The sequence below is a fragment of the Tetrao urogallus genome, assembly GCF_951394365.1.
Source record: "Tetrao urogallus genome assembly, chromosome: 12".
Lineage (NCBI taxonomy): Eukaryota > Metazoa > Chordata > Aves > Galliformes > Phasianidae > Tetrao > Tetrao urogallus.
This window is the reverse complement of record NC_136825.1, coordinates 1184458-1252684: the sequence shown is the minus strand read 5'-3', so window position 1 is coordinate 1252684 and position 68227 is coordinate 1184458. Positions and strand designations below refer to the sequence as shown.

Sequence of the window (68227 nt, the reverse complement as noted above, 5' to 3'; positions counted from 1 at the left end):
GATCTCCAAGACCATTAAGTCCAGCTGCCAACCCATCCCCACCAGCCAACACCACACCTACGAACCCACAGCAGGCCTGCAGTAACACCTCTTGGAGCAGATCAGCACAACACGGGAGGGAAGGAGACATTTGCAGCAGCTCACACATAGGAAGGAGGCCAGCCTTGTGGAGACAAAGCTGCTTTTGCACGCACACACACACACACAGATGTTTCCTCCCCTTCCATCCCAAAGGCCCTTAAGCCCCCCTGCAGACGCCGGCCCGCTCACACAGCCCCCCACAGCAGCAATGTCTCAGTGCTTCCACCGAGGCTCCAGCCCCGCAGCCGCTGCTCTGCCCGCACAAAGCCAGCAGGCAATCGGGAGCTCACGGCCGCCATAAACTGCAGGGGAAGATTTATTCTAAAAATACCAACCGGTTACGTTCGGTTCTCAGACGTGGGAAAGCAGGCTGCCGAGGGATTGGGCTGGTTTTTTTTTTTTTTTTTTTTAGAGGATAAATAATTCAACGCATGAATGCCAAGGGCAGCACCGCACGCATCCATATGGCGGGGCCGAGCAGCAGCAATGCACATCAGCAGGCTGACAGAGCCTTCAACCCTGACCTAGAAAACGCTGCGCTCCCCGGGCTGCAGCACACTCTGCGGGGCGGCCCCCCCCCCCCCCATTCCCAACATCCGCACGCTGCATTTTTGGCCTCCGTTGGCAGCAGCTGCACTGCAACGAGCAGAACAAACCGCCCACGTGACGGGCTGAGGAAAATGAAAATCATCTCGGAGGGCCGGGAGCTGCGCCTGCGTGCTGCCAAAGCTGGGAAAGCCCCGGCACTGCCCTGCGGGTCACGGCCGCACCGCCTGCGTGGGGCCACCCAGCGCTGCTCCGTCCTGGGGGCACCCGGAGCTGAGCCGGGCACCCGGAGCTGCCGCTGCCTCGCCAGCGATCAGACCTGCACAGAGACGATGCCATTCTCTGAACCCAGTCGTTTCCTCGGTCTGGTAATGCGTGCACACAGAAACCTCACCGGCCCGAAGAGCGGTGTAAACAGCGCGGAGTCTGAGGGCGCTGCTATAAACAGAGCTAATGGAACCGGTGATTGGAAATGGATCTTGAAAGCTGTCAGATCAAAGCAAGATCTCTGCCACGCAATGGCTGCATTATCCTCGGAGCCACGGGGCTAATACCATCCATAAAAACATTTTACTCAAATAAGTTCAGGAACGGCAGCGTTTCATCTGTCAGAGGTGTGGGGCTCTCACAGGGTTACCAGAGCACACACAGCAGGGAGATGAGAGCAGCTTTCCAGGAGCCCCGAGCCCGGCTGCCACAGCCCACACAGCACAGCCAGGCTCCTCAACGCCACCAGCACCTCAGCTCCTCTCCTCCTTGTTTTCTTACAAGCTACGAAGGAGATGGCAGAGCAGCATTCCCTGCAAGGAGGCACAGAGGAAGCACAGGGTGCTGCCATTTCCCACAGCTCTCCTTTAGTGCTCCTTATGGCTGCGCTCAGTGGCATACAAATTACATAAGAGTTGGCTGCGAGGCACTCCGTGCCCTCAGCTCCTCGCCTCCCCTCTCGCAGGGGAAAGGAAAATATTTCAGAGCTGCATACAAATCATTCCTGCTCGGTGTCACGCAGACGGTTTAAATTAGACGGGGGTAAAAATACAGGCGGGTTTATCACGAAACACCACAGCCTTTGATACAGAGACACGACCGGTTTCCCCACGCAGCCCTCGCTGCCGCTCGGTGCCAACAGAGGCGCCCAAGGAGCCACGAGCGCAGCCAGCAGGGAAGGCCCGCCGGCAGCACCGGCTCTGCTGGGCACCAAGCACCACTGCCTGTCGCTACTTGCTGCGTGACGACCGCCATTACATCTCCATGCCAGGGAGGAATTTCCACCCGGAACGCAGACGGCCGAGCCTGAAATTCAGGTACTGCTAGCAGGCCAGGAGAGCAGAGATCTGCTGCTTGTTTGCCCTGTGCAATGCAATTAAGCAGCTCTGGTTGCATGAATCTCCTTTCCGTGCAGCAGCAACTCTCCAGCACGTAACAAGAAGTCCCCAGCTACAGCTCCAGCCCGCACCAGGCTGATCCACAGAATGGCCTGGGTTGCAAAGGCGCACAATGCTCATCCAGTTCCAACCCCCTGCTGTGTGCAGGTCACCAACCAGCAGATCAGGCTGCCCAGAGCCACATCCAGCCTGGCCTTGAATGCCTGCAGGAATGGGGCATCCACAGCCTCTTTGGACAGACTGCCCCAGACAACACCATGTGCACAGCACAGGACACCCAGGCACTATTTCCCAATAGCTGAAAGCCCTTCCTCACTGCCAGCACAGTGACCACACAGGCCCAAATCCAACCAAGCCCAGCACAACGCCACGGGGTCCCCAGGCAGTGCTGTCCTGGAGAACTTCATTACAGAACATCACCTTCCTTGAATGCCAACCCAAAAAAAAAGGGGGTAAAAACAATGGTAACACTTCCAACGTACGTCCAAAAGCCACAACATCAAGCCCAAGCGTACAGATTAAATGCTGCAGAGATAGATGTGTCAGGAGCCCCCCTTTGAAGTATCTGCAGGAAACACTGTGATGGCGCAGCCACGTTACAATTACACAGTTGGAATAATCACCACCAGTTGTAGGCAGCCCATCTGCTTCGCTGGGGGAGCACTGCTGGTGCAGCATTGATTAACAGCACCAGGCTGCAGTGACCCCAGAGAAATGCATTTGTGTGCTCTGCTGAGCACAGCCCTGCACGGCACCGGGGGGGTCTGCTCAATTAAAACAGAGAAGCAGGGAATAAAGTCACCCTAACAGGTTGCATGCAGGGGAAGCCCAGCACTTCGCTGAAGGGTTCTGTTCCTTTTGTTTGGTTGGGTTTAGAGTGGCTTCTTGTTGTTGTTGAGTGGGGATTACAAGTTTTCTTCCTCCCCCATTCAAGAACTGATTTACACGTTGGACAATCCATGTACTGAGTCTGGGAAAATGCCTCCACGGTGACATAAAAACAAAACACCACCAAAAAAAAAAAAAAAAAAAAACCCAATTCACCCCATGCCATATTCTTATGAAACAGAGATCCAAGAGTTTATTTCTGAAAGCAGAACTGATAGAGAAGCACCGCGCTCCGCCTCCCCAGCTCCCAGCAGGCAGGGCTCACAACCCCAAAGGAGCTGGGAATGGGGGGCACGGCACACAAGGCTGCTGCTCACCCAGCTCCGAGCTGCTGTGCATTTTGCAGAGCAAAGCCTCAGCGCTCGCTCAGCCACCACGGAGTCGACGCAAGCCCCAGCCAGCCCAGCGCCGCAGGCTCACAGCCCCCTGCAGCGGGATGCGGGCAGGATGAGCCCCAGCAAGCCCTGCACGGCTCCCGGGGGCCGGAGGGCTCTCCTGCAGCCAGAGAGGAAAAACCCAGAGCATCCCCACACGGGAGAGCTCGGCTCCACGGCGCCCAGCACACCTGGGTGGGAGCGGCCAGGCGCAGCTCCGTGCCGGGGCTGGGGCACAACTCGGGGCCGCTGCCTGCAAGCTTCCGCCGCAGGAAAACCGCTCGCAGGGCTCGGCGGTGCACAGCACAGAACTTCCCCACCGAGACGGGAAGTCGGCACGGGTCGGGCTGCACGTCCCACGAGCAGCTGGAGCTCCGCGCTGTGCCGTCGGGCAGACGTGCTGCAGTGCTTACGGAGCACCCGGCTGCCTTGTGAAACCACCGAGTTTCTTTAAGTGAACCGGATCAGATGTTGAGGGCAGAGCACGCACAAAAGCACGTAGCAGAACACGCGCTGGGGATCATCTCATTTTCCCTTTGCGAGGAGCGTTTTCAGCCCCCGGAAAAAAAAAAAAAAGAAAAAAAAAGAAAAAAAGACGGAGAGACGCCATAAAGCCGCACCGCACCACAAGGAGCCACCGCTCGGTGCCCGCACACGCAGCTCCGCGCCCCGCATCGCCATGCGGACAGACCGGGGTCGGGGGGGGCTGCAACCGGATCCCACGGCGGCCGCCCCGTCGCCCCGCACAGCCGCGGTGCCGGCTCAGGGCAGAGGGCGGGGGTCCGACGCACCCCGCAGCCCCCGGCCGCGCCGCCCAACGCCGGGGGGTTTCAGGCCGGGCTGTAAGGGTTTGTTTTTTTTTTTCCCCTATTTTTCCGCGTATTTCCCCTCTTTTTTCCCCGGCCTTCGCTCCGGGGCACCGACGCCGCACAGCGCACAAAGGCCGCTCGCGTCCGACGGACGGACGGAGCGCGGCCAGCGCCGCGCTGCCCGCGGGCCCACGGCACGGGAAGCGGAAGCCGCCGCTCCGCTCGGCATTGTTCCCCCGCTCCGCTCCGTAGCCCCCGGCCGGCCGGCCGCCCCCCCCCCCCCCCCGCGCAGCGCCCGTCGCCCTTTCTCCTTACCAGGCTCAGAGGGCTGAGGGCCGCCTCGCGGAGGAGCGAGGCCTGCGGCTCCGCCGGCCCCGCCGCATAGAGAAGGCGGCGGGGGGGAATGGGAGGGCGCGGCTGGCGCGGGGCTACTGCAGGGGGCGCGGGCTGCCCCTCCCGGCCCCGCGCTCCATGGCCCCGCCGCGCTCGGCCTTCGGCTCTGGCTCACGGCTCGCAGCGCTGCCGCCCGCCCGCTCCTCACCACCGCCGCCGAGACGCCGCCGCTCACTGGTCCGCCGCGTCGGCGCGTCCCATTGGCCGGAGCGACCAGCGCCGCCGTGACGTCAGCGCGCCGCCGCGGGAGGGGGGCATGGAAAACGCGGCACCGCGGCGCCCCCCCGCACCCATAAACCTCTCCGCCGCGCGGGGGCTGACGGGAGCCGGGAGGCGGGGCCGAGGGCGGCTCGGGCGGCGGCCTCCATTGGTTGACGTGTCCCGGCGGCGCGGCGGCTCATTGGCGGGAGCTCGCGGAGGGGGCGCTTCCGGGGCGGGGCCTGCGGCCGCAGCGGGAGGCGGGGCTCGGGCAGAGCCTGGCGTAGCGCCGCCGGGGCCGCTTGGCCTGTCGTGCTGCGTTCGGGGCCGGGCCGCGCTCCCGAGCCGCCTCCCCCTCGACAGCTCTGTTACGCGTCGCTTCCCTCGGCTTTCAGCAGGCTTTCAGTTCTTTCAGTTGGCTACAAAGTCCTGGTGGCGAATCCCGCAGCTGCCGTGCTGGCTCCCCGGCAGCAGCTGGCGTTCTTTCCTGGTTGCGGCTCAGGCTGAGGTCAGCGAGGTCCCCCGGGCTCAGGGTTAGCGCAGCCTGCTGATAGAGCCCGGCTTCGGCGCCCTGCAGACAGCCCCAGCTTAGGCCGCCCGCTCCCGGCCACGCTGCTCGTCCCCGTGCTGTTCTCTGCTTTTCCTCTCCAATTCCACATCATCATTGCGAAATACCCGGAGGCTTTTGTTCTGTTTTTATTAACGGGCTTTCTTCTAAATAACCAAACCGTTCAGCTCTCCAAGCGAGGACGTTCGTTGTTGCCTGGACGAGCCTCCTGCCTTTGTCCCACTGGGCTGGGGAAAGCAGCCATAGTAAGTGCACGTATGCTTGGTGGTGAAGGCAGGCAGCCACGTGACGGCTCAGTTCCTGTGCCTGAGTAAACACTGCTGGTGCCTTTCGTCCCGCCTGGCCGCCGCACTGCCCTGAACTGCTGCTGTGTCTCATCACGACGCCCCTCTGTTCCTATCTGTAGAGTCTGAGCTGAGGGAACGCCAGCAGTACTGCTAGGTGCTGTTACCCAAAGGCAGCTGCTGAGCTCGGCGCAGCCTTTCTGCTTGCTGTGCGAAGCCTGATTGTTCCACCAGATGTAGCAGAAATGCAGCACTGGAGCCCCTTTGTGTTGTCAAGATAAACACTCCAGCACCCCCCAGGAAGAAGCCTGTTTATGGTGTAGATCTTCACAGCAAGTAAAAAGAGTGCACGTGCGCAGCTCCCCTCCCAGCGGGGTGGCAGAGGTGCCTGGTGTGGGTGGGAGCTGCCTGCAGCTGCAGCACCATGTTTTGTTTTGGTTACTGAGGATGGGGAACCCCCGAGGCAGCAGCTCTCAAATAGTTTCTACCAGTGACCTCATCAGAAATCGTTCTGGTTCTGTTTTTTTAATCTCATCTTCCAAGAGCGTGGCCCACAACTGCAAGTGCTTTCTTGGCATTTGCAGTTCCACTCCGTGTCACACACCCGGCACCCACAGGATTGCCCTTGTATGCTGAGGGTGGCCTGGGTGCCAGCAGCCCCCAGCAGAGCTCAGCTGGGCTCAGAAGCAATGAAGGGCTGGTACAGGAGCACGTGTCCAACTGCTGTTAAATAACAGCAGGAGAGATTTATTCTGAGCCTGTTAAGCTGGTCCTGTGTTCCACTTCGGCCTAGTCTTCTTTATCTCTACCCATCTTCCTCCTCCATAAGACCTACTAAACTAGTCAAAAGCAAGGTGGTTTTGTTTTTTCTTGTCCTCCCTTTCATTAGGCTGCTCATCACGCTTCACTGCAAACAAGTGTCTGCTTCTCTGGTGGCTCTGAGTTAGTAGATTAGAGGGGAAATATGCTTTTTCATTTCCTAAATATAGTTGGTTGTAACTGCTTCCTTGACAGCCTTGAATGTCATCCAGGTCAAAGATCCAGCACTGGGGAGGAAGTTAAAGCCTTTCTGTGTCATCCTGACCTTTTTTATTTGAACACAGCAGCGTGGACTATCAACCTATTTCAGGGAGGGACGTTAGAAGTTCTTTGTGATAGAAAGCTAGCAGCAGGAGTACGGGGAGGAGTCATTTTGTCTGGCGGTTGCTCTCCTGTTTTTCTAGGTGAGACTTCTGGGATGAGGCTCTTCAACCTGCCTGCTTTTGTTAACCCTAGACTGGCTTTTGCTCTCTGCAACGTAATTAGAACACTTCAGAGGAAAAGCTATAGTTGATTGATGAGTACTTTTATCCTTCGCTGAGGGTTGTGAGCTGTCAAATCCTACAATGAAACAAATATTCTGGTGCTGAGGAGGAAAGGGAACACTGCATGAAGGCAGAGAAATTAGGGCACTTGGGGAATGTGCTTTCAGACCTAGTTCTGCCTGCGACAGCAAGCTAAAAGGACAGTAACTCTGGGGAAGGAGCACGGCGATCCTTTGGTGCTAGCTCTGCTGCTCTTTCCTTGTCTAACCCTGCCCAGCATCGGCGTCAGCCGCTCAACTGCTTTTGCCACTTCTGAGTAGCCATGCTCTACTTCAGCTCTACAGCAACTGCCTTCTAATGGAAGGAACCATTATCTCAACCATAAGGGCGAAAATACCTGTTTGGTGTTAGTGTGGGTGCAATTCCCTGTTGATTCAGCTCCCATCAGCAGGCAAAGATGGGCATCTGTATTTAGTAGGTTCTACAGTGCGAATTATGACTGCCCCAGTCAAACATCAGGGCTGAATGCTGTGTGACCAGTCAAATGCCAACATCAAAGAAGCCGAGAGAATAAAGCTTCAGAAGGACTTTGATTAGAAGAACTTTAAGCGTGGCTCATGTTTCACCTATTAACATTTTGAAGAGAAATGGTCTTGGCAAACAAGGCAAACCACTCAGAAACGCGGCCCTGTGGGAAGCCAGCAACTGCTGATGGTCCTGGTGCTGCAGCACAAAGCTCCCCAACTGCACACCATCTCACTTTTCTTAGATAAAACTACTTTCAAGCCATCTGTATGTTCCTTTTGTTAAAGAACACCCCCACTTCAAACAAGGCCTTTCTGCCTGGGCTGCCATTAAGAAATAAAAAGCTGGCTCACGCCTGCTTTGTAATGACGTGCTTGCTCACAGCTCTGCGAGATGCAGTCAAACCATAAGGCTGCACTCGTGCAACAGCTCACTTGAATGAGCCTCCTCCTGGAGGTTTCACTCCTCAGTCCAGTGTACTGCAGCCAGCAGTCCCAGCCCTGAGAAGCCTCAGGAACCCACAGGGATCCAGGATAGGGCAGTGCCAGCTCACCAGGAGCTGATTCAGCTCCCATGCTTCACCTGTGCAGGGAGTGGCATTTTTTGACCCCTCTAGGCTTCAGGATGCTTTAATGGCTAAGAAGCCTGTGTACATGGCTCCCTGCAAGACCTCATGCCTATATGAATGCAAGGTGGAGCGTGCCTAGCAGAGGATGCTTTCCAAGGGTAGTGGTCCCCCGCTGCTGGGTAAATGCCTTGTATTGATGTTTTGGGTGTGAACTCGTGACAGTCCTGCTCTAATTACTGTTTTTATGATTCCTAATGACAGGCTTTAGGTTTCTAGTTTGCTCCCGGATTTGAGCAGTGCACAGTGACAGTTGCTCGCTTGGAGCTTACTGACTTCCTCCCGTCTGCGGGTTTGGAGCTGACTTCAGCCCCCTCCTGCACACAGATGGATGCCTGGGCTTCCGAGCGCCGCGTGCTTCAGCAGCTCTCCGGGGAGTGCATTCCCATGGAGCAATCTGCTCGCTCGTGGCCTCCGAGTTACAAACAAGCTACTCCTCTCCTCCTGCTCTACCCCTGCAAGCCAAGCTGCGAGGTACCCGAATCCCTCTGTCAGAGCACCGCTCCTTCTTGCCTTTCCTAGCAGTTCATAAGCCGTCACTGGCAGCTGTCCTGACACACGGTTCAGTCTCTGCTGCTGTACCACTGATTCCCTCTGATCCCCTGCCTACAGCCATCTGTCACCTACCTGTCTTAAAGTTAAACTGTCTGCTATTTAGAAGTGGCTCAGATATAAAAGCTTGTAGCTCAGCGGTGTGTCCCAGTCGTGCCCAAAGCCTGTGGCTGCCCGGCTGTGGGGCTGGCATGCCCTCGTGCCCACAGAAAGGAGCAGTTTCAGTGCCATGCTCTCCCATGCACGATGAGAGGAGCACGCAGGGAAACAGTGGCAACGTCTGGCAACAGCACCAGGAAACACTAAAACTTGCAGAGATCCCAGACTGTTCCTGGAGGAATAGGTGCAATAGTTTGGGACTGGCTCAAATAAAAAGGCTATCTGCTAAAGAGATCTTTCCTTGGTCAGGAGTTTCACTGTGCTCAAGGGGCAGTCGTGGTCTTTTAAGCATGCCCTTCCTTACCGAGCCTAAGGCTTCCCTGGGTACCTGGCCTTGCTGTGTTAAAGGGGAGCAGCCACCTCTGTCATCCACCAAGAATTCTCCTAAGTACCTGGCAGAGTGACAGGGACGTGGGTAACAGAGCAATGCCACGGCTTTTTAAAAGTCCGAATTTACCTTCTGGCTGCTTCAGCTCTACATTTAATCCTTTGATTCATTATTGATGTCAGGTCTGCGGCGGTGCAGTGGGACACCTGATTCCAGGTATCCATTCACTCAGTTTGCAAAGTGCTGCGTTGAGATGAGTCTGTGGGTGGATGGGGTCCTGCAGGAGCTTCCTGAGGCTTGTGGCTAGAGCAAGGGTGGCAAGGCTGTCTCATGGGGAGCAGGAAAACAGGAGATGTGAGATTTCCAGCATAGCAGAGCTGAAAGGCTGAGTTGGAAACTGATTTCTCTTGGCCTTAAAAATGCACGGATGGGACTGCTAATGCTGCTTTTTCTTCCTAACCTACTCAGGAGATAAAGCAGGGATTTCAGACTCCAATCCCGCACCTTCCCCCAGTAGTAAACACACACAGCATTACCGAGTGATGTCATGGCTGGAGCACATCCCAGCGAGGCCAAGCCTGGATCAGGTTATATCTGTCTTCTCAGAATATTGGCTTACTCCCAGAGGAGCATATTGCCAGCTCAAGGACAGTGACTGAAGCCACCTTTCCCAAGGTCATCTCTCACACGCAGGGAGGACAGCACTTGCCTTCCCATGCACAGCGCAGCCTGAGCCACCCACGCAGGAGTCGCAGTGCAGCCATGGTGATCGCTGGCTGCGCACGGAGCAAAACTTCTCGCCTCTCTCCTTCCTGGCACGGCTTTGCGTTGGCACGAGCAAGGCAAGGACCCCGGCACCCCCTTCCTGGTGGCTCATCATCTGCTTGCCTTTGAGGCACAGTGTGAAAGAGGAATAGGAATTGCGTCAACTCCAGCTATGTGGTATGTCTGAAAATAACCAGTCCTTGCAGATCTGTCACATCCAGGCCGGCGTCTTCTGGCTGAGAAGGTCCCGGACTGAGCCCCACAGACCTGAAATGCTGGTTGCTGCAGTCAGTGAGCCACCTAGGCTCAGCTAGGTGATGGTCTGTGCTGGAGCTGGGACCCATTCAGCTCTCGGTACCTTGCTTAATTAAATGGGTGCAAGTTTGCCTGCACTGAGACTGCAGCAAAAGCATAAGGCAGGCATAACAAAACCCGTTTGGCACCCTGTTGGGTCAGCATGGCAGAAGGCAGGACTGTCCTGTCTAAGCAAACTGCACAGCTTCACTTATAATTGGGCTGTAATTCTATTTTAATGATGCAACTCTTAAAAATAGACAGGCTTAACTAGCAACAGGTCTAATCACAGAATCAGTAGAAGCATATTGTGACATGTCTTGAGCGAAGCTGAGGTAGTGAGGTGCACGGTGCTGGGACCCACAGCTCCTTGTTCCTGGTGCGCTTTGCTGTGGTTGCTGCATCCCATGTTTTCCTACTGGAATTCTCACTCGTCTCTGCTCCATCTGCACAGCCTGTGCTAGAAGGAGCCTTCCCCATCAGTCAGCATTTCTGAACAAGCTATTTCCTCCTTCAAACATAGCTCAAGTGTAAATGACCTCCCAGCGAGCATCCCTCTGCGTGGCAGGTGGAGATGTGACACCCCCCTCTGTCAGGCACCCAGCAAAGAAGGCAGCATAGGCTGGCACAGCACACGCCCTGCTATCATTCCCCAGCCTGAGGGCCACCTCAGGGCCACCACAGCTCTGCAGCACCCATCTCGCCATCGGCTTTGTGCCGTGTCAGACCCGGGCTCCTCGCAGCCTCAAAGGAGCCAGCCACGGGTTTTGCATGGTGTGTGGGTGAGCCTCTCTGCGGGCAGCGCATGTGTCAGGAGAGCCCGGGACCAAGGTGGGCAGCAACGTGGCCACAGAGCAGCTCAGCCTGCCGGCCGTGCCAGGCTCCACGGAGCAGTGTCCCCAGCTGTCACCACCGCCACACTGCCAGCTATGGCCAGCCCCTATGGATTAATTGCAACCGGTTTAATTTTGTGTCTGTAAATTAAGCTGTTTGACGATTAAGCCAGTGATACAGAGACACTTCCAGGAGTGAGGGGGACATTAACATGCTAATAGACCTTGCCGGTGGAAGGTTTGCTTGGATACATCCCAGGGGGCAGATGACAATTAACGTCCTGAGAGACTCTTCTAGAAAGAGGATGCTAATTCGGACCTGCTGGGAAGGAAGAGATCCTCCACACAGATAATTATTTATTACTGTTTTACGTAGCCCTGCAATCTGCAGTTCCAGAATGCCTGACACACGTCAGATGGGCGAGCCGGCAGAGCCAGAGCCAGCAGGGGGGGGAGGGCCAGAAACTGCAGAAACCAGGAGAAACGCAGCAAAGAAGAAACGCGTCTTCCTGCAGGGAGGCCCGTCGGAGGCAGCCGGTGTTTGCGGAGATCGGACCTGCGGCATCCCAGCACAGCAGAAGACTCGCGTGGCAGCGGGGCTGAGGGCACCAGGCCGACGCGGTACGCGGGGCGGTCAGCGGGGATCTCCCTCGGCGACGGCACGGCCCCGCTCCGCTTTCCTCTCCCCGGCCCGCCGCTCCCCGTTGCCGCGGTAACCGCGCGGCACCGCCCCCCGCGTCCGCCATCTTGCGGCATGGCAGCGCGGCCCGCCCGGCCCCAAGATGGCCGCCCGCCCTTCGCCGCCCGCTTCCGTCCCCGCTGAGGCCTGCGGTTCCCGGCGCGGCGCTCCTTCGGCGCTCTCTGGCTGCCGCCTCCTCCCGGGAGCGGGACATGGCGCTGCTTCGGTTCCTGCTGCTGCGGGGCCGCTGCGGCTGGCGGGCTAACCCCGCGGCGTGGGCCCGGCCTCGGCCCCGGGGCCCGCAGGTAACGGGGCTGGGCGGGCGGCCTGGGGAGCGGCGGTTCGCGGCTTTATTTTGTTTCTATTCAGCGCCCGTCGCACAGGGCTGCCGTCCGTACGAGTTATGCATACGCTGCGCGGTCTGCCGCCGGGCCGTCGCCGAGGCTGGCGTTGATCAGAGGCTCTCGGCCCGGGGAGCTGAGCGGGGCCGGAGCTGCGCGGCCTTCGGGGCCCGTCGAGCCCCGCTCCGCAGCACGGCGCCTGGCTGACAGCGAGAGGAAAGGCCGCTTTCCGTTCGCGGTTCCGCCGTCTCCACGCGTTCGTTTTACAGCACAGAGAGCGGTGGGTAGAGAATTGGGAGAGGGCTTTGGCTGCCTCAGAGCAAGTCGCGCAATCCTAGAATCCTTGTGAGGGGACCTTTAAAGGCCGTCTGTCCGACTCCCCTTCAACATGGACGCCACAGCTCCGTCTGCGCTCAGAGCCTTGGCGGTCGGACATCCCTGCACAGCCGGCTCCGGTGCCTCGCCGTGTCACCGAGTGCCCTCTGAAGCTGCGCTCCTGCAGTCCCTGCTGGCTGCTCGGAGTGCCTGGGAGGCTTTCTTCCGTTCCGCGGTGTGTGGAACTGTTGTAATGCTAATTATTAGCTGGGAGAGGCGATTTTTTTTCTCTAAATCCTCAGTAAAGGGTATGGGAAATTAAACGATTCTGAAGATATCCGTGTCAGTGAATGTCATTCAAAGCAAATGTATCTTAATTCGATAGGTTTCAATCCTGGGTCCCAAAATTTTAGGTCTGCAGATCGGAAAATTGCACAGAAAAGCCAGATTGGTATATCTTGTGTGAAGCAATTCAGCTGTGGAGCCTGATGTCCTGATTTCAGCACTGTTTGAGATTAATTCACTGCCTGGGCATCCCAGCAGCCCAAGCAGGAGGTTGGAACAAGATGACCTGTAAGGTCCCTTCTGACTCAAGCTGTTCTGTGATTCTATGAGCTAGGCCTCCTGCAGGACCCAATGCTCTGTGCTTCAGTGCAGGGATCAAGCACAGGCAGCCCAAGTAGGCAGTGGAAGAACAGTTGTGGGGTTGCTGAGTGCATCATGCCAGCTTTCCAGCTGCCTCAGTTCTGTGGTCAATTTAAATTAGCCCACACTGCTCCATCCCAAAAAGCACTGATGCCGACACAACAGCAGTTGTGTTGCTGCCTAGCAGGTGAGGAAAAGGTGAGGGATTTTAACTTAGTTGTTGCTGTCTGGTTTGCTGCACAGCAGCTTGCCTCTGTGCCATAGAGGGAGTCCTACAGCTGAGAAAGGGGAAGGCTTGTGTTTACTCAGGGTATTAGTTTGTGTCAACTTTCAGATGCTGTGAAATTGCCCTTAAACGCGAATTTAAGCTGTAGGCTTGCTGCTGAATTCCCATGGGGAAAAAGTTGTGTTACAGTTGTGAACAGGGCTACAATGTAGTAATGCTTAAGGTTTTCTGCTATGGGGTTGTACTGCGTGTGAGGAGTTGATTTCCCACCTGTCTCTACAGAGTTTAGAGCAGGGCTACAGCAAGGAACCCGGTCGCAGTTTTCAAGTGTCTTGAGTATATGCTTGTATTTATAGCAGTGCTTTCTTTAAACTGGATTGTAAACAACATCTTCACAGTCACATGGCAAGTTCATAGCACAACCAGGAATAATGTTTGGGCTTCCAGCTGCCAGCCCTGTGACTTACCCACAGTATTTTCATGTTCAGAAGTCTTTGTCTCCTGGGATCTGGGGCTGGTAAGCAGTCGCAGTACTTTTCCAATAGCTGTCTTTTTTTTTTTTATCTTCCTCTTCAGGGCCTTCTGTCACAAACACTTTCCCCCACGTGTCGAGGTCTGGGTGGAGTCCTACTGAAACAGCGCCTCATTCGAGATCCAGCCAGGCTTTGGAATCTCTTGGGTGAGTCCTGAAGAGCAACTGTACAGGTGGAGGAGAAATTTCCTTCCTTGTCATTCCTCAAGCTGAAATCCAGCTGTGCTGTTCTTGGCTTTGAGATCAGTGTTCTGGCTTATTGTTTGGTGGCAGAGAGGAACAGTGGCACCTTTCCACAAGGAGCTCGGTGTGATGCAGTAAGCACTGCAGTCCTTAGTCATTTAAGAACAGCAGACTTCAAACTGGAGAATCTTCCTGTGTCTCATTAGCAAAGCCTAAGAGGAAAATATCATTCACTGTGAGAAATAGAAGCTATCGTCCTTAAATCAGTTGCTTTGCTTCTCTCATTTTTTTGTGTTTTCTTGGCCACAAAGCTTTCACTTCATTGTTCTGTAGCAGCTACTCTGAGTTTGATCGTTTGTTGCCATGATTTCTTGGCTTTTATTAGAGAATCCCAGCAGCATGTTCTGAGAAACCTGCCTTTACCTCCAGCACTCCAGGTTTCCTTTAGCATGCATTTCCAGCTCCAGCACGAGGCTGCTTTTAACTGACCGTACCAGTTAACATCAGCTGTGCCTTGAGGAGTGTTTGAATGTTCCAGTACTGGACACGTTTCTCCAGATGATTTTCTTTGCCGTACTAAAATCATGTCTGAACAAACTCGTGTCTTCAGTTGGATTGTTGAGAAGTATGCGTTATATAAGGAAACTGGAGGAGTCTGTCCCTCCCATTGCTCCCTCTTACGAGGCTGTCTCATTTTCTTGGCACGCAGACGAAGCTGTGCTCTGGGGTGGGTGTGGACCTTGGATTTCTGTGCACTTGGAGCTCCTGTGTTTCTGCTGCCCTTGGTCCACCTCTCTCTGTCACCTGAGGTCTGTGGTGGTGACTGTGTAACTCTGCTTGCCTGCAGGTAGCACTTACTATTTCACTACTTCAAGCTGCCAAAGGAGTAACCATAAGAATGGAGGATTCAAAAAGAAATCTCCAAAGGAGGAGGAGGGTATGTATGTGCCAAAAGCATGTTTAATGGCATGAATCTGCTGTGAGGGATAAAAGTGGGCAGCATGGGAGGGTGATGGTAGTGCTTATCTCTGGGCACTACAGATTTGTTCCTGTGGCTAAGAGGAAGTGTGAAGGGGTGCACTGTCTTAGCTGCTGGAATGCTAACGCAGGCTGCAGAACTGATTTGTGAAAGGTGCCACTTTGCATTCTGTGCAAATAATGTCATTGATTTGGATTTTTTGCTTTAATTTTGCCACTTTACAGAAGGGAATGGGATTTGCAGAGTTTCAGCCTGGAGGTTTTGGTGTGGAGCACTGACTGAACGAGGAGCTGAATGTTAACATGAATTGAAACTGGAATCTCTTGTTCTGTTTTCCTTCTTTGTGGATGTGTTGGCTTCTAGAGGTTTACAGAGCTCGAATTTAACAACAGATTGCTTAGAGAGTTCTTAGCTGTGTTACTTGGGGCACTTGCTCAGACTTTCTCTTTTCCTAAAGCAGGTGTTCCTGGACACTGGGCTGTTGTTTGCTTTGGGTTGTTGTTGCATATCTTGCACTGTCTAATCCCCAGGTGTCCCGGCATAAAGGATATGCTGAAAATTGATGGCATCTCACTAATCGTGTCCTGAAACCTATGGAGCTGTGTGGCATGCCAGGTTACATGGAGAAGTCAAGGGGTGCGGTGTGCCCTCTGTGCACCTGGAGCTATTGGGGGGAGGAGAGAGGCCAATGAAATGGCACTAAGAAGGAGCAGGGGTGTGAAATAGCACTTGGGTTCTGGGCAAAGGCCTTGCAGGACTTCCACCAGGCCCAGTGTTTTGATCCCTGTGTCTTCTACAACTTGTCTCATAGCAGTGGGTTCTCCCCAAAGACTTTTCAAATTGGAGCTGATTTGTGGGTGTCCCTTTTGAGCAGCGGCGTTGTTGGCAATCTTTTCCTATTTGTAGATTGACAACAGCTGTGCATTCCATTTCAAAAGTGTAATTTGACTCTTCTTTTCCAATTCTGTAAGGAAAATCCTCTGCTCGTTTGTGAATGCATTCGCTTTCCCTCTATCCTCCCAAGATCCAAAGTGCTTACAAGGCTTCTAGGATCTCTGTTGGCTGTTTTCAGACTCTGTGGTGCAGTTTTTAGCTGGAAGTCCCACAGCTGAGTTTACTTTTATCTGTTTATTTTTTTAAGAAAGGTGTCAGAAGTTGTGCAGACGAAGGCCTCGTCCTTGTGTCTTGTCAGTAGTGTTTGCAGAAGCATTAAAGTCCTGAGTGTTTTCTTCCTTCTGTGGCTTTAGTGATGCTTGCAGGGGCTGTTGCTGCCTGAGACTTGTTGGATGTCTGTGTGCTGCTTTGTCCTGAGCTGGGATAAGCCGTGTGTAGATGGAGCACCAGACATCTGCTGCACGTGGGAAGGCACGTCACGCTCCTACACGTTGTGCTGTAGAGCTTTACCTGGCTATCATCAGGTTATGCAGTAGCTTGGCTTCTCCCTCGTTGTCCTTAAACACAGTGGTAGAACCCTCTCGAATGAACTGACGTGTGAAGTGGAAGCAGTGAGAGGCTGATGCCTTCAGCCTGACCCGTGCCATTGCACGCCGTCTCTCGAAGCCCAGAGCTGTGGCTTCGTCAGTGGGTCCGTGTGACATTGGTTGGGTGCACGGGGACACGAGTGCAGTGTGGCACAGTCCTTGTTGGAGAAGTGTGACACAGAGCTGGGGCGCTTCTCGTTAGTGCTTCTCGTTAGTGAGACCACCCAGGCTGGCGGTGTGCGCAGCGCCTGAAGAACCGCGGCTGGTCAAATTAGTAAACAGTAACATGCTGCGTTCTGTGGCCTCTTTTCTCCTGTGATTAATGGATAGCTTGACTTTGGGAGGTGGAATGCTACCCCATGTCTCCAGGGGAATGTTCGTCTCTGCAGTAATTATTAAAAAGAACTCTTCAAACTGTCAGTGCAGCCCTTGCAAGATTTTAATCAGAGAGTTCAGATCTGGGGTTAATGGCAAATCATTGCTTCGTGGAGGCTCTCAGAGACTGAAGAGCTGGAAGAGTTCCCACAGCTGTTGCTGGTGAGTGTCACATCCAGTGCCTGGTTCTCATTTGCTGGGTGTTGTGGTGGGGAGGCTTATGGTGCAATGTGTGAATGTTGCTCTGTAAAGACGGTCACATTTTGCATAAACTAAGAGATAGATTAATTTTGTTCTTAATTAAATGCAGGGTGGAAGAAAGCCTTGCATTGTCTTGTAGCTTTCCAGCCATTTCTGAGACGACTCAGCTGTGGGTTGAACATCTGAGCGTTGAGGTGTGAGGTGCCTAGCGGTTCTCTCTGTAGTGACAGCATCCTCAGCTGTCTGTGCCTTAGAACGTGTTTGTTTGCATCCCATCTGAAACTCAGTACAGAGAAGTGCTTTAGCCACAGCTGGTGCTGAGATCTTCAAGGAGTTTGCACAGCCATAGACAGACTTTCTTCATGTCTGCACTTGTTTCTCTGCAGTTTTCTTTTAAAACCCTTTTATTTACAACTTGCCCAGTAGTTGAGGACAGTGCCCGCACTGAGGCCTCTACCATGCTGTATTTTCATTTTCTTTCATCAAACTGTACTGGGTGTCAACCTGCAGGGTTTTCTTATTAATTGCAGTGTTCTCACAAAGCTGGATCTAGCAGATAACGCACAGGTGAGCAGAAGGCATCAAAGAAGGGGGCGGATGGGCTGGACGCGGTGTCTGATCTTGTGTTTTGGAATCACAGCCTTATCTGAAAAGCAGCACTGTTTCTATTTAGGAACGAAGCTTTCCTGTTGGACGTGGAGCAGGGCTGAAAAATGATGCTGTGCATCTGAAGGGCACGCTGCTTTTTTTAGCAGCTGCCTGGGTCATATGTTTGTCCCTTGGTTTTGTCGTGCCCTGCGTGGGCTCTGATTGGTGCTCAGTGATAAATGCTGGTGTCGCAGCGTTTGTGAGGAGCTGGCAAATAAATCCCATCTGAGCTGCAGCAGGCAGATGTGCCTGCAGTCCAGTGGCACAGAATTAATTTATTCCTGGGAGCAGAACGGTGCTTTGTATGCCGTGTTGCTGTCGGCTTTAAATTGCGAATCAAGAATGAGCAGTAAATGATATCTATTGAGAGCTTCACCTATCTGTAGGAAGAGAGATCGGTCGTCATCTAACGTGGCAAGCACTAGCTGGCTGCTGGCACTGAGCAGCACTGCCGGGAATTCTGCCTTTTCATGTGCACCACCAAAGTGCTGGGAGCTGAAAAAGGCTGTGGGGGCAAACCCTGGGTGTAAACCATCCCTTCCTCTCGTGTCGTCAGGTCAGTTGTGCAGGAGAGGCGCAGGAACACGTCTCATGTTTAAATACCAATCTAATGTTTAAGTGATACAGACCCGCAGTGTGGAGAGTTACCAGGCCTGTGTAAGAGTGAAGTCATACAGCGAGGGGGAGAATGTGCTGTTCTGTTAAGGTAATGAGATTGATTTGTAGCGTGTTTCAGCCCGTGGATAAATTGCACGTTGCTTCTCCTGTGCTGGTTTAGATTTACTGCAAATGCAGATATTTTCTTAAGTAGTAAAACTGTTGTTGGTCTTGTGATGCAGGGTGCCAGCAGATCAGGAGTGCAGCTGGAAGCAGTTATACCTTGCAGTGCTGTGCTGCATCATTGAGCAGTGCTGCTAAGGCTGGTTTTATTCTGCCCTAATATTTTTCTAGTAGCTATGGAACAGGACAAAGAACAGCAAACAGGACTAGGCAGAGCAGAAGGGTGGTACTCAGAACTGAGCTGTAGTCATAATTTGTAACAAGAAAGGTCTGATGGCTTTATTTGGTCCACGTCTGTAATAGGCTGGGGAAGTGAGGTAGTCCTTCATTTCAGGGCAGAATGGCAGTGGTGGGGTTGTGACAGGTATGGAGGACTGTGACCATCCGAAGTGCCCTGCAGCAGGGTTGGGCTGCCTAAAAACAGGGAGCTGCAAGATTGCTGAGTCTCTTCAGACGTGCTGAAATTTGAAAGCATTGGGCTTTTTTGCCTCGCTGGTGCTTTGATTCCTCCTCTTCCCAAGGCTGCACTTAAGAGGCGATTCTCCATTGTCTGCAGTCTGTGTAGGCAGTGCCTCACTGCGTGGCTTTGGGGGCACGGGGCACAGCTGTGTGTAGCTGTGGTAAAACAGACTGGGTTGGAAAGCAGCAGTGTGGTGCACCCAGGTTCTTGCTGGCCAGTGGGGTGCAAAATTTGCCTCTTTGCAGGTGGCTGCTAGGTTTACGACTGAGTGTGCTCTTATAGCCAGGCTTCTGCCCCACTGCTGCCCGTGCGTACAGCCTAGGCCCTGGGAAAGCAGAAAGGGCTGCAAGTGTAATGTAAGCCAAAAACCTGGCTCACTGTGTAACCTTGAGCAAATCACACAACCGAGCTGAAAAATGGCCTGTGTGTGGTGCAAGTCAGGTGCTGCCTCTGGGTACGGTGCTTCCGGGGTACTGCTGCACTCATCTTTGTACAGCACTGCCCCTCTGCTGGACGGAAAGCTCTGTGCTGACGTGTGGAAATTTTTCTTTGATTTAATTTTATTTTTTTTTCCCTAAAGAGGAAGAGAAGCGCAGGAGAAGGGAAAATCAGATGCACCTTGAACGCCTGCGGGCTCTGCTCATCATTACTTTAATAGTGCTGCTGTTTCGATTCACGCTCAGCGAGAACAGAGAAGGGACCAGCATCTCCTGGAATTACTTCATCAGTGAGATGCTGTCAAAGGGGGAGGTCCAGAGGATCGAAGTGGTTCCAGAGAGTGATATTGTGGAGATCTACCTGCACCCGGGAGGCACTCCGCGTGGACAAGTCGTGAGTGACTTTCTGCCATTGCAATGGATGGTCGCAGATTGTCTTAGATCTGAGGTGATCTGAGAGAAAAAGAACTGAATTAGTAAATGGTTATAAAACTTTAGCAGATAAATTTGCTCTTTCCTCACTTTTCCTCTTTCTTCTGTGTGAAGCTCAGGGGGTTCTGTTACTCCTATCAACCTGGAATTTAAACTGTAGGAGTAATTGACAGTGACCTGAAGGAAATGTTATGGATGTTTAAAAAGCTGGAGAAATTCCCCAGTTCTTTCTCACCAGCTCTGCCTGGTTCATCGAAAGGAGTTAAGGTCTTGTTCCTAGATCTAGTTTAATTTTTTTTTCTCCTGTTTGGATTTTAGGTTCGGTTGCTCTGTCAAATCAAGAAGGAAGTGCAGACTTCCTTCTTAAATCTGAAAAAGAGCAAAGCTTATTCACATCTTGTGTAACTTTGCAGGGCAGCCGCCAAGAATCAATACAAACTAACTTGAGGGATTCAAATATTGTTCCTTGGTTCACCTCGCTTAGCTCAGTGATTTTTATGATCCATTTGCAAGCTGCTGGATGAAATTAATTTCTGAGCAAGACATAGGAAGGAACAACATCCAAAATGCCTCCTTCTCAATGATGTAGTTTTCCAGATGTATTACGAATTTTTGGCTGGGCCCAAAGATAGCCCTGTAATTGGGTTTGGAATGCTAACTCCATCCTGCAGCTTGCCCACGAAGACACGATGTCCCCTTGTTCCTACAGAGCTGAGACTCAGGAAAGCACAGAAGGCGAGGTCTAAGGGGCTGCAGAGCCTGGCCTTGTCCCCGACTTCCCTTGGAGTCCCTCTGTTTGTTATCTGCCCATTATTTCATTGGTGTGGCCAACAAAGGATGTAACGATGCTGACTGTCTGGCTCGGCCATGCTGTGCACCCCTTCTGCTGGTGGTTGCCCTTATAGCACGCTCACACTGTCCTCATGCTGCTTCTCCTTGCATGTCTCCAGAACCTGACCCTGCTGTACACCATGCGAGTGGCAAACATTGACAAGTTTGAAGAGAAGCTGAGAGCTGCGGAGGACGAGCTGAATATTGATGAGAGAGAGAGAATCCCTGTTTCCTACAAACACCCCGGCTTTTACGGAAAGTACGAGCTGATATCATGCTTACTGTTTATTTTATGTTGGCAACAACATCCCTCACTTGGAAAGTTCCTTCCAACTGAACGTTATGTAAATAGAAAGCAAAAGAAGTGGTCCCTGTTTGGAGCAGGTCTTTCAGAAGTGCTCTAGTTGTGCTGTAACGTTTCAGAACTGAGAGTCCCAAGGAGGTGTGTGGAACCACAGCGTGTAACAGACCAGAATGTTTCAGCTCAGTGTCAGCAGCTCTGAGGAAAGCCTGATTCGAGTGCAGTAATGGGTCCTGTGAGAGAGGAATCCTGACTCAACCAGTGTGCTGTCAGACCCTGCTGAATGGTGGTGGTGCAGTCGGCCTTCCCCCATTTAAACGCCTTGAGGACGGCCTGTGGCGGTGGTTCAGTCTGCAAAAACAAATACCCAGTTTGGGCCTGTTCCCCAAATGGCCGTGGCTCAGAGGACAGCCTGTGCTGGTGCTGGCTCCTGCTGTGAGCAGCATACTGAGCAGAGCAGCTCTGCTGCTAAGATGCAAAATCTCAGTGAGAGAGAAGTACTTCTCTTAAACTTTCTGTTACCTGAACCCAAGATCTTCTGCTTTTAAAAACAATAGTAATTAAGAAGTCAGTGCTCAAATAAACAGCAAAGAGCAAGAGAGAAAGCCTGTCAAAAGACTGCCGTGCTCCAGCCAGGCTTCATCCTGTTCTTCCCTGTGATGTACAAGTGTGGCTGTTTGCTGCTGATGTGGTTTATTTATCCTCCTGTTAGGGCTGGCAGCTTGTTTTTACAAGGTAGGATTTATGGAGTCCAGGGCACAGGACTGATCTGTGGGGCTTGCTCACTGGGCTGTTGGACAGACCACCTCCAGCACTGATGGCTGCTACTGCTGCAGAAAGATGCTTTCCATCAGCATATGAGGCTGGTGTTTGGAGAGCTCTCAACTCATTGCTGAGTCTGAAGTACTGGAGATGCAGCACGGTAGTTCTGCTTGCCAAGTAGAGCAATCCTATATCTAACAACCAAGAAAGATAGTTTCATACTGCTGCAATTGTCTGCCAAGGTGGTCTGGTCACCTGCTTGCACCCCATGCAAAGATCTGCATCTTCTGCTTTCAGAAGCCCCAGGGGTTTGCAGTGTGGCATCATTCCCCTGGTGGTGGGGAGGCAGCCTTTCCTTGCAGGTGCCTCACCAAAGTGTGAAATAAATGCCATGTTTGTCTATGAGGAAGATACCTGGAGAGCAGTTTGTCTAATTGCTTGTCCTCTGAGCAACATCTTTGCAATTTTAATGCATTACTTACATGGACATAGGTAAACTTCTCAAATTGCTCGTGCAGGATGAAGTCTTCAGTTCATATTGAGGGCTTGCCAATTTTTGTCAGACTTTTAAGAAGAGTAAATTGAACTGTTGAAGTCAGCCAGCACCACCAGCTGCTTCCCTTGCTCCTGAAAAGAGTTCTTTAGAACACACAGCGGAGTCTGAATCCTCTCTGAGGAGACGTCAGAGTCAGGAGTTTAACCTGCGAGGCACTGTGTACTTATGGCTTGCATTCAGTTTACTTTCAGAGCTGGGCACTTGATGCATTTCAGAATTAATCCTCTGCTTGCACAGTTGACAAATTGGAGGTGACTTTCAGCTTTCAGCGTTGCCTAGGAGCTCTCACTGAGAAGAAACAAATGCAGCTGGGGATAATATAGCATGTGCTGGTCCCCTTGTTTCAGTAAATCATTTATTTCAGAGGCATGGCACACATATTCCTAGTTCAAAGATAAGGAACTGAAGTGAGGTGAGGGCAGATCATTTCATGGGGTCAAGCAGGGCTCGTGCAGCAGAGCAGGGGCTGAGGTAGGGCTTCTCAAGTCCCAGCCCGGCATCTGACATGTCGGATAATTTTTCCTCTTATTAAAAGTATCCTGAGTGTAGAGCTCAGGAAGTTCTGTCCTCAGCATGTTTGTCTCATAAGCGCATTAGGCTTGCACTGTCAGCTTGGCTCTGCCTCTCCCTTCTAATGCAATAGTTACTGCAAAGGATGCAGAAAATTCGTTATGTTGGTTGCTGGTCCTTCTGTCAGAAGGACTTGTGAGAGACTGGGCCAGGCTGAGCTGAGCAGGCTGCATAGCAGCTCCATCCTGGAGGCTTGCACTGGGATTTTGTGCCAGGAGTGGGCAGTTAGAAGCAGCCTGATGTTTCTGGACATGGGATGGGACTGCCAGCACCACCAGCCCTGCTCAGGATGCAATCTGACTCCTGAAGGGCCTGCCTGTTTGATAAGCAAAATGCCTCTGAAGCAAGGGGTCAATGGGAATTGCTTCTGCAGCCATAGCAGTGTGGGTCAGTGTCTTCTGTGAAACTTCAGAAGCTGTGCAATGGTTGGGGCTTTGTTACACCTGTGTAAATGGATGCTCATGGCTGCGTTTCTAGCCTAAGTGTCAGGACCTTGTAAAACACTAAAAATAGGAACACTGCATATTATTTACTGAGCTGTGGCTGCATGCTGCAGTTTGTACCTGTCTCGCCTTTGTCCTTTCAGTGATGTCATTTCCCTGGTAGTGACACTTGTGGCTGTGTCCATGCTGTGGAGCCTCTTCCGCCTCATAAGGGTTGCGGGCCGGGCAGGAGGATTCAATGCTTTTGTGAGTATCCTGGCTCTTTCTGTTGCTTTGCATCCTGTGAGTAGTCTTGTCCCCTGGCCTGACCTCCTCCCTTTTCCCCAGCAAAGTCAACACAGATTGAGAGTTAACTGATGTGCCAGGGACGCTTCAGTCTTGATACATCTCATGTCTTTTCCTGTCCTGATCGTCTGACCAGATCGTACAGTAACTGGCCTTAGTGGAGGCCCTTTCTTTCCCCAGTGGCAGGAAGGGCTGAGCTCAGTGAATTTGCAGTCCAGTTTGCTCTGCTATTTTCAAAGCTCGTTAATGAGTTGCAGCTGCAGATGGTGTTTTTCACTGGGTCCTGCCAATATGCCTCCCATACAGCCAGGAGTAGGGATTGCTGCTTTTTGCAAAATGAATTCTCAATTTATAAAGTATGTTCAGATTCTGGATTTCATTATGTGTTGGCCTGTTCCCCTCACGCCACATGGCTCACTTGCAACATCAGTTAAATCTCCTCCTACCCTCCTCCCTTGCCCGGATCAGCTGATGAAACTGTGTAGAAATCAGCCCTGGGTGTGCTGCTATCGACCGCAGGGGCTTGGGGCTGAAAACAGTGGTGTATTCAGTCCCTTGCTGGATTTCCCACTCAGTATCCTCTGAAGTTCTCCTCTGGCTTTGAGATTCTCTTTATACAAAGGGGTACAGCTGCTTGGAAGAGAATAGTTTAAAGAAATGCTGAGTAATGAGGGCCTTGAGGATTCATTTCTGCCCTTGGGTAAGTGGGGCAGCAAGGTCCTGCATGTTTAACTCTTCATTTGGATAAACATGTTTCTAAGGCATGAGAAGCTGTAAACCTTCTTCTCAAAGCAAACAAAAAATCCCAAGTAACTGTTTTCAGCAGGACATAATGAGCAGTTACTAGCAGAGTGTTGAACTAAACTCTTGTTTTGGCTGTCGCTGTGGCTTAACACGCACCAGGAGGCTGAGATGTGCTGCCTGTTCAATTGGAGAGCCTGCAGTTGTGTCCCTGCTGTTGCAGGAGAAACTGATTGGACACTGATGCAAAATGCCTGTTTGCACACGTTTGCAGGGCAGTGTTGGCATTTATTTACTTCTGATGCATACTCCTTAAAGCTGTACCTGTCCTGGATGTGATAAGGACCAGAGCATTTAAGAGTCTGGGGGAGAGGATATTAATTAAGGTTTGGGGCATTCTGCGTGTTTTTATTAAGTTTTTCTGCTCGGTCTGTGGGAAGTTGAGCTGGGTTGTGTTGGAAGTACTACTGCAGGTTTACTTTTCTTCTCACCAAATATTGATCAGTAAAGCTCAAGTCAGCAGTCTGCAGTCTGGCTGTGAAGTGTTTCCAGAGCAGGAGTAACTACCAGCAGTGCATTGGTGGGCGTTGTAATGGTCTTTGTTAGGGGCAGCTGTACCTGTGCTGTCGCTTGCAGTATAGCAAGCAGGCTGTCCAGAGAGCATCTTCAGTTCTTGTGCTGCTTTCCACAGAATCAGCTGAAAATGGCTCGTTTCACCATTGTGGATGGAAAATCCGGGAAAGGGATTGGCTTCAAGGATGTAGCAGGAATGCACGAGGCAAAAATGGAAGTCAAAGAATTTGTGGACTACTTGAAGGTATAACAAAGCAAGCACTGCCTGTGTTCTGGGATGGAAGGTTAACCTGGGGAGGAGAGAATATTTGTTCTCTTTATAACACGTGATACCGAGCAGCCTTTGTTTAAAAAAAGCTGGAAACTCTTTTCTGCTGTGATCAACGTGACTCAATCTCTACTTCCAGTTCTGTAACAGACTGCAGATGTGGCTGCTCCTATTATGAGCTCAGGGTCGGTCAGGATGAAAACAATGTCAAGAAGTTCTGGAAAACCACGTTCTTGAGCAGATGTGTGATGTGAGCTGAGGATCTGACACAGCTGTGTTGTTCCTACAGAATCCTGATCGCTACCTGCAGCTCGGTGCCAAAGTGCCCAAGGGTGCCTTGTTGCTTGGACCACCAGGCTGTGGGAAGACGTTGTTGGCAAAGGCAGTGGCCACAGAAGCACAGGTGCCTTTCTTGGCCATGGCGGGCTCCGAATTTGTGGAGGTGATAGGAGGTAAGCTTTGCAGGAGGGAGGGGATGGAGGTTGCTTGGAGAATGCTGTCTGGATCCCTCAAAAAGGAGAGTTTCCTCAATGCTTTGCATGAGGAGGATGAGTTAGGTATTTCTGCTGAAAACATACAGGTTTTCAGTGATAGCAGATAGTTAATTATGTAGTCCTGAAACACGTTTTCTCTGACTTGCTAGTTGCTTCCTTCTCACAGAGGGAAACCATGGGTCTCCACCTGAAAGCATTATCTTGCCTCCTGACTTGCCTCTACTCCACGTTGAGCAGGATCTGAGGAGCTAAGATAGGAGTTCTGGGGCTAGTTCTTTGTGTCTGGCACGTTGAAGGGGTCACACAGTGAGGGTTTGGTCAGGATTGGGTGCCTTTTGGATCCTTGATTCCTGCTCTACAGCTAACAGTTTTAGCTGGTTTGAAGCTGATTTCTTCTCTTTTTGTGTAGGTCTGGGAGCTGCACGAGTCCGCAGCCTGTTCAGAGAAGCACAGGCTCGTGCACCCTGCATTGTGTACATCGATGAAATTGATGCTGTGGGCAAGAAGCGCTCAACTAATGTGTCTGGTTTCGCCAATGCTGAGGAGGAGCAGACCTTAAATCAGCTGCTGGTGGAAATGGATGGTCAGTATTTCTTCCTTGGCATTTGAGCCTTTGTTACCTTGAAGATCCAGGCACGTTGTTCTGTTTGAATTTGCCATGCCTCCTTAGTGTTCTCAAAGTATTCAGCGTTGCGTTCCCTGGAGCAAGGCTTGCTTGTACTTCACAGCACATTCAGTCTGTAAGCTCGGCACTACAGCTTGCTCATGTCTGTGTTCAAAGACCCTCTGGGTGGCAAGTGAGAACTGTTTGGGACCCCTTTTGGGAAGGGCTGTGGCCCTGAAGGCCAGGTGAATTTACATCTAGCAAACTTAAAAACCCTGGAACCTTGAATGAGCTATTTTTGTGACTGTACTCCTACAGAGTCAGAAGAGAATGTACTGTCACATTCAGAGTGAATTCGCCCCAGTAACCACACGAGTGTCCACCTGCTAATAAAACTGATGGAAAACAGGCACTAGATATCAAGGCTGGCAGAGGGCAGCAACCCCAAGGATTCATACTGCAGTGAATGGCTTCAGTTCAGGAGTGTTTTCCCACTGTCAGGTAGAGAGGAGTTGTTTGCAGTACTGAGCAACAGGAAGAGAAAGAATTGGCAGCAAGGGCAGTAGTGTCTTCAGCTGGTAATGTTTAGTTCCAGCTGGCCATTAAAAGCTGTCGAATACCTGCTTGCTCTGTCTGACAGGTGGTGTTTTAAAGCCTGACAAGGGCTGAAGTTTAGCTGTTCCAGAGGGATGCATGCAATGAAATGCATTCATTCTCCTTTCTTTGGCCTGTTCTCATGTTGCTTGCCTGCAGGATGCCTGTCTAAGGTGGGAGGGAGAAGCTTTGCACACAACTCCTGGTTAGGTGCTGCTCTTCTGGATGCTTTCTGAATGTACTGCGTATGGAATCAACCATTTCCTCGGACACAAATGCCAAAAAGAACAATTCTTTGTTCTTAGTCATAACTCTGTCAGAGCCTGCAGCCCTGACCTAAGTCTCATTGCTTCTGTGGCTAAATCCTACAATTGCAGATCAGCATGTGTTTATATCTGTCTGCTGCTTTGTGGGACAGGCCTGTTTTCTCTTGGCTGACCGTAAATGTGGCACTTACCTCATCAGTCTCTTCACAAGAGAAGTTCTGCACTGAAACCATCCCTCTTTCTCCAGACATGTATGTATTTTTTACTGAGTTTTTACAGCGAAGCAGTGGGTGCAGCCCTGCTGAAGCAGAGCACATCCTGTGGTTCTGCAGCGAGGTTGCTATGGAGTGAACCTTCCACTCTCAGGGAGGAAGCTAGGATCTGTACAGTGCTTTCAGGAAAGCATCAATGTTCCTCTGTACTGAGGATGATCTGTAATGTTGGATCTCTGCCTGTGCTGCAGAAGGAGAAGAAATTGTAAGCAGGAGCACAGCGCTGAGCAAACAGGATAGAGGTGCTGCTGTATTGAGATCCTGCAGGACTCTGCCTCAGCCCAGGTGCCAGGGAGCTTCTGGAAGGAGCGCTGTGATCTGTAAGCAGGTCCTACATAACCAGGCACAGATCTGGTTATCAGAGGAGCATCCGTGAAGCGTGTGATGCTGTGTAGGACCTGATGTGGTATAAACACGAGTGCAGCTTCCTGGGACTTTGCACATGCTCTAACTTAGGCACTGTGGCCAAGCATATGAACGTATTTGGAGTGAGCGTAACTGCTTACAGCTGTGTCTGTATAGCAGTGTCTCAATGGAAAGGCCTGTAGTAACACACAGAACAGCAATCCCAGCTTGCTTTTGTTTTTTTTTCCCTCTTGACAGTTGCAGGGTGAAGTGGCAACAGGTTACCACTGAATCAGATGGAGGCCCATCTGTGTGTTCAGGAAAGCGTGGTCAGTACACATCTCAGTGTTACAAATGGAAGTGCCTGACTTCCTGTGATCTGCAGAAATCAGGAGCTGTTCCTAAAATGTTGCTTTGTGGCGAGTTTCAATTAAAAAATCAGGGCACAAGTCATTGAAAAGTGAGGTTAGAAAGTAAGTATTATCCTTTAATGCTTTAAGAGTCCTTGAGGAAAAAACAGCTTCTGTACAGTGTGCTGCCTAGCTAATTCTAAAATGGGTATTGCTTCATGATTATCAGTTTGTATCATACAGGTTGTGTACTGAGTCCCTCACTTGCTGAATGCTTTATCAAACATTAAAAAACATAGCCTAAGGAGTTTACAGTGCCAGATGAGAGGCAGCTGGCAAAGGCTGTCAGGGTAGTGCAAGCATCGTGGGCTTACTGTTGGCTTGTATGCAGAAGCAGTGATCTTGGCTTGTGTTACTGAACTGCTGTCTAATTGTGCATGTTACCTCGGGGAGGTGCCTCTTGTTGCCTCTGTGTCCATCATTACAAAACAAAGCTTTCGGGAGGAAAGTGAATTTTAAGGAGATGGAGAGTTTACCCAGGCAGAAGTGGAGGGTTTGTGTGCGTTTCTGATGAGAGCCCTGAAATGGGAGGTCACAGTTCTCGTGTCGCCGTCTTGAGCTTAATTTAAAGGTTGAACTTGTGCGAGGTAACACCGCAGAGCTGAGTTGAGCTGGTAATTCGAGAAAAATCAAGTGCAGAAGTAGATCTGTGAATCATCAGCTTAGCAGTGATTGTGGGGTTTGTGTGTGCGAATGAGATGACTTGGAGCTGAGGTACAGGAAGAAAAGGAGGGTCAGAGCCAAGGGGAGCCCCTGCTGCAGGCTGGAGGGACGGTGAGGGCAGCAGGCGAAAAGTCACTGTAGGGAGCTGTAGGGGTGAGATGTGGAGTTGGATGCTCTGTAGTTCTGGAATGCAGATTTTAGAGTAATTGTGCTCTTTCTATAAGCGACCTCGGTTCGCCTCCTTCTGACAGCTTGCTTCGTGTTCTGGAGGCATCAGAGTTCGGTGGGAGAAGGGGAGGGACTGGGCTGAGCTGTACAAAAGCTGACTTTAAAAACCAGAGAGACTCGTACTCCAGCCTTTGTCAGAACAGGTGCCTGTGCTGAATAGTGAATCTTCCCTCACAAATCGCAAACAAGCGGAAGAGGAATGTGACCCAAATACCTCCCCTGCTCTGAATGCGTTTGCTGGGAGCTTGTCAGTCCTGGGCTGAGCTGCTCTTTTGTGAATAAAGATGCAAGCCAGTCCTGTGAAGTCCTCAGACCTCTCCCCTTGTCTGTGCTGGGTGCAGGTTTGTGACCCTGTGGCTTCCCTCACAATGGTGGCCCCTTTTTCAATGATATTGTACACAAACGATGCCCGAAATGCTTTTGAATGAATGGCCAACAATGCAGAGGAGCTGCCTATCAAATGCACTGTGTCAGTGGGGAGGAGGGCACTCAGCGATTCAACCGGACCCTCCCCAGTTCCTTTTAGAAGTGCCTGAAGTTGTGAACACAGATGTGAAGGCTCTCTTGGGGCCAAATTTTCAGAGCTGTTTTTAATTTGTTGACGTGGCTGAGGTGGTGTTTTTGTAGCCTGTTCTCGTGACTGCTCGTTGTCTGTGGAAGCCAGCGCCCGTCACGTGCCAGGTGACATCGTGCTGGGAAGCGTGATGTGACTCAGGCTGCTGCCGTGGATTTCTTGGAGCTGTTGGGCGCTGCTGGGCAGCAGGCTCGAGAGCAAGTGGGGCAGAAGCTGCAGCGAGGAGGATGCACTCCATGGTTCTGTTTTGATTATGCTTGTTCTAATAGTCAGACCTATTTTAAGGTCGAGCTTTCCCAGCTGCAAAGCTGATAATGTACTGTACCATCTAATCCTGCCGTGTGAATGAAGCTTGCTACCCCCCAGGTGCCTGCCAGTCTCTCTCCTTGTTTATCACACTCCAGAGCACAGTATAATACACACCTGAAGAACGGTCAGCTTCATCCTCTGCAGGAGCTTATTTAGACAGCGTCCTGCAGGGAGGAAGAACAGAGGTTTGCTGCAGTGCAAGCTGACAAAGCCAGTCCTCTGACTTACCTGTAACCTTAATCTCTCTGCTGAGCTCTTGTACGCTGACACATTTGGCAGCTCTTCCGGCCAAGCTGGAGAGAGCTGAAACCCACCCAGCTTACGTGCATGGAGCTGCTTTCTGCAGTGTGTGACTTGGCAGCCAGGGAGACACGGGACTAAGGCGTCCTTTCCCTGGGAAGGCTGTGAGTGCTGGGGCTGCTGAATCTGCTGGAAGCAGGTGACTCATAGCCAGAGGCCTCCGGGCACCTGGTGGAATGTAATAAATAAGCAGTGTGGTTCAGTGATTCAACATCATCCCTGGCTCCCCACCCAAGCAACACAACCGCTTGCCCCTTCCTGCCCTCCTCCAGCTGTTTGTGCTCTGCCTTCCCAGGAAACCCTGTCTGCCTTTGGTGCCTCTGTACTGCTGGCTGCTCTCACAGAGCCTGTAATTCCTGATGCTGCCTTCATCTTTAAGACCTGGAGACAAAACCGTGTGACTGTGGCTTGAGCTAGTTTGTGCTGATCATCACTGCAAAGCTGTTTGGTCACATTCTGTCCCTGCCTACATGATATCTGTGGTGTACGTTTTGCAGGGTTGGTCTTTGCACTGCTCTGGTCCTCAGTGTGCCTGGATGCCTCTTGAGTGATAAAAGATGCAGATCAAATCATGCTGTGATTGAGTGGCGAGGCTACGTCCTGTATTCTTGTGTTAATCCCATGTGGTCAGAAGAAAACCGATTCCTTCCCTGGTGATGCTGGTAGCCTGTCTGTGATTGAAGGCTAAAAGTGAATGAAAACTGAAAGGGTTTTCCACAGCAGTGCTGGGGAGGAAAATGCTATTTCAGCTAACAAATATTGTACAACTGGAACTAAAGGAGCAGGAATTGGCTTACGGCTGGGGATGAGCAGGCATGTCCGAACTCATAAGAACAGATTCTGTTCCGGTTTCCGGTTGGAGCAATTTCAAAATACGGCAAAAGAAAACCCAACAAAACAAAGTTGGGGCTTAAAGGGAGTTTCAGTATGCCCACAGTGCCCGGGAGTGGCTGGGGTGACCCGAGAGGTTCCTTCCTGCTCCTGGCTGAAGAGGACGCTTTCTCAGCCTCAGCTGCCCCAAAGGATGTTGTACATGCGTTCTGCCTTTGTGATAAAGCTGTGTGAGAGGTTCTCTGCATCCTGCCCTGCCTCACCCCTTGCTGTGCTCGCAAGGAAGTCTCTGTGATGGTGAAAACCTTCACTTGTGTTTTTACTTGTCTTGCTACAGGAATGGGGACCACAGATCACGTCATAGTGCTGGCTTCCACCAACCGTGCTGATGTTTTGGATAATGCCTTGATGAGACCTGGCAGGCTTGACAGACACATCTTCATTGATCTTCCAACACTCCAGGTATATTCCATCATCTGTCCTGTCCTTTCTATAGTGTTCATGGCTAAAGTGTCCCAGTCCTTCCCTTGCCAATTGTTCACTGGCCTGGCAACCGCTGAGTTTGGGGCAGATGGAGATGGCATATGAACCTCAGCAGCAAATTCTTCTGTGAGGTTCTCTGCTACGCAGATGCAGAACTTTGTTGTCTTCTCTCCAGGAAATCAGGAGCCACCTAATTGGCAAAGCTGGCTTGTGTGGGGAAAACTCAACTTGTCGTGTGCCTTGAGCACCATTTGTCTTGTAGGTTTATCATCCTCACTCTCCTCATCAAGCTCCTCATTTTCTTCCAGGCAGCCTAAGTGACTTTCCTTCTGAATGCTTTTGTAAATCCATTTATTAGGGGAGTCTGTCATGTCCGCTGTGTTGACGTTTGTAGTGGAGCTTTGCAAATAGGCTCAGCTGCAGTGAAGGTCTGCCTGCTCTGCCAGCACAGTCTCTTCTTCTCCCATCTGTGCTTTACTGTCATCCTCAGAGTTTTCAGTTAAAATACCTCAAATGCCTGATACAATCTGGCACCGGAAGCATGAACTCTGCAGCTGCCCTGAAGGAGGAAAGGGAAAAACCCTGGCAACTGAGCCCATTGTTTTAATCAGGATCTCCTGGGCCAGCTGAATGAGTCATTGCTTGGCCGCTGGCCAGCCGTCAGCTCACCCCCACCTCTGTCTGGGAAGTGGTCGAAGGCTGAGCAGCTCGTAGATGGGATTCTTCTTTCTTGCAGTGCAGGAGGGAGCAGGTAGCTGCATCCTGAGCTCCTTCCTGCAAGTGCATATATGGTAAGAGCAAAGTTAAAAGACAGATCAGAGTGAAAGTTAGAAGGGGAGAGCGGCCCTGAGAGAGAAAGCAGTGACTCACGGTAAGCCTCCGTACATCTGTTCTGAATTTGAGAGCTGGGTGTTTATCAGGGCTCCTGTAGGACTGAAGTGCTGTAAGGACAGCCCTGCCCTCTGCTGGCAGTGTCACCGTCCCTGCTGCCAGAGGTCTGGCTCTTCCTCTGCTCCCTGCCTTAGGGAGCAGTGAAGCTGCCATGTTAGGAAGCTTGCTGGGCTCAAACGTTCACTGTTGTGTAAGTGCTCTGTGCTCTTCGCAGGAGAGAAGAGAGATCTTTGAGCAGCACCTGAAGGGTCTCAAGCTGATCCAAGATGCCAGCTTCTACTCGCAGCACCTTGCTGAGCTGACTCCAGGCTTCAGTGGTATGACATCTTGTATCCTTGAGGGACTGTTCTGCCTCTGCCTTGCAAATTCAGCTACGTGAAGCTCCTCAGTAGCTTAGGTTTAAGAGGGTATTTTGGTCTCAAGGGCTTTCTTTTTTTTTTTTTCTTCTTAAAATCTTCCTCTCTGCTTAAATAGGGAGAGCCTAATCAGCTCCCTCGTGAAAGGAGCTGCAATGAGCAATTGTTTGTGGCTATTTTCAGTGTCCTGCAATTTCTGGGAATAGCAAGGTGCAGAGGGTGGGGAAAAACAGGCTATTACAAGTGCCTGGGATCCTGATTCCTGTTACTCTTCTCCAAGCTGTTGTTGAAGATAAGGCGTTGTACTTCACGCTGAGATGTGGAAAAACACCTGTGTTGGTAGGCATTACCAGGAAAGCAGATAGGAGAAAGGAACAGCAGTTCCTTCATCTGTTGGAGTAGAAATTGGACGACTCTTGAGCCTGCTTCCAGGGTCAGTCCCTGGGAGTTTTAAACATTGCTGAACAAGGGGCTCCAGAGTTCCTGTTTATGTGGAGTTCCTGGAATATCCTTTCTGGGTTTCCCCTCTAACAGGCCCCAGCGCACTGCCTCTTCGTGACTTCTTTCAGCAGCCCCCCACCACCATCACCCACACACACAAACTCAGAACAGATGTTCTTTCTCTTCTGCACAGAGGTTTGTGTGGTTGCTGCATGAACAGTGCAGCAATCCATGCCAATCCAGACTGCCCACAGCACTCCCCTGTTGTTAGAGCCAGCCTTGGCTTTAGCCTCTTAATTGATTGCTGAACTCTGTCCTCTGTATGGCAACACCGTGCTCATTGCCAAGGCAGTGGTATTGTTCAAATCCAACGTAAACACCATGGCTGAGATTCACTCTCTGTTCCCAAGGAACAAAGAGGAGCTTGCAGTGCAGGCTGTGTGACTTCCTTAGGCCCTCCTCCAGATCTGTTCTGCCTTATCTGTCTGTCATACACCAGACCCGATGTAATTCTTACGCACTCTTGCCAACAGGAGCAGACATAGCAAATATATGCAATGAAGCTGCTCTCCACGCTGCCAGAGAAGGTCACAAATCCATTGATACTTCCAACTTTGAGTATGCTGTGGAAAGAGTCATTGCAGGTAAGCTCCTGTTACCTCACTGATGTGTGCTGCGCGCCTTGGGAGAAGGCCCAGGTGACTGGGTCGTGTTCCAGGGCAACAGCTAGGATCTCTCTGTGCTCTTTCTTGTCTGGAAGATCTCGAATGCAATAATCACAAATGAACCAGCCTTTCTGAATCTGTAGGCAACCTGAACCAGCAGCTCAGGAAAGATATTCAGTAGCAAAGCATATACACAGAAAAAAAGGGGGAAGATTCAAAGCTGTATTTGTTTTTGAGCTGTTGGACTTGATGATCTTGAAGGTCTTTTTTAACCTGAACGATTCTGATTCTATGGAATATATGGCTTTTTAATTAAATATGATATATATGCATAAACATTTTAGGGAATCTTAAATAAAATAGTGGAAGTATCTCTGGGGTTTTGTTCTTGCTCTGGACACCTGCTACATAAACATGAATAGCAAAGCAAATAGGCTATCCTGCCCCAGCCTCAACAGCAACAGGAAGAAATGAGAGATTTTTCTTCTTGGCCTCGAAGCCCAGACTTTGATGAATTGGCAGAATAAACTGAAAGACAGTGGAGCACTGTTCTCTCTCTGAGAACATCCTGTCAGCCTTTCCCTGTTGCTTGTGCAAGTGCCAGCAGAGAGGAACCTCTGGAGCCTGCCATGGGGCAATATATTATAGGGAGGGGGAGGGAGAGTTCCCAGAAGGCTCGACCTCACCTGAGGGGTTTGAATCCGATGGATTTCTGTCTGCACTTTCCTGCAGGCAATCCCTGACTTTCATATTCAGACATTTAGCTGCTTCCAGCCTGCAGTGTCATCACTGGGGCTGAGTCTGGGCAAACAGCCTGGCGTTCTGTGCCTTTCTTGGAGTGTAGGAAAAAGGGTGTTCCTTCGGGGTCAGGTATTCCCTGGCACGGCGATCGAATTCTCACCGTTTGCTTTTTATCAGAAAATGCCCAAATATTTCCTCGTTTAAGAGGAGGTATTTGAGATCTCCTCTGTTTTGCCTGTCTCTTACAAACATAATCCTGGGAGTGCTTTGGGGGACTGAACACACTTCCACGAAGCCCAGACTGCGTGCAGCAGCTCCCAGGAGTGGGCAGTGAGACAGCTCTCAGTGCAGAACAGAAACCCTGATAGCTATCACATAGATGTGCTTTACTTTTCCATCTGCAAGAGAGAGTACTGAACTTGCAGGGATTGCCTTGACTTTTCTTTCTCAATTCTGCCTTTTCCTTAGTTCCCCAGGCATGGAGGACAGGGCAGAAAGCAAGCAAGACCGCAGGGGATGTGCAGCAGAAGGAATGTCTGGGATTCATGTGGTGGCCATGAGAGGGCATGGGCTTCAGCAGCTTCACTGCTGACAAGCTGGCTTGCTTCACTGAGGCTCTGTGACATTTGGGAAGCGATATCATCTATTTGTTGCTTAATCTGATCTTTTCATATTAGCAAGACCTGGCTATTTTTTTTGCAGAACAAGTCTAAAAGGCCCTGAACAGCCCTCCAGGCCCATATATTAAGTGTGCCCTTGCCACGTAGTGGGAATGCTCTGGGTTTCACAATTCAGTTCAGTGTTTCAGTCGCTATAAAAGCTTTTCTTGAAGGAAACAAGATATTACTGTGCTTTCCATTATAAGCTTCTGGTTTTAATAAGGATGATGTGGAATCAAAAGAGAACTTTGCAAGTCCTGAGGCCCTGTCAGCCTTAAAGCTTTGTGTTGCTGTGAGGGAGGAACATGAACTCTTCGCTGTGGTAGTCCCCATTGTGTTTTCAGTTTGGGAACAGAAAGCAGTCAGTAAGTCAGGTCTCCTGGGAGTGCTGGAGGAAACCTGCTGAGCACACAGAAGCATTCAGGGCTTGTCCTGGGAAGATGGAGCAGAGCCTGTGCCCTGGTGGGGGTTGTGGACACAGTGCAAGACCAGCAAAGCCAGCCCAGGGTTTTTTCCTGTGGTGTTTGTCTCATAAAGGTGGTAAGACTGGGCCTTTAGAGGGCTCCCCAGCCTGGAGCTTACTTCGTTTGGGGGCAGCAGCAATCTTCACGCCTTGTGCTGTTGTGAAGAGAGCACAGTCCCTCGCTTCTCGATGGGCTGACAGGGATGCTATCAGAGTTTAAAAAGTCATAAAGCTGTATGCAGCATATCCATACATCTCTCTGTAGAAGGATATGTACAGGGACGTGCACATGTGCTGCTGAAGGCAGAGTAAGGAGCTGACTAATGAAAATCGGGGCTGCTGCGATTCATCTGCGATTCCATCGCTGTCAGCCTCCCAGGGCACAGTGGTTTCCAGGGTCCCTAAGCAATGCTTCTGCAAGATCTGCCGTGCTCCTTTTGCTGCTTCCTTGTTTAATAAAGCTCTTGACTTTGTTTAAAAATTAATGTTTAATAGAGTGCTGTTTTCCAAGGCATCAAGAGCCTCGGTACCGAGCCGCTCTCAGCTCTGCCTGCTCTCCGCCCTGCTGCCCCTGGCACAGTGCAGGCATCCACTTACAAGTACTGGGACCTTCTTGCATCTGATGCACAGAGCTATAATGACTGCTGGATTCACAGTGTACTCTGGAACTAACGTATTTTGTATGTGCTGGAAGCTTTACTTCCATTCAGCATGTTTTGGAATCCTAATTGGACTTACTGTGCGTTACGGGCTGCTGGGTTGGAAAATAGACACTTTCAAAAATCACCTTTCTGGAGAAAGTATTAAGTGTGAGTTATGGCTTAATTTGGTAGTTCTCAGGAGCCTGGGAATGAGCTCGTGTGGAGCATGCTATCTGTAATCAGAGATTTCTTGGCTTTGGAGGAAGTTGGGTTTTTTTTGTAGATACTCGTGTTTTCTTGCTGACTTGAGCACTCAGTCTCATCTGGGACCTTTCTTATATATATAATTCAAAATCTTTCTTCTTTCCTGTCCCTAGGGCCTGAAATACAGCAAAATCAGTATGATACTTCAGCTAGTCCTGTTTTTCTTTTTCCTTTTTTTTGGTAGTGATTTTTTTGGGGGGGTGGATGTTCCCACCCTCCCAGTGGTAGACTGACTTTGCAGATATGTCCCTCAGCAGGAATACAGTGTAACGAGCCTCTGGCAGAGCCCGGGGCAGAACTGGGCTTTGCATTCTAGAGCTGTGATTCAGCTGAGAGTTTTAAATTATTTGTGTAATGATTAAGTGTGTTCTGAGAAGACCGACAGCGCTGGCTTGTGCACCAAGCTGAACAGGTTGTGTCCTGCTGCTTGCACCTATTGCCCGCTGTTGTCTCATCTGACCCTTGCCTGTGCTCTGATAGGCACTGCCAAAAGAAATAAAATCCTGTCACCTGAAGAGAGGAAGGTGGTGGCATTTCACGAGTCGGGCCACGCGCTGGTCGGCTGGCTGCTGGAGCACACGGAGGCAGTGATGAAGGTAACCCTGGCACCAGCTGCTGTGTCACGATGTGCGTTGTTGGGTGGGAAGAGGATTTTTTGGGCTGCTGCTGCCCAAGGTGTGCTGATTATTTTATAGCGCTTGTGTTTAATTCTGCTGTGTTGCTCTGGTCATCTTCACGAACTTGGGGCTGCAAATACTGCAGCAATCCGTGCTGCAGATATGCTGTCAAGAGAAACGGGTTGATAGCGGTGGTGCAAGGCTGATTAATCAGCCACGGGGGAACTCTGGCATTTAAAAGCTGACTGTGAAGCGCTCCCAGTGTTTGCTGGTCACCCAGTTGCTGGGCACATCTGAAGCAACTGAATCTTCTGGTGCTGCTGCTCAGTTCATGCACTTGCTCCAAGCACAAAGCGCTGCTCTGTGTGCGTGCGTGATCTCCTTCCCTGCTGCGGTTTGCCAGCATGTTGCAGCTACCAGTCAGGCTGTTGGAGAAACTGCTCTGATACTAATCGAAAGAGATGTGTTGTTCAGATTGGCTCGCTGAAGAGTTGGTCTGCCTGGAGCCCTTCTCTGCAGGAAAGGCCCCCCTTTGGCACCCCGGGGTGTGTTCTGTCCCATGCACGTCTCCTCAAAGAGCCCTGACACAGGGGAGAGGTGGAGGGTGGAAATGACAAGAATGACAGCTTCTTGGCCCACCACCAGCAGCAAATTCACTCTGAATGACCTATTGTATAAGCTGAACTGTTGTTAATTGCTCTCCAACAAAATGTGGCTGCGTTTAATGGATGAGGGAATCGGGTCTTATTTTTCTGAAGACAGCCTGTGTGTTTGTTAGGTAGTCCCCATAATTTTGGAACATGGTTAAGCAAACTCCCATTGCTTACATCCTTCAAAGCCACTCTTAAGTCTCAAGATTTCACTGGCTTGCTGTTTAGGGTAACTTTTTATTTCTTGTTCTAAAAGTGAGGAAAGCTACTCCACAGCTGTGAAGGCAGAGCCTTCAGTATGGGAATGGCAACTGCAGTTCATGCCTGTGTAGGTTAGTGAGCAAGCCCCACTGCTTTTAACAAACATCCCTGGGAGGGCAGACCTCGTTGTGTTTGCTGCTGCTGTAGTTGAGAGCTCTTTTGTTCTCCAAACCGATGGAGCTGCTCTGTTTTGCAGGTTTCCATTGCCCCTCGGACAAATGCAGCACTTGGATTTGCTCAGATCCTTCCAAGAGAGCAGTACCTCTTCACCAGGGAGCAGCTGCTAGAGAGGATGTGTATGGCGCTTGGAGGGAGAGTGTCTGAAGCCATCACCTTTAACAAAGTCACCACAGGTGAGGGGGCAGACCCTGACACAAGCAAGGGGAGGTCGTGCCAAGAGTCTGAACTTTGTACTTGTTGCTCTACCCAAGAGTAATGTGAAGCAGAGGTTCCCACCCTTGGGAATGGGAAGGAGAAATTTCAGAGTGCTTATTTTGATCTTGGGCTTGGGTTTGTGAGCGTGAAGGCCTCTCATTGTGGGTTCCAACTGTGTAGTCTCAGACTTGTCCCAAAGTCTAAGGCTACAGATGCAATTACACAGCGAGACTCTTGGCTGATGGAAGAGCCTGGAGCTTTCTGTGCCTTAGTTCCAACCATTTATAGCTACATGGGATAAGAGCAAAGCAGTGGCAGGGAAGCAGCCCGTATGAGCTAGCTACCAGAATGTGCCTCGTTGCCCTGCGCAGGTCTGGCAGTGCACACAGTGAGGCAACGCGTTCACTGCCTGGATTCCTGCAGGTCCTCTGATCCCTTGACTGGTGGAATGTGTGTTTGTGCTGGACGTCCTCCTCTTGCTCTCATCTCAAACTGCTGCACCTTCTTTCTGTCTGTCTCACCCAGGAGCACAGGATGACCTGAAGAGGGTGACCAAGATAGCCTACTCCATGGTGAGGCAGTATGGGATGGTGCCCAGCATCGGGCAGATCTCCTTTCCGGATGGGGAGAGCACAGTTGGAATTGGCCGGCGCCCTTTCAGCCAGGGCCTTCAGCAGATGATGGACCACGTAGGGCTGCTCACCTCTTCCTCTTTGTTCTTCACTTTCTGTTGCTCACTGGAAATGGCATAAATTTGTACCTGAATGCTTTGCTTTTTTTTTTTTTTCATTTAGCCATTAAGTAGTAAAATTCAACAGCTGAGCACTAAGATAGCCTGGTACTGTTGTGTGTGCAAGGACTGTTCAGTGAGGCATTAAGAGCAAAGTCACACACAGCTGTGAGTCCAGCCCAGCAGCACTGCGCTGCCTGGAGCTGCAGTGAGTGGTTGTGAAATACAGTCTGTTCTGTGCATTGCAGTGTGAAAACTGCAGTCCTGGTTCTTTAGTTGACAAGACTCTGGAGAGCTTCTGGGAGGTGGGAGGTGCAAATGTGACTTTTGGAGAGGGGGAGAAGTGCTTTGTATAACTTGAACATGAAGGAGATGGAGCTGAGGGGGGAGCATAGTTATGGAGCTGAGGGCAGACAATCAGGGAGGGAGAGGTGCTGCTGTGTGAAGGTCTCTCCTCCTTGTTTGTCCACTTGCAGTACAAATCTCTCTTCTTATTATCTTCTAGGAAGCAAAAGTGCTGGTGGCTCAGGCCTACAGACGCACAGAAAAACTCCTATTGGACAACCGAGATAAGCTGCAAACAGTAAGTTGGAGTTATGTGGAGTTCCTTTAACTGCTGGGTTTGGCCTTGATACTTTCTGTGCTCTTGACTGTTGCAGTGTCTCTGTGGTCCTAAAATGCCTTGTAATGGGGTTTCTGGGGTTTGTGTTGGGACTGCTGAACTGGTAGGCTGGTGCTGGCTGATTCTGTCTGCGTACCTCCAGGCAATTTTCACCTACTATCTCCATGATACCCAATATATCAAGGAGGCCTTATTGCAGAAGTAAGCTTTGTCTCCTCTGCTTTGTGTCTGGACAGTCTCCTAGCCAGTCAGTTCTCTTTCAGGATCTCTTAAGTGACAACAGAAGCACAGCCACCTCCATCTACCCACCAGCAGGCCTCCTTATGCATAATAAGGTGGCCAGAACTTGCTTGCTTCGGCACCCTGCTGTTGCCCATATCACAGTTCTGTCCCCAGGGCAGTGCCCCAGCAGCGCTCTGAAGGCAGGCTTTGTTGGGGGCTCTCCTCTCTGCTGGCCTCCTCTGTTCTGATGCTTTCATTTAACAACAATCAGATGTTTGCTAGAGGCTCATCACTGGAAAAACTTTTAAGTTAAGCCAAAATATCTACAGAGCATTGCATTTGCCAGGTCAGTGTGTCACATCTTGTCAGCAGAATTGAGCAGTTCCATGTTGGAGGGCCACCTGCTGCTCAAGCGTGGTCCTTCTACTGGCAGAGGGACCAGGGAATTTAACTTTCTGGGGAGGACCTTCTGATGACCTTCAGCCCATGCCTGCAGGAACAAAACAGCTCTCTGTTATCTCTGTGTCATGTTATTTGTGTACAGAGGAGCGTGAGTCTGGCTCCGGTCTCAATTCCTGTTACTGTGGCATCTTAGGCAAGGCCACAGGTGCAGTGACAGTGGCAGTAAGGGCACTTCTCTAATTGCCATGGTGTTCTGACTCGCCAAATCATTCCCGGGGGGATACTTTATGGGCTCCAGTCACACTGAGTGTTTCTGGCAAAAATCACTCTTGTGAAAGGTGCCAGCTGCCTGGAGAGCTTTGTTCTGCTCCAGCAGGCGTCCAGGTCACGCTATCTGTGCTGTGGTAGCTGGGCTCTGCTCCTCGCGGGCGCCAGCACGTGCTGTGTCCAGATGTTGAGGTCCAAGTTGAGCTGGTAGGGTGAGTTCAGATCAGTTCAGAGGGACTGTTTGCAAACCTCTGTGCCTCATTATGCCTTATTTACTCTTTCTAGCTGTCTAATGCCCTACTGGAGAAAGAAGTGATAAATTATGATGACATTGAAGCTTTGATTGGGCCTCCACCCTACGGGCCAAAGAAAATGATAGCTCCTCAAAGCTGGCTTCAAGCAGAGAGAGACAAGCAAGACACTCGAGATGAAGAAGTGCCCCAGCAGCCACCAAACCACGAGGAGGAGGAAGAACCACGCCTGAGGCCAGTGTGAAGGCCACTCCTGATGCAGAACGGGAGGACTCTAGAAGCTTCTTTTGAACACAAACCCTTTCTCTTCTCAGCTCTGAAATCAAAAATAAAGAGCAGGGCATCTCTGTGTTGCTACTTCCCTGAAATTAAAGGAATGGCTACGTTTAGTCTTGTAACACAAGATTTAACCTGCAGGGAGGAGAACTGAAGATTTTGAAATTGATTCTCAGCAGGATATTAGTGATTAATCTGCTGGAAAGAATGTGTTTACACGAGCAGTGTGTGCCTTCGTAAGGGTGAAGGATGGTGTGGAGTCCTTGTGTGCTGTGCGTGCAGGAGTGCACTGCTGTTCTCAGCACCAGAATGGTCAGCACAGTGGAAGGCAGCAGGGCTCTGCTGGGTATGGTGCTGTAGCTGTTACACAGCTGTGCTCATCTCTGCTGCTGAACACAGAATAGGAAACAAACTTCACTAGAATAAGTTATCTTGAATGTGCTGCTGTGTTTGTAGAATATGTGCTTATTACAGCTGTGGAGTTGTGTAGGATGTGGGCTTTCTTTTCCCCCAATTGGTAGCTTCTATTTGATTTTTATAGCAAGGGTTTCAGAAACAGAGAATGAGGGAACCTGTGTTCATAACCCAGCATAACCTGATGGTGTGATGCTAGGAAGCAGCACTGCAGGGAATGGCTCCAGTGTGTGTTGGCAGACTGCTGAGCAGTGCTGCTGTTCGTAGGGATGGAGTTATGCTCTGTTCACTCAAATGCAGATGCTCTTCCTGGGTGCATCTGCACAAACTTGGCACTTCTGCTGTCCCTGTCCTCGTGGCTGTTGGCAAAACACGCTGTGATGAAATGGTTGACTGCTGTTCATCAGGGAAAGATCAAAGTGATTATTGGTGCTTGTTGTGCTCTGGCTGGGTAAGGCCCCTTCAGGAAGGATTCTTGTCTGCAGTTTTTCCATGAGAACTGACTGTGACCTGAAAGACTTCAGCTTTCAATTCCCAGCCCTCAGGCCTTCATCTTGGAGTCAGATTGGAGCTGAGCCCTCCCTTGGGAGTGGAGAGAAGGTTGACCCACGTGGCTCACCTGGGTGCCCCCAAGCTGTGCTGCTGACCTGGCTGTGCTGGGCCTCGTGCCCATGGTGGGGACGCTGCCCTGTTCTTGGGCAGAAATGATTTTCTCAGCTGGGGATGCTATTGCCTATGCTTTTTTCCTTTTCTTTCAGACCTCTTTGTTTCCTTACAGGTGGTTCATTCTCTCAATTTGTTTGTCCAGCAACAGGTGGAAAATGTTTTGATTTGTTTTGTCAAACAGGATGGCTGAATTCCGAGCTGCCTCAATAAACCTTTTGACACGAGGATTCAAGTCTGTGACTGTGCTGCTGCTGCTGCTGTGCTGCTGGCACAGCCTCGCCCCTGCAGGGGGTGCAAGGGGTGCAGGGGGTGCAGTGCTCCCCGTGCCATCTAGCGGTACGCTGCCCTCCCAGCCTGAGGCTGCAGCAGGATCCAACCTCTGCAGCGGTCCGGTGCTCCCTGACCTCGGTCCCACTGCTGCACGGGTGCTGCTTTGAGCATGTTGGAGATGGGGCTGTGGTAGAGGGTAGCAAGGAGGCAGCCAGCAGCGTGCCCGCATCCCTGCTGGAGCCGGGGAAGGAGCGCCGAGCCCCGCTGCCCGCTCGCCAGCGTGGGGTACGGGCTCTTTAAATTCGACGCCATCTTTTTTTTGGGTGCGGTGAAGCCGCTTCCAGATGTTTCCGGAACCGTCGTTCTCATTGGGCCGTACGTACGGCCCTTCCTATTGGCCATTGCCACCACACTTCCGGCGTGCGCCGCGCCGCCGCTTCCTTTTCCGGTCGGCCATTTTCCGTGGCGGGAGGTGAGTGGCGGCTCTGCCGCGGTTGGGGTGGGCTCCATCCGCTGCCATCCGCCCGCCGAGAGCCGCGCCGGGCCCGGCAGCGCTCGGAGGCCGCTCGGAGCCCCGCGCCGGTCCCGGGGGGCTGGGGCTGGACCCGAGGGCGGCTCTCACGGGGACTGGGGCTCGGGCTCGGCCTGTACCTGGCCTTCTCGAGTACCGGGACCCTGCAGCCCCGGCGGCCGCCTCTAGCCCTGCCCGTGTCCGCAGGCCCGAGCAGCCATGGCGCCCAGCCGCAATGGCATGATCCTGAAGCCGCACTTCCATAAGGACTGGCAGCGACGAGTGGCCACGTGGTTCAACCAGCCCGCCCGCAAGATCCGCAGGTGAGTGCCGCCGGGCTGCGCGCGGCCTGCAGCGCTGCTCGGGAGGGCGCCGGTGTCACCGCGGGGCGCACAGCCGGGATGGGGCCCTCGGGGGTTGGTCCGGCCGCAGTCAGGTGATGAGAAGTCTCCGGAATCGCTGTACTGCATTGATGATTCCCTTGAACCCTTGTCTATCTGATGGCTGCGGCGGCTCTGCAGTGCCGACGCTCGTCCTCGCTCGGTGTCCCGGTTGTTTTTGGGCGAACCCTGCGTGGCAGGCGCTGCCCTGCCGGGGAGCACAGCGAGCTGAGCGCTGTCTCTGGCAGCCATACCTCTTTCTGACCGCTGTTCCCCGCGCTGCAGGAGGAAGGCCCGCCAGGCAAAGGCTCGTCGCATCGCGCCTCGCCCCGTGGCTGGGCCCATCCGGCCCATTGTGAGGTGCCCGACTGTCAGATACCACAAAAAAGTTCGTGCTGGCAGAGGCTTCAGTCTAGAAGAGCTTAAAGTAAGTATGGAGAGCCCATCCTCGCTGATAAAACTCGCTGCTGATCTCGAGTTGGGTTGTCCTGCTCTGTTCTTTTCTGTATGAATGATAGTTGAGTTTAGCACTGTGCTGCAGTGTCAGCATCTGCGTGCCTCTGCAGCTGTGGGATGGGGAAGGAGTGGTTATGTCAGTGAAAGGTTGGTTTCAAGAGTAAACATTGCTGTGTCTGTGGTTGGGCTGTCAGGTACTACGGTTGGTTTAAAATCAGATTCGGGTAGAGCTTGAATTGAGGCTCCTCACCTTCACTTCAAATAAAAGCTGTGTAATGAGCAGCTTGCGATCACCTTAAGGTCTCCAGCACCCTCACCTTGCTTTAGAATGTGTCCTGTGCTCCCAGCCCTGGTGCTCCGGGGAGCTGCTGGTGTTGGGTTGCAGCAGGAAGCGTTGGGCACTGCTGGCAGCTGGCATCCACAGCCTCCCCTCGTGTCCTGTTCAGAACCTCATAAAAATGCAGCAGTGAGATTAGTGCATCAGAGCAGTAAGGCTGTACTTTACAAACCAGATTCCTCATTCCACAACTTCATATGGTGTGTACCAGAGGCTGAACACCCCGCTCATCACTGCTCAGGAAATCCATCTGTGTGGTGCTGTGGAAGGGTGCCCTGCCTCTTGATTTGCTGTGTGCTGGACCCGCAGCAGCACGGTGCTGACTGCTGTCTCTGTGCTCTCTCTTTAGCTGGCTGGCATTAACAAAAGGTTTGCCCGGACCATTGGGATCTCCGTGGATCCCAGGAGAAGAAACAAATCTACAGAGTCCCTGCAGGCCAACGTGCAGCGGCTGAAGGAGTATCGCTCCAAGCTTATCCTCTTCCCAAGGAAGCCTTCTGCACCTAAGAAAGGAGACAGCTCTGTAAGTGCTCCCCTGTTAGGAACGTGTGACAGAGCCTATTTCTGCTCACTTCTGCAGAGGTTTGGCCCTCAGCCCGTCCTCCTGGTGCCCGGGCTGTTCTTGAATCCTTGTAGTAACACAGGCCTGGAGGAGGAGGGCGTGTTGGTTCCGTGCACAGATGCAGTTGGTGACTGCCCACAGGGCTGGGATGGGTGGAGCTGGGCTCTCTGGTGCTGGCTGTGCTGTCAGCTGGCTGGGGCTGCCAGGAGTGCAGCAGTGCTTCTGGGCCGGGGGCTGTTGTGCTGCTGGAGGTGCAGCTCGGACGTGGAGCTGCTCTGTTTTGGCCTGCTGAATTATAGTTCACGAAGCCAAAGTGTCAGAACAAAAAGGCTGGCTGAGGCATCTGCTCTGCTGCCATAATAACTGTATGGAAGGGGTGGGAAGGCAAGGAGCTTCTCAGCTGAGTGGTTCAGCGCAAGGAGGGATGAGAGGGAATCTCCAGAAGGCTGCTGCTGTTGGTGTGCAGAAATGGTTTCCACTAAAATCTCACCTGGATCCAGAGTGCAGTCGGCTTTTGTCGTGTTCTTGGCTGTTGTGTTGCAGACGCACGCTTCCCATGGGGAGGTGCAGGTAATGCAGCGAGGCCGCGTGTTCCAGCTGCCTTCAATCTTGTGCAGAGTCTTGTCTGCCCTGAGCTGCTTTTCCTCAGTGCTGCCTGCAGGGCTGGAGCTCCTTTGGGCTGCTTCCAGAGCAGGAAAGGGACTCTGACACCTTATGCAGCCAGGCTGGATGTGGATGTTGTGCTGCTGTGGCAGCTTGGTACTCAGGGTGCTGCCCTGTGGTGAGACTTGTGGGACTGGTGGAAGTGTGGACGTGAGGATTGTGAAGTCAGAACTCCTTCTGAGCCTTGGGTGCCTGTGCAGAAGGTGGATTTTTTCCAAATTGCTGTGGGCAGCGCACACCATCTTTGCCAAACAGATTCTATTCTAGTTTTAAATCGGCTGCCAACACAAACCTGTAACTTAGTACATTCAGCGCAGCTTTCAGGTTGTCTGCTGCAATCTGTTTCTGATATCAGCAGATAAAGATACTTGTTTGGATACTTGTTTGTGTTTCAAATTTATTTCCTGGAAGCTTCGGATAGCTGATTTATTCATTTCTGCCACTGCCGCTCACGCCAGAAGCTGGAATTGGCTGTGGAAGGAATTGCTGAGCAGGCAGCCTGAAAACGGCCCAGGGGGCAGCAATGCTTTTCCAGTTGGAGGAACTCCTGAAAGGCCACGGCTGGCCTGGCTGGGAGGGCAGATGGACGGCCAGGAAGGTGCATGTTGTTGGTGCAGCACCTCCGTGCCAAGTGCAGCTGCGTGAGGGAAGCGCTGCGTTGGTTCCTGCTGCTGTTAGATCTCCGCTCAGAATGGCTGAGTGTTCTTAAAGCTGTGCACCAGGCACTCGTTTCATGGAGGCACTGCGATGAGAGATGCTACGTTTCTGTTCCTGAAATGGTTTTTTTTCTCTCTTTGTTTTGCAGCCTGAGGAACTCAAGATGGCAACTCAGCTGTCCGGACCTGTTATGCCCATCAGGAACGTAAGTGTGACCCTGAATCTTGTCCTCCGTGGGGTGTCACAGAGCAGCTCCCCACACAGGGGTGCTGTGAGGACGTGGGTGACGACCTCAGGCACCTCCCATCCGCTGTGCTGCGGGCAGGGGCGCCTCTGTCCCTTTGTGTCTGTGCTGCAGCCTCGTGTGGCAGCCCCAGCAGCTCAGCTGCTGAGCTCTGACGCTGGAAGATGCTGTGCAAACCTGACTCACATTTCGTTTTGTGTTTGTTTGTGTGTTGGGTTTTTTTCCTGGTGTTTTCTGCTCGTCCGCTGACGTGCGTTGGCAAATGAGAAACTGGTGGAAATGAGGTGCCTGGTGGAGTGATGATAAGGGCAGGGCCTGGGGATTGCACAGATCTTGCATTCTTAGCAGCATCTTGGAGCCGGTGGTAGAAATATAACGAGATTAATGGTGTTAAGCCTCAAGCGCCGTCTCTTTGGCAGCCTGTGATGCGCAGTGTGACTGCCGGGCTCTCTCCCCCACTAGGTTTTCAAACGGGAGAAGGCCCGCGTTATCTCAGAGGAGGAGAAGAACTTCAAGGCCTTTGCCAGCCTGCGCATGGCCCGGGCCAACGCTCGGCTCTTTGGGATCCGTGCAAAACGTGCCAAGGAAGCGGCAGAGCAGGACGTGGAGAAGAAGAAATGAACTGTTCTCCCCACAACTGTCAATAAAAAACGATGGAAACGGAGCGGTGTGTGGTGTGTTGTGGGGCGGCGTGTGGGGTGTTCTGCCCTGCCTGCCGTGTGGGGCCCTGTGCTGGGCTGCTGTGCGGGCGTGGGGAATCTTGTGCTCTGTGCTCAGACTGCAGCCTTCCTCAGCAGCAAGGAAAGCGAACGCCCCGTGCCGGCGCTGTTCAGGTAGGGTGGTTTGCTTTGTCTGCAGGGACGCAGCGTTGCCTTCATCTGCCCGTGTTGAGCTCTGCGATCCCTGAGCCGCGGCCCGGTGCCGTGCGGCTGGACGGCTCTGTTGGCTCTGTTGGCTCTGCCTTGGAGGGGTGAGTGAGAAATCGCATCTCCGCTGTTGTGGGCGTGCTGTGCTCAGCGCCAGCCGGGTGGGGGCTGCAAAGGAGAGCTGCCACCGCTCTGCCCCGAGGTGGCTCCAGGGCCCGGAGCGCTGTGCGGCCGTGGCATCGCTCAGGCGCGGGTCCCCGCTTCCGGGCGTTGGTGGGACGCGCTGCAGCTCGCGGCTGTGCTTGCTGCTGCTGCTGCTGCTGCTGCTGCCGCTGGGTGGAGCGGCGTCCCGGCGCCGCGCGGTGACACGGGTCCGCCTGGATGCTCCTCGCTGCGGTTCTGGTCCTGATGCCGATCCCTGGGCCTTTAAGGAATTTCTGAAGAGCAGCGCCCCATGCCTGCGATAACGAGCCCGGTCCTTGCTGGAGAAAGGCTACGCCAGGGTTCTGCCCAGCTCCCGGGGGCGGTGCCGGCCGTGTCCCTTCGTGCTGACCGGGCGCAGTCACGGTGCCGTGGGCTCCTTCCCGCTCTGGGGAGCCCCGGGCTGGCTAAGCAGTTCTGGGCTGTGCTGCCGCATGGCTGCCCGGCCGCGTGATTGAGCCTTCAATTCATTAGCTGTGATGGCAAATTTGGGAATGGTGGCGGCGATGCGCTCTGGTGCAGGTGATCCCAGGGTGCTGAGCTGCTGGAAGGAAGAAGGGTGGCCTATTTCTGCCAGGCAGTGTGGGATTAGCTCCTGCAGCCCAGGGCCCCGCAGTGCCCTCCCGCTCGTCAGCCCTCCCTGCATTTTAATCCCCTCTGAATAAGGGCTAATTATATCACCCTTCATAAAGCTGCGCTGATGGAGCTGCAGCGCCGGGGGGATGTGTGGGGTGCAGGGGGGGCCCAGACCATGGGGACGTGGAGCTGTGGCACCTGGTGGCCAGGCATCACCGCAACACCTCTGTCTGTCCCTGCGGAAGGGGTGGCTCTTAGAGGGGGCAACGCAGGGGGATGGGGACACGTGGGATGGGGATGGGACTTGGGCACCCTGTGGGGAGTAGCGATGGACTATGGGGTGTGTGGGGTGAGAGCAGCGCTGGGCAGGAGAGGAGGCTGAGGTTGATGCTGAAGCTGTGGCACACGCAGAGGCGCTGCTGGCTGTTCCGGGGACCCCTGGCAGCTTCGGTGCCTGCGGGCGGTCCGTGCTCCGGTGCCGGCAGCGAGGTGGTTAACGGAGATTGTAGTCTCCCTCTTAGGGCTCCGCTCCCGAATTGCAGCTTGAGTCAGTTGTGTGGAGGTGGCAGCGGCGCAGCTCCGGCTGGCACGCGGCTCTGCTGGCACACAGCGGCCCCAGCCCTCGTCCGGCAGCGCACCGAGCCCCGGCACACAGGTAGGGGGGAGGGTGAGGTGGGGGCGCCGGGATCCTTTCAGCGGGGGACGCGCGGCTGTGTTGGGATGCTGGGGAGGAGATGGTGCCCAGCAGAGCAGGCATGTGAGCGGCGTGCCGGGCAGGGCACGGCCCTACGTGACTTCATGGGGAAACTTCAGCTGGGTGGCAGCAGTTCCTGGCACGGGATGGGTGCAGTGTGTAGAGGCTGGGTGCTGCAACTGGGGCAGTGGGGATGGGGACAGGGGTGGGGATGGAGGAGATGCAGTGAGAACAGGATGAGGATGGGGTGGGAATGGGGTGACAGAGCCGACGCTGCAGCATCACCAGGCTGAGCCCTGCCAGCATCCAGGTGGAATGTGGCTCTGTTTCCCCAGCGGGGCAGAATTCCCCCATCACCCCAGCATGCCACCAGTTCTGCATGGTGACAGTTAAATGCGGCCAACTCTGCCTCACCCCGTGGTGTCCTGACACCTCGCAGGGTTCCACGGGACCACCAGAACCAGCTCATCTCAAAGAGAGTCCGTGGGCTCCCCAACCCCACCCTGTCCTGGGAGCTGCCAAGCCCCCAGCAGCACCCACCGGCACCCAGGCTCCATCCCGACATCCAGCACTGCGGGGCCTCGTGCCCCGGGCATGACAAGCAGCTGCCCCGTGCACTGACAGCGAGGCTGTAGGGCCACTCGCTACCCCACATGCCTCTGTCCCACGGAGCCGCCTGCCCCCCATCGCGTCTGGCCGCCCCCCGTGCTGCAGCCACCATGGGCGAAGCGCCCGAGCCGTCCTCGCAGGCATCGCTGGCCGTCCTCTCCAAGGTGGAACTGAGGGTGAGCTGCAGGCACCTCCTGGACCGCGACACCCTCAACAAGTCGGATCCCTGCGTCCTGCTGCTCATGCAGTCCCAGGGCCAATGGGTGGAGGTAGGCAGGGCAGGGCGGTGGGATGGGGATTGGGGCTGGGATGGAGCCGAGGCGGGTGCGGTGTCTGTGGGATGGGAGCCAGGCGAGAGGTGCGGGGCGCGGAGTTGGGTGCAAGGTGCAGGGCTCAGGATGGGGTGAAGGACGTGGGGAGCAAGGTGCGGGGCACGGCCCCGTGGCAGGGCACTGCGGGGTGCTCGGGGGGTGCGTGGGGACAAGGTGGGGCTTTGGCTTGGAGCGAACCTCCTGGAGCTCAGCAGCTCTGGCAGCACCCAAGAACAGGGTGCCCACACTGTGTGGGTCTCAGTGGGTCATGAGGTGCTTGGTTCCTTCCTGTGGCTGCTTCCCAGCACAGCTCCTGGCTGGCTCCAGTGGCTTCACGCTCACTAATCAGTGCTGCTCAGCCAGCAGATTTAGCGTTCAATCCCTCTGCACGTAATTGACTCTGTGAGCCGAAGCCAAAGCAAGTAGAGGGGGACCCTCAGTGGGATGCATCCCTTCGTGCAAAGTGTGGCCCCTCTGGTGCAGCTCTGTCCTGTGCCCAGCCCCTCTCCCGCTGGCAGCTCTCTGGGTCCAACCAGCCCAGGACAAAATGTGTTCCAGAGCACAAGCATCCCCGTGGCTGCAGCCCCACTGATATGGGGTTTGCCCTGGAGGGTGCAGTGCCCAGGACCAGTGCTGGCCCTCAGGGACACCCCTTACTCCCATATCGGGTATGGTGCTGCGGTGGTGTGCTTTTAGCTTTAGGATCAGTGTGAGCAGAGAAACGCTTGTGCACGGATTAGTGGTCTGTCCAGCAGCTGCCTGGTGTCCCTGCATCCCTGTGCCACTGCATCCCTCTGTCCCTGCATTCCTGCAGTCCCTGTGCCCATTCCCCCAGCTCCAGGCAGCTTCCCCTGCATGGCTCCAGCCCTGCTCTGCCTCCAGTCTGGTGCCTCACAGCCCCAGCACCAGGCACTTGAGCCAATTGAAGGCTGAATTTCACTGATAGGAGAGTGGACCATAATTGCCTCTACTGAGCAAATCCCAGCTTATTAGAAGTGCTTTCTGGAGGTTCTGCAGAACTGTTTGAGGAGCTGATGGCTGTGCAGTCTCTTCCCCGCCACGCTGGGTCCCAAATACTGGCGCCAGGCTGCTGTGACCCTGTGCCCTGCAGGTGGACCGCAGCGAGGTCATCAAGAGCAACCTGAACCCCGTCTTTGCCAAGATCTTCACGGTGGATTACTACTTTGAGGAGGTGCAGAAGCTGCGCTTTGAGGTGTACGACAGCCACGGGCAGGCCGGCGTGGGCACACACGATGATGATTTCCTGGGGGGCATGGAGTGCACCGTGGGGCAGGTGAGCCCCCGCCGTGCTGGTCCCCATCACCTGCAGGCTGTGCCTGCACTGAGCCCGTCCTGTTTGGCAGATTGTGGCACAGAAACGGGTGACGAAGCCGCTGTTCCTCAAATATGGGAAGTTTGCGGGGAAATCCACCATCACGGTGAGTGGTGCTGGGCTGGGTTGCGTGGTGACACCAAAATGGGACGTGGGATGGGGAGGGAAGGATGGCAGGGGAATAACACCGAGCTCCCCGTGGTTGGGTGTCCTGGCAGGTCATCTCTGAGGAGATCTCGGGGAACAACGGCTACGTGGAGCTGGCCTTTAGGGCCAAGAAGCTGGATGACAAGGTGAGCAGCCTGTGAGCAGAGTGGAGAGGATGGGCTGGATGAGATGGGATGGATGAGACAGGACTGGTTGGATGGGTTGAGATGGAATGGATGGGATGCGTTGGATAAATGGATGGGATGGATAAAGTCCTCCGCTCCGCCTGGCCCCATCCTCTCTTTTTCAGGACCTTTTCAGCAAGTCTGACCCCTTCCTGGAGATCTACCGCATCGACGATGACAGCAGTGAGCAGCTGGTGTACCGCACCGAGGTGAGGCTGGCTGGCTCCATCCCGTGGCCACCCTATAAGTGCCTGGCCTTGATGAGCCCTCCTGCCCCCAGGTGGTGAAGAACAACCTGAGCCCCATCTGGGAGCCCTTCAAGGTCTCTCTGAACTCCCTCTGCAGCTGTGAGGAGAAGAGGAAGCTGAGGGTGAGGAAGGGTGATGGGACCCCGTCCCCGGGTGGGTGTGGGGGTGATGGGGGCACACAGCTGGGCAGCGCTGACCTGCGTCCCTGCAGTGCGTCGTGTGGGACTACGACTCACGGGGAAAGCACGACTTCATTGGCGAGTTCTTCACCACCTTCGAGGAGATGCAGAAGGCAATGGGGGAGAACAAGGTGGGGACATGGGGATGTGGCCAGCAGGGCTGGGGCGCACAGCCTGCCGTCAGGCCCTGTTCCAGGAGGCTCCTCCCCGATTCTCCACTGGTTTTTCTCTTTGGGGAAGGGATAGAAGGGACTGCAGCCATCTGCCTGTGCGGGGGTACGGGGCTGGGGGCTGTGGGGCTGCAGCACAGTGGGGCTGGGGGCTGTGGGGCCGAACCCGGGCAGCGCGGGTGCCGCATGCTGCAGGTGCAGTGGGAGTGCATGAACCCCAAGTACAAAATCAAGAAGCGCAACTACAAGAACTCGGGGGTCGTGGTGCTGCTGGACCTGAAGGTGAGTGCTCACAAGTCGTGCTGAGCCGTGCTGTGCCAAGCTGCTGCTGGGACATCAGTGGCTGACGTGGGTCGGACCGACAGATCCACAGGGTCTACTCCTTCCTGGACTACATCATGGGCGGCTGCCAGATCCACTTCACGGTGAGCGCCGCTCCGTCAGGGCTGAGGCCGCATCACGGTGCTGGGGCAGCTGCTCAGGGCTGCCCCGGGGACACCGAGGACCTCACCGACACCCCTCACACCAGGTGGCCATCGACTTCACGGCCTCCAACGGGGATCCCCGCAACAGCTGCTCCCTGCACTACATCAACCCCTACCAGCCCAACGAGTACCTCAAGGCGCTTGTGGCGGTGGGCGAGATCTGCCAGGACTATGACAGGTTGGGGGCTCCCCAGGGCTGGGACGCTGCAGCGATGGTCACTGTGGGGCCGGGACACTCAGGTGGCACCTCTCAGTGCTGGCTGGGGCTCTACACATCCCTTCCCTTGCAGTGATAAGAAGTTCTCCGCTCTGGGCTTTGGTGCGAGGATCCCCCCCAAGTACGAGGTATGGGGCCGGGGCCCCTGGGATGCACTGGGACCCCTGGGATGTGCCCATCCTGCTGCCCCCAGCTGCCTTTGCCCCTCTGCCCTCTAAGGTCTCCCATGACTTCGCCATCAACTTTAATCCTGACAACGACGAGTGTGAGGGTGAGCGGAGCTCCATTGCGCTGGTGCCCAGTGCCATCCCCACGCCCCCCAGCCGTGCCGGCACCCCCTCACCCCGCACCCCCACAGGCATTCAGGGTGTGGTGGAGTCCTACCAGAGCTGCCTGCCCAAAATCCAGCTGTATGGCCCCACCAACGTGGCCCCCATCATCACCAAGGTGGCCCGCGTGGCAGCTGACGAGGAGCGCACCAAGGAGGCATCGGTACGGCCTCGTCTGCACATTCCCCCCACGTGCATGGGGTGCACGGCACAGGGGGTGCCCCTGATGTCCCTTTGTCCCCAGCAATACTTCATCCTGCTGATCCTGACGGATGGCGTGGTGACGGACATGGCGGACACGAGGGAGGCCATCGTCCGTGCCTCCTACCTGCCCATGTCCATCATCATCGTGGGGGTGGGCAACGCCGACTTCACCGACATGCAGATCCTGGACGGTGACGACGGCGTCCTGCGCTCCCCCCGGGGTGAGCCCGTGCTGCGTGACATCGTCCAGTTTGTCCCCTTCCGTGACTTCAAGAACGTGAGTGGGTCCTCCAGCTCTCCTGTCCCCTACCCTGTGCCCCCTGTGTTGGGTGCCACCGACCCCCAGCTCACCCATCCCACCCCATCCTGCAGGCGTCCCCGACGGCGCTGGCCAAGTGCGTGCTGGCCGAGGTGCCCAAACAGGTGGTGGAGTACTACAGTTACAAGGCCTTCCCCCCGCGCTGCCCCCAGCCCCACACCCCCGACTCCAGCCTGGGCTCGCCCCAGTGAGTGTGCCTGTATGGGGACGAGGACGGCCCCAGTGTTGCTGCGGGATGCTGTGCCACATTATGTGGAGGTGGCTGAATCCCCAAATCCCCGTGTTCCCACTCCATCCCCTGCTGTCCCCGTGGTCCCTGTGCTCCGTGCTTGTCTGTCTCCTTGTTGTTTTGAGGCTGCATGACAAACCCATCCTTGGGCCAATAAAGCAAGCTGCCCTTTCCCTCTGCTATCTGCTCTCTGGGCATGGGGACCCATGGAGTACTGCTGCGTCACACAGAATCCCCAACCATGGGCACTCTGTGGGGTGTGGGGATGGGGGGATGCAGTCCACTGCTCCACTCTGGTGCCCTACCCGTGGGCACAGCCCCATTCTGCAGCAGGAAGGCAGCAATGGAAGGGAACAAAAGCTGAAAGCAGCTCCCAGCTGCCCGGCACCTGGCCACGTCTCTCATTAGCAGGGATTTGTCACTTGAAAGCCACCAGCCGCTGAATGAGAGGCAGCAGCGCTTTGTAGCTGCTGTACTTTTTTGCTTTCAAGTTGTGCCGCTGCTGCCCCACCGTGCGGCCTCGGCAGCACAGAAATCCAGGGCATGGAGGCAGGGAGAGATGCCGTCCTGCACGATGCCTGCGCCATGTGCCACGTGCCATGTGCCGTGCTGGACCTTCTTGGTGCTGTGCCGTGTGCCATGTTGTGTGCCTTGTGCGTGCCAAGGTGCCACGTGCTGCGTGCCATGCCATGTGCTGTGTGCTGGGCCTTGTGCCATGCCACAGGCTGCCTGCTGAGTGCTGCTGTGTGCCATGCGCTGCGCTGATGTTCTATTTGCCCTGCACTACTTGCCATCAGCAGCGTGCTGCATGCCATGTGCTACTTGCCATGCACTGTGCGCCATGTGCTGTACCTCACGTGCTTTGTGCCGTGTGTGATGTGCCGTGTGCCACATGCCATGTGCTGCATGCCCTGTTCCATGCACCGTGCCACTGCTGTGTGCCCCAAGCCCTGCTCTGTGTGTCCCCACTGGGGATGTGCTCTCCCCTGGCAGGGTGCTGGCACAGGGTTTGTCCTTGCAGCCATGCCTGCATGCTGTGGCCGCGTCCCTGTCCCAGAGCTGCACTGTTAGGTGTGGGGATGCTACCGGCCATGGGCAGAGCACGGTGTCCAATCCATCATATTTATAGCGCCTGATTCATCCCAATTAAGCCAGATAACAGATGTTGCCATAGAAACCCACCGGGGCTGCGGCTGTGTTCGGCCATTGGTGCAGGCAGGGGGGCTGAGACCCCTCCCCAGGGCTGTGTGTCCCCCTGTGTGTGTGTGGGGTGTGTGCTGCCACTAGTCGATGTTTAGTTGATGGGGTTAATTATCTCTTAATGATCTCTTTGTAAGGCCGCTGCTGGCAGTGCAGCCAGGAATGGGGCAGGCGGTGCCGCAGGGCACCAGGGCAGCGCAGGAGACACGGGAATGTGCTGGGATGGGGTTCTGCAGTCCTGCTATAGGATGTCCTGGCCATCCTCCCACAGCCACACCCGGACAGTGCCCTGGGATGATGGGCCCCCACCCTGATAACGCCGGCACTTCCCGGCGCCAGAGCACAGCCTCCGCCCTGGGAACACAGTGCCGGCCTGGGAATGACAATAAATATTTATTCTTTCCCAAGCGGGGCCACGTTCCCCACCGCGCTGCAGGAAGTGAGGGGTCGGGGGTCACGGCCACCGGGGGACGGCAGCCTTGGGGACGGCGGCGGCGCTCAGCCGGGAACCGCCCCGCCACGGAGCATGGAGCCGCTGCTCCCCATCCCAGGGACACGCTCTGTGTGCTGTGCAGGCTGCCCATCCCTCACGCCATGGCCCAGTGGGCGCTCAGCTCGCTGTCGTGCATCTCCTCGTGGTACACGCGGTCAAAGAGGGCGTTTTGCGGCGGTGAGAAGTGGGAGCGCCAGTCGCCCACCACGCCTGCAGGAGGGCAGCGCTGGCACCGCGCTCGAGGGGCACCGCTGTGCCCACGGCCCTGCCCCGTGCCCCCCTCACCTTTGCGCATGAAGCGGCCCTGGCTGTGGTCCATGATCTCGCGGGGGATCAGGGTGTAGTTGGCCATGGCATTGTCCCGCATGGCTGCGAAGCTGCAGTGCTGCTCCAGCGCCAACAGCGTCTGCGGCTCCAGCGTAACGCCCAGGAATGCGCTGAGGCGCTGCGCTGTGCCACGCAGGTCCTGGGCACGGCAGGTGAGATGGAAGGATGGGAGACAGGGATGGGGGACGTGGGGACGGGGGATACGGGGATGCAGAGCTCACCTCGTGCAGCTCCTCATAGGTGACGTAGATGATGTCGAGGAGCTGCCGCTGGGCCAGCCAGCCCTTGACATGCTCAAACCATGAGCCGTAGTGCACTGAAGGGATGAAGCAGGTGACGGGGGCCAACAGCTGCCCCCAGAGTGGCCCCCACATCTCCCCAGCCCTTACCTTTGCCCTCCAGGAACTGCTGGAGGAAGGCGTCAAAGGAAACGGGGTCGGGCAGGAACTTGGCCAGGCGGTGGAAGTGGTAATAGGAGACCACCACATCCTTGGGGTTCCTGGCCACGTAGATCACCTGGTGGGGAGGGAACATGGGCTCAGGTTTTCCCAGGTTCAGCTGCCCCATGAGCTGACTTACCCGCAGCCATTGGGTTGCACCCACAGACCCTCGTCTGGGGGACCCCTCACCTTGGCCTTGCTGCCCTGCAGCCGGGGGCCCAGCACGCGGGCAGGCAGGTGGCTGGTGATGAGGCGGTGCGTGGCTGTGTCCTGCAGCGAGCTGCGGAAGTGGATCTGCTCCAGCCAGGGCGCCCGCTCCCAGTTGGGGATGGTCTTGGCCGGCTGCGCGTCCCCACCGCTGTACAGCAGTGTCAGGATCTCCTGCATCCACGTGGTGCCTGGGGAGGTTGCCGTCAGGGCACCCCCACCCTGCACGGGGCACCGCAGCACGGCACGGCACGGCTTGGTGCAACATGGCATGACACTGCATGGTACGGAACAATATGGCACAGAGTGGCACGGCATGGCATTGCTTGAGACAGCACAGCATGGCATAGCAAGATATGGCATGGCATCACAAGGTACGGCACAGCATGGTGTGGCATGGCACAGCTTGGTATGGCACAGCATGGTATGGCATAGCATGGTATAAAACAGACTGGGATGGCATGGCATGGCACGGCCTGCTATGGCTCAGCGTGATACAGCACTGCGTGGCTTGATTTATCACTGCACGGCTCAGCACAGCAGTGTCACTTGGCACACGTTGCAGTGCAGCACGGCACAGATCAGCGCAGCAGGGCACTGTGGGCATAACACAGCATGGTGCTACGTGGCACGGGGCACTGCTGCACAGGCAGCGCAGTACAGCAGCACTGCCCCTTTGAGCCCCCACCCATTGCTCCGGGCTGGGGGTGGGGATGTGGCTGGGACCGGGCTGCAGCAGAGGAGGGTGTGGGGTGGCCATCCCATCCTGCGTGGTGGTGGGGCCAGGACCTCCGGCTGTGGGGCTGTGCTGGGAGGGGATGGTGATTGCGTAGGGCTGGCCCAGCTCCTGGCCACGCAGGCAGTGCCGGGGCCCATTGGCAGTGATGGCTGAGTGCCAGAGACCTCCGTTCCATCCCATCCCATCCCTGTCCCCTCCCCACCCAGTGCCACTTACCCGACTTGGGGTAGGTGACGATGACCACGTCGGTGTCACGGAAGAGGAAGTTGGTGGCAAACTGCAGGGACTCTGAGGTGTGGAGGTGCCCGGGCAGCGTGATGCCGGCGAAGGTCTCCGTTACCTCCAGGCGCTCCATGGCCCCGCTGTGCCAGACGTGATGGGACGGCCTTTAAATAACTGCAGAAGAGGAAGCCTGAGAGGCAGGCAGAGGGCGTGGGTAGGACTCCCCCCCTCACCCGCCCCCCGACACATTCCTGGCAGGGGGCCGAGAGCGGCTGCGCGGGGCCGGCATGAGGGGAGTGCGGCTGCAGGGATGGGGCTGTGGGGTCGGCCGGGGATGGGGCCACCATGGGGAGAATATGGCTGAGCCCATGGGGGATGTGAGGAGCGCCGGGAGGCTGCGAGCCCTCAAGGAGTTGGAGAACTCGAAAGCTTCGCTGGCCTCATAGGTGATTCCCGTGCTGTGGGGTGCCAGTCCCATGCCACGCTCCTCATGGTGGAGGCCTTGGTGCCCTATGGCTGTGTTCACTGTGCTGCAGAGGGGTTTTCAGCTCGACCACCCCAGGATGAGGATCTGGAACCGGTTGTGCCCTATGTGACTCCGCACCACTCCCAGCACACGGCCACTGCAGTCCCCAAGGCCACCTGTGGCCCTGTACACAGGATCCACTGCAGAGTGGATGTGTGCCTCAGTTTCCCCCCGCAGCACCAACACCTCTGGCTGCGCCACCCTAATCCTGTCTCCCAGCCCACAGAGCCGGGTGGCCGAGGCATGGAGCTGTGGGGTGCCCTGGTGCTCGGCCCCCGCCCGCAGCCATGATGGGGGCTGGCTCTGGGGTGGCCGTAGCCCGTTCCAGCCCTGCACAGCACGCAAGCCGGAACACATATTTCAGAACCACGACGGGGAGCAGCTGCCTGAGTGTTCCAGGGCTGGTGGTGAGCTGGGGACAGGGGTACCAGGCAGCGTGTCCTGCCAGACTCCATAGCATGAGGGGCATGGGGCTGGGGGTGTTTCTATGGGGCTGGGGGTGCCGGGCTGGGGCGGGGGGTGCTGGGACAGGAAGGCCAAGGAAGGGATGGGAGCAGCGCTTTTTCCCAGCAGAAAAAATCTGTGCTGTGTTAGAGGGGCCGGGAGCATAACCACAGCTATGCGCGTCCCCATGTCACCCCGCGCTGCGCTGCAGAGGCCGTCGCGGTGCCCGGGCACTGCCGGGGTTGTGGTGCAGGGTGCAAGGGTGGGTTTATGGCCCTAGTGCTGGTTATTGATTTACCACGGGGAAGAGCAGTCAGCAGTGTGGGAACACTCAGCGGGATCCTGAAGCAGCGGGGCAGCGATCTCATCCCACCACTGGCACACCACGCGAGGATGCTGCGCGGGATCGTGCTGCTGCTGTGCCTGCTGCTGCCCTGCTCGGGGCAGACGTTCCTGCAGGAGGCTGAGCGCATCATGGACTCCACACCGGTCATCGATGGGTGAGCACGGCCACGCGTCCGCTCCAAAGCTTGCGTGGCACTGTGGGACGGGCTCTCGGTTCCCTGAGAAATCCCCAGCACAGAAAAACCCAAGGACCTGCCTGGGAAATGCCCTCACTGAGCACCCTGGGGACACCACATAGGAACGGCGCTGTCCTGGGAATGCCCGCATGGAGCACTCGAGGGACGTGTGGGAATGGCCCTACAGGGGGATTCCACGTGGTACCTGGGGCTGTGTGGTTGGGGGGAACCCCAGCAGCCAAGCCAGGAGTGGTGCTGGGAAGCGGTGGGGTCAGGCTGCCCCAGGGGAAGTCCTGCAGGATCGTGTCCTTAGGGATGTCCCTAGTCCTCCACCATGCTACCGTTCCCAGTGGTGCCCACATGGCTATGGGGCCATCGTGCAGCCCAGAGAACCCCAGGCAGTAGGAGTGGAGCTGTGGGAGCCAAGGGATGTGGGGCAGGGGGAGACCCAGCTCTTCCCCAGTGATACTGCTGGGCCCTTAACAGCACGCAGTGGTGGTGGTGACATTCCTGCGCAGAGATGTGGGGCTGGAGCCATGCAGGGAGCAAGGAGCAGGTGGGGATGAGTGGGGGGGGCAGGACGGGAGGGGGGGGATTTCTGCAGGGGAACCACACCCCCAGTCCTGGGCATCACTTCCTGGTGGCACAGATGGATGGGTGGGACAGATGGATGGATGGAGGAAGGGGCAGGAGAAGGGAGGGGCAGATGTGGAGAGAGGGAGGGGCAAAGGGAAGGGAAGAGGGAGGAAGGGGAGGATGGATGGATGGATGGATGGTGGGGGATGAATGGTGCCTAATGGATGGATGATGAAGCAGAGAGGCAGATGGGCAGCCAAGTGGTTGGTCAGTTGGACAGACAACCCCCCGCTCTCCCTTTCTCCCTGGCCCAGGCACAACGACCTGCCCTGGCAGCTCCTCAAACTGTTTAATAACCAACTGTTGCTGCCGGCATCCAACCTGACGCAGCTGAACAACACCCACACCAACATCCCCAAGCTGAACACTGGACACGTGGGCGGCCAGGTGGGACAGCAAGCGGGGCACGGGCACCGGAACAGCCCCTGCTGGGGCTCTGGGTGCTCACCTGCTGCCATCCCCCCAGTTCTGGTCGGTGTATGTGCCCTGCGACACGCAGAACAAGGACGCAGTGAAGCGCACGCTGGAGCAGATAGACGTGGTGCACCGCATGTGTGAGCTGTACCCAGAGACCTTCGCCTGCGTCATCGATAGCGCAGGTGAGCGGCAGGGGGAATGGCTGCAGGGGCACAGGGCTGTAGGTGTCTGTCCCCAGCTGAGAACTCGCTGTGCCCCTGCAGGCATCGAACAGGCATTCCAGGACAAGAAGGTGGCCAGCCTCATTGGTGTGGAGGGCGGCCACTCCATCGACAGCAGCCTGGGTGTGCTGCGCACCTTCTACCGCCTGGGCGTGCGCTACATGACCCTGACACACAGCTGCAACACACCCTGGTAGCCCACCGTGGGAATGTCGTCGGGACGGGGGGGATGGGGATGGGGATGGGGATGGGGCTCGGGGTCTGATGCTGTCCCTGTGGCACAGGGCTGACAATTGGTTGGTGGACACCGAGGAGGAGGAACCCGTGCACCACGGCCTCACAGCGTTTGGGAAGGTGAGTGGGATGGAGGCGGGTGGCAGTGCCGTGGACCAGCCAGTCCTGAGGGTGCAGTGTCCTCACACTGCCTTGTCCGCACCCCTGCTTCCCTCCCTGCAGAAAGTTCTGGAGGAGATGAACCGCCTCGGCATGATCGTGGACTTGGCTCACGTCTCAGTGGAGACCATGAAGATGGCACTGGATGTCTCTAAAGCTCCCGTCATCTTCAGCCACTCCTCTGCCTACAGCGTCTGCCCACATGCCCGCAATGTGCCTGACGATGTGCTGCAGATGGTGGTGAGCACACGATGGGAGCACTGGGGGGGAGGTGGTGCAGCACAGTGGCACAGGGCTCAGGGCCACCTCTCCTGCAGGCCTCCACGGGCAGCCTGGTGATGGTCAACTTCTACAACCAGTACGTGACCTGCAGCAACGTAGCCACGCTGGCTGATGTCGCAGGTAAGGCTGCGGGCAGGGATGAATTGAGGGCACAGTGTCACCCCATCCCCTCACCCGCCCCCTCTGTGCCCACAGACCACATGGACCATGTGAAGAAAGTGGCAGGCGTTGAATCCGTCGGCTTTGGCGGGGACTACGATGGTGTCACGGGGTAAAGTGGGTGATGGCACGTGGGAAGCGGGACGGAGTGGCCAAGGATTGACCCTGGGCATGGGGTGTCCCCTGGGGATTGCTGGATTGGGGTGCTCCCATGTCAGGCTCTGAGCTGTGGGTGCCACAGGCTGCCCACGGGGCTGGAGGACGTTTCCAAGTACCCTGCATTGGTGGCGGAGCTGCTGGCCAGGAACTGGACGGAGCAGGAGGTGAGCGCGGCGCTGGCCAAAAACCTGCTGAGGGTGTTCAAGAAAGTGGAGGAGGTGAGTGGGGCATGGGGAAGTACAAGGGGGCATGGAAATGGATGGGGCAAAGGGATACGCGCTGGGCACGGGGATGTGGAGGGCACTGGGGTGCACTGGAACGTGGACAAATGGGTCATGAGGATGCATGGGGAGAATGGGCAATAGGGTGGATGAGGGACACGCAGAGCAGGGGTCTGAGCAGCATACAGAGATGCACAAAGCACCCTGTGATGCAAACTCGCCCTGGCCCCGCAGGTGAAGGAATCCCTGCAGGGCACACTGCCCCTCGAGGAGCCCATCGCCCTGGAGGAGCTGGAAGGAGAGTGCCGCACCAGCTATGGCTACGCCACCACCACCACCACCACCGATGCCAGCCCAGCCCTGCCCCTGCCAGCAGCCCTGGTGCTGCTGCTGCCCCTGCTCAACACCCTGCTGCCATAGTGCCCACGTCCTGCCCCAGCCCGGTCACAAAATAAAGCCATCCCGCTCGGTGTTCAGGCTGTCACCGCACCAGGAGTGAGACATCACTGTGACAACACGCGGCCAGGGTGGCAGCGGGGCTGCCTCCGCAGGATGCTTACATTAATCATTAGCTAATTAATTGGCTACTCAATCATCTTCTTAGCAATTTCCTCTCACATTTGGGAACAGCCTGTCTTTGGAGCGGAGGCAGCTCTTGGGCACCAAGAAAACAAGCTTGTGCAGGAGAGTCATCTTCCTGTGGCATTCACAATTTGGCTGAGGCACAAAGCCCACTCTGCCAGCAGGGAGCGGGGAGGGGATGAGCCCCAGTCCCACCAGGATGGCACCCATGGGTGGTGGATGCTGGTGGCAGGCCTGGGTCTGCGTGGTGGGGAACACTGGAGCTTGCTTACTTCGTGGAGCTGGGGGCTTTCCCTCGGCAAGCCCGAGCTTCTCAGAAGGGCAAGGGAAAGGTGTGGGGAAGAGTGCAGTGAGCTCAGCAGCCCAAAAACAAAACTGGGAAAAAGGATCTAGAAAGGAGGCAACCGTCCTGGGCTGTGTTGGCTGTGCCACAGCTGCAGCAGTCCCTGCTTGCCCGGTTCCCCAGCACAACCACAGGAAGGGAAGCGGTCCCTGCGGGGATGTGCCCGCTCAGCGTCCTCAGCACATCAGAGGCTTTCTCCTGAGCCACCCCCCGAGGCTGTGACCCCCAGCAGGCGCTGGCTGCCCTTTCCCCGGGCAGGAAGGCTGAAGGAATGGGCCTCTTCCTCCTCAGCTCGGCCCACAGCGGTCCTCTGTCCCCAGCTGCAGTTGGGTTTTCAACCCACAGCAGAGAACAGGCACAGCCCAGAGCCCCCCCTCTTCTGCCTAAACCCCCGTGCACACCACGATGGATGTTCAGAGTGTTTATTTAAAACAGCATTAGGTAATCAACAGGGTTTTGGAGAAGAAAAAAGGCAAACGAGACAAGCTTTAAAAAAATACCACCACGGATCAAGACACAGAGAAAAATCAGATGGGAAAAGGGAGTGACTCCAGGGGCAGAGTCTCAGTCACCCTGAGCCTAATCCCAATCCCCAGCCCCACACACGGCACCCACGCAGGGCCAGGAGCCAGCAGCAGTGCCACTCCATGGTGCAGGCACCTCCCATGCCCTCATCACCACCCCGCATCCCTACCGCAGCACACGAGGGAAGAAGGCTCTTTTGGTCACCAGCCACGTGCTGTCACGGTCATTGAACTCAGAAAAAATAATCAAAGCAGTGAGAATTGTTTTTGTGACAAGCGCTGCGGTGTCTGTGACCCTGGGGCTGGGTGCCAGCACTGGAAGATGAAGGATGGAGCTGCCTGCCCTCTCCCCACACTGCTGTTGCCCTGCTGATAGCAGTCAAGGTCCCACTCCCAACTGCAGCTGTACTTGACTGAAAGCTCCCATTGCAGCATTGAAGTGAAGCTGCCACGCCACAGCAGGGCTGGCTGCGTGCTTCACAGCTTGGCTCCAGCACTGCAGGGCCAGGCAGCTGCAGCACACTGCTTGCAGCCTGCAATTCCTCCTTGTGAGAGGCAAAGGAAACTTCATTTCCTTCCTGTAAGCTGCCAATCCACCCTGTATCTTGGTGGGCAGCGAAAACCTCAGCCCAAAGGAAGGCTCTGAGCAACTGTGTTCCACTGTGGGTTGTGGGAGCAGAGCAGAGCAGAGCTCAGGCACACCAGAGATGCAGCAATGTGGGGATAGCAGAGTGGGAGCGACAGCAGGGAGAGCCAGGGGCCAGGCACAGAGCGGGGCTGGATGATGCACACTCAGGGCAGTTTGGTATTTACACCAGCAAACCCATCCAGTGGCAGAAGTCTGGGTCACCAAGGCTGAAGGCAGCTGAGATCCTCTCCCAGCTGCAGGGCATTGGGCACGGAGCGGGCACACGGTGAGTCATGGCACAGAGAGCTCACTGCCACACCGCACTGCTGGGAGGTGGTAGATGCAAGGATTCGCACACACAGGCTTGTGCAGGGCAGGAGGAGGGTTTTAAAGGTCACTTCGTGGTCAAGAGAAGCAAAGGGGGTTGGCCTGTCGTGACAAGGTGAATCTGCAAGGAGAAGCCTGCAAGCAGGGCACCCACATACGGCTACGGACCGAGCGGTGAGGGCTGAGCAAGGGCACCACTTCCTGCAAGGCACAAGCCCCACAGAAACACCATAGCCTCCCCCCAACCCCTGCTGTAAATCTTCTCCATGGGGACAGACACTTGCTGTAGGTCCCCAGCAAAGTGCTGCCCACAGTACAGAAGCCCAAAACTAGGTAACAACAGAAGCAGGCAACACAGGGAAGAGGCAGGCAGCCAGCACCCCAGGAGACACTGCGACCCACCTCCAGAAAGATTCATTTAGTGTTAAATCACATTGCATCACGGGACGCTGCGAGAAGCCGGCAGCGACCCTCAAATGAAAAACACCCTAAAATAAGAAACAGCAAAGTACTCGTCAAGCCCAGAGAAGGGCTGTCCTTGGCTCCACACCCCCTGTCGGGATCTCTGCCTGCTCTGGTCACTACTGCACCCCAAAAGAAGAGTCTGCAGGGAGGCGGACAGGGCTGGGGACATGCTGCTGCAGGAGGAGCCTGCCCAGCCAGCAGGTCAGAGCAAGGATGTGATAGAGGCAGAGAGGAAGGAGTCCTGAGTCCCTCCGTCCCCATACACCATACAACCAGCATGGCAGCAGTCCACAGGGGTAACAGGAGATCTAATTCCGCAAGGCAGCCAACCTGAAAGGGAAAAGACGAGAGGAAACTGGCATGAGAGCAGCTGGGAACAGCCTGAAGGACCCGCCAGCCAGGCCGTGCGGGACACAGCTCTGCACAGAAGCCTCCAGAGGCACTCTGGCTGCAGCCTCATGGGGAGCAGCAGGGAGGGAGCAGGGAGAGGAAGCTCATCGGTTCCTCCTGGGGCAGTTCCAGCAAAACAGCCTGTTCCTGGAGCTGATTGAAGGTCAGCACCAAGCGTTCCAGAGCAGTAGCAGCTGCGTGAGGATGAACGCAGAGCAGGGCGGACGGTTCTGCTCCGGATCGAGAGAAGCCAGGTGCCAGCAGCCACCCCCACCACTAAGTAACCAAATGGTACTTTGCCTGCCTGCACCCTCCCCAGGCCTCACAAAGTGCCACAGGGGCTGCCTGGCAGATGCTGCAAGCTCTAGCTTGCCTGAGCTTGTACCACCAAGGGCTCAGCATCCACTCAGCCTGCATTAAATCACTGCTCGCATCAGTGAGAGACCCCTGGGAAGAACTCAAAGCCGCCTCAACACGAGGTGAAGGACTTGGGAGAGAACAAACCTCCGTGACAGCTGGTCTTCCTGGGAGCGCATCGAGCTCTCCCCTACTGCTGAAGCACCCTCAGGGAGCTGGTTGAGCTGGTCCATGATCTCCAAACCATTCTCCTCTGCGATCTGCACAATGAGGCTGTCCACCTGCTCCTGTGGTGTGGTCAGCGTGGTAGCGGAGCTCATGGAGTCCTCCATGACCTGCAACAGAGACAGCCTGTCAGCCCACCTCATGGGTAAAGCATAAAGGGGGAGGTGCAGTCTTCCTCAGCTCCATCTGAGCAACCTCTAGCTGGGACAGCACCTTTGCTTTCCTTCCCTTGCCTGCTGGTTTGCCCCTTTATACAGCAAACACTTTCTTTGCTAGGCAGCAGTGCTGCGTCCTGCCCAATGTCTCTCCTACACCTGAAACACAGAGCAGTCTCATCCACCCAGACCCCTCGAGGCCATCTCCTCTTACCGATGTATGAACATCCAAATTCTGAACCTGCTGCTCGAACTTATCCATCACTGCAGACACCTTCTGTAGGTCCATGGAGCTCAGAGCTTTGTCCAAAGCCTTGGTCACCTGAGCCATGTTTTTCGTCACCTGCAAGAGGATATTACTTCATGGATGCTGTCCAAAAACAAAGGCATCCCTGCTGAAAGTAAAACCCTGGCACACAGCCCAAGGCAGAGCACAGCCCAAGGAAGCACACCACTGCAGCTCCAAGCAGGACGGGTCCCAGCCCACTTCTCTGTAAACACACATGCAATGGCTAGCACAGACAAGAAAGCAGGCATGAGCCTCCTTGATTAGAGCCATAATAAAGCAGCCGGGGGAGCTCTCTGTGGGCATGTCAGAAGCTTCACTACACCAAGAGTGACTGGGCTCATTACAAAGCTTTACAGGACCCTCATCTGAGAACAAGGAAGTCCAAGGTTCAAGGCAGATGAGAAGGGAGGAGCCAACACTCTACACAGGGCACAGACTGCTCTCAGAACCCCGTGCTGAAGAACAAAGGCTCTTACCCCCTTCATTGTCACTGCTGTCTGCACCTTGGAGGCCACCGCATCCACTCGGGAAGCCATGCGGAGCCAGTTCAGCCCCTCGTTCTTCTTGCGGATGGCATTCTCTGCGTAGACACGAGCACACTCCACATTCTTCTGCTGAAGGGCCTGGAAGAGCAAAGGGCAACCGCCTGCACCAAGAAACCACTCCATATTTATAAACAAGCACTCCCCTTTTCTGCCTGACAGACTTTCAGCAGGAAACAGCTCATCTGCGACCTCTGTAAACACTGAGGACGCCCTTGGAAGGGAATTAAATCCCTCAGTGTCACAGTGACTCACCACATCTGCTCAGCAGATTCAAGATCTCAGGATGAGACTTCAAAACATATTGAAAGCAAGAGAAGAAAATGCCCCTTTTTCTCCACCCGTCAGCAGCACACAGCTGGTGGGGCACAAGAGGAGGCAGGGTCTCCAGCTGCTCAGCGCAGCATCCAGATGCCAGCATCATCACTTGGTGACAAATTCCCACCCACCTTCTTGACTTTGGCTTGTTCCGCCTTGGAGTCCTTCTCAGCTTTTTTGGCAAGTTTCTCCAGCTGCTTTGCTGTGAACTGGAGAGAGAACTGCGGGTTAGTGCTAGGACACAGCAGGGGAGCCAGCAGCAGCAGCAGCACCTCTGTGGCACTGGCCGCTCACAGGGCACATACATGGTGCCAACATGAGCTCTGTGAGCTGCTACAGCTTCCTAGCTTAGGGATCCATCAGGTTCTGACGAGGTGTCAGCTCCCTCCAGGGCTGCAATGCTGGCTGTACGAAGGGAAGCTCCCAGAGTACACAGCATGCTGAGGGCCAGTTTTCTTGCTGTGGAGGTGGGGACAAGTTTGGCAGTGGTTGCCTGAGGCACAAGCTCAGCTGATGAGCTCCCTCTTCCCGCAGCTGCTGGCAGCAACGAGCCAAGCAGAGCAGCAGCAGCAGCACACTGTGGATCTCTGCAAGCCAGGGTGTTCCATTCCAGTCACTGGCAGCTCAGTTGTTTTTTTTTTTGTTGTTGTTTGTTTGTTTCAATGTGTGCATTACGATTACTCTTACACCCTGCACTCCCTTCGCCTGTCAGCTAGGGAAAACCAGAGCAGCGCCACCCAGACGCCCTGTTCATGCCAACACCGATGGGACAGGCCCTCCTCCCGGGGGTGGCTTTGCCACTGATACCGGAGCGCGAGCATCGTATCGGGGCGCAGGGCCGAGAGCGGCTGCGTGGGGCGGATTCGCAGACTCGGCCCTCGCGCGGACAGCGGGGCACAGGACGGGAGGGGCCAGGAGGGGCTCGTGGCCCGGATGGCGTTACCGGCCCCCGGTGACGAGGGCGGCGCGGAGCGGCGCTACGTTACGGAGCTGCCGGAGGGATCGCCGGGAGCTCACCTTCAGCTGGAAGAGCGTGTCTGCAAGAGAAAGAGAGCATCGCCTCAGCGCCGGGCCTCAGCACCGCGACACACCGGAACCCAGGCCGAGACAGGCCGAACCCAGCGCACCCCGCCTCGCTCCACGCCGGGAGGCCCCACAGCCCGCACGCAATACGGCGGGACCGCGCCAGGCCCGGTACGGCGGAGCCCCCGCCTCGGCTCCCCTTACCGTCCATCCTGCCCCGCCGCCGCTTCCGGGTATCGTCGCCGCTTCCGGGTGCGGCCACTGCTGCTTCCGGGGTGCGCGCGCCACCCTGTGACGATGGCGCCCCCTGGCGGCGGGGCGGGCACGTGGGCGGGGATGGAGATGGAACGGCGGCCCTGCGCTTCGCGGACGGGGTCGGGGCGTGGTGCGGCCTGCGGGGTGGGGTGTCAGAACGGTGACGTGCGTGTTGCCGGGACACCACAAAGGGACCGAGACCACGCCAGCAGCCATGGGGCAGCTGCTCTGCAAGGACATAGGCACAAAGGGTAATGGGGTCCCATACGGCATGCTGTGATGGGGACAGGGATAGGAATGGGGGTAGGAATGGGGACAGATGAGGATGGGGTGAGGATAGGAATGGGGATAAGGAACGGGGACAGGGATGCCTCTCTGGGCACACATGGAGCTGCTGCTCACCTCAGTCACCCGCCCTCATTTTGAACTCATTTATTTCAAGACAGAATTTTATTTCCAGCCTGGTCTTGCAGGCACAGGGAGAGATCAAGGAATGACACATCACAGGCCGCTGCTATTAATGTGCTGTAAAATCTCTCAGATCTGTGATGTTTCAATCTTCTGCCTCCTCACTGCCCCACAAAAGAGAGCACAAAGTGAAGTGCTTCCCGTT

At 54.8% G+C, this 68227-nt stretch overlaps 6 protein-coding genes across 6 annotated transcripts; 4 read left to right on the top strand and 2 right to left on the bottom strand.

Moving 5' to 3' along the window:
- Window positions 1–11802: 11802 nt before the first annotated feature.
- On the top strand, window positions 11803–41096 carry SPG7 (SPG7 matrix AAA peptidase subunit, paraplegin; the record flags this gene model as incomplete). The annotated part of the gene is made up of 17 exons (XM_079541683.1): window positions 11803–11895; window positions 13694–13796; window positions 14680–14769; window positions 19337–19587; window positions 20576–20715; window positions 23232–23334; window positions 24806–24931; window positions 25245–25407; window positions 25859–26032; window positions 31183–31307; window positions 32434–32536; window positions 33550–33660; window positions 36930–37045; window positions 38174–38330; window positions 38878–39041; window positions 39588–39665; window positions 40881–41096. The coding sequence occupies 17 exons, from the start codon at window positions 11803–11805 to the stop codon at window positions 41088–41090; spliced, it is 2307 nt and encodes a 768-aa protein (XP_079397809.1). The 3' UTR covers window positions 41091–41096.
- Window positions 41097–43202: 2106 nt separating this feature from the next.
- Window positions 43203–46938, top strand: RPL13 (ribosomal protein L13; the record flags this gene model as incomplete). The annotated part of the gene is made up of 5 exons (XM_079541363.1): window positions 43203–43306; window positions 43649–43790; window positions 44506–44679; window positions 46187–46243; window positions 46745–46938. The coding sequence occupies 5 exons, from the start codon at window positions 43203–43205 to the stop codon at window positions 46901–46903; spliced, it is 636 nt and encodes a 211-aa protein (XP_079397489.1). The 3' UTR covers window positions 46904–46938.
- A 2334-nt stretch (window positions 46939–49272) lies between these two features.
- On the top strand, window positions 49273–53546 carry CPNE7 (copine 7; the record flags this gene model as incomplete). The annotated part of the gene is made up of 15 exons (XM_079541261.1): window positions 49273–49497; window positions 50651–50833; window positions 50904–50978; window positions 51091–51165; window positions 51330–51413; window positions 51485–51574; window positions 51664–51762; window positions 51997–52083; window positions 52167–52226; window positions 52331–52464; window positions 52577–52631; window positions 52723–52774; window positions 52862–52995; window positions 53077–53313; window positions 53409–53546. 15 exons carry the CDS (start codon window positions 49273–49275, stop codon window positions 53544–53546), a joined length of 1728 nt encoding a protein of 575 aa, XP_079397387.1.
- A 1825-nt stretch (window positions 53547–55371) lies between these two features.
- Window positions 55372–57345, bottom strand: LOC306950892 (sulfotransferase 2B1-like; the record flags this gene model as incomplete). Its single annotated transcript, XM_079541290.1, has 6 exons — window positions 55372–55487; window positions 55563–55743; window positions 55826–55920; window positions 55994–56120; window positions 56234–56442; window positions 57207–57345. The coding sequence occupies 6 exons, from the start codon at window positions 57343–57345 to the stop codon at window positions 55372–55374; spliced, it is 867 nt and encodes a 288-aa protein (XP_079397416.1).
- Window positions 57346–58575: 1230 nt separating this feature from the next.
- DPEP1 (dipeptidase 1) lies at window positions 58576–61611 on the top strand (the record flags this gene model as incomplete). The annotated part of the gene is made up of 10 exons (XM_079541358.1): window positions 58576–58682; window positions 59594–59726; window positions 59806–59938; window positions 60020–60170; window positions 60262–60331; window positions 60434–60610; window positions 60688–60772; window positions 60848–60923; window positions 61053–61188; window positions 61426–61611. The coding sequence occupies 10 exons, from the start codon at window positions 58576–58578 to the stop codon at window positions 61609–61611; spliced, it is 1254 nt and encodes a 417-aa protein (XP_079397484.1).
- A 2757-nt stretch (window positions 61612–64368) lies between these two features.
- Window positions 64369–67157, bottom strand: CHMP1A (charged multivesicular body protein 1A; the record flags this gene model as incomplete). The annotated part of the gene is made up of 6 exons (XM_079541289.1): window positions 64369–64390; window positions 64955–65142; window positions 65402–65530; window positions 65953–66099; window positions 66468–66570; window positions 67144–67157. 6 exons carry the CDS (start codon window positions 67155–67157, stop codon window positions 64369–64371), a joined length of 603 nt encoding a protein of 200 aa, XP_079397415.1.
- Between the last annotated feature and the right edge of the window lie 1070 nt (window positions 67158–68227).